The following is a 72,089-nucleotide window of genomic DNA, read 5'->3' on the forward strand; positions in this document are numbered from 1 at the left end:
TAGAGATTTAGTCGATTAAAACTAGACTAATATTAAACAATTCTAATGAATAAAATATGACTAAAACGGCTTTTTAGTCAAAAGACTATGAATAAAGCTAAATTGAAATGTGCCACCAACTAAGTAGCCTGATACAATTTAAAAAACGTATTTTTATAAGTGCGTTGTTTCTTAGTCTGTATTATGTAAAACATTTTTGCATTGTATGTCATATTGTGCTTGTGATTTTTCAGGATATTATATATAATATACATGTGTCAGGGTGCCACATTAAAACTGCAAGAGTCTCCTGGAACTATCTGTTTATCCTAATGGAAATTGACTTTAATATTTAATCTACAGAGGACTATCCCTTTTCATTTCCTCATTATTACAACAGTCTGGGCTTTCTTCTAGTTAGATTGCTTCTGTTACTGGCCAAAAGAGGGAGCCCTCTCTTACTTAGGATGTATTGAGGATTACTGTTTGTTCCAATGGTAATATCTTTGGGTCTCAGATATGTCCCAGTTACTTATCTTTCAAAAATGAAAAGAGTTAGCGTACTTATCACAATAATTTTCAACTTTGAAAGTATAAACAAAATAAAATTATACACAAGGTGTTTAAAAGATTACATAGTTACATAGCTGAAAAGAGACTTGCGTCCATCAATATAAGCCCTCCTCACATATGTTTGTGCTGTTGATCCAAAAGAAGGCAAAAAACCTAGTCTGAAGCTCTTTTCGCAACAAACTTGGAAAAAAAATCCTTCTTAACCCCAAATAGCAGTCAGATGTCTCCTTGGATCAAGTAGCTATTACCTCACTAATTAGACATTATATATCTGTATGTTATGTTTCTGCAAGTATTTATCTAGTTGCAGTTTAAACATCTGTATGGACTCTGATAAAACCACCTCATCAGGCAGAGAATTCCATATCCTTATTGCTCTTACTGTAAAAAACCTTTTCTTTGCCTTAGATGTAATTTCCTTTCTTCCAGTCTAAATGCATGACCCTGTGTCCTATGTATAGCCCTGTTTATGAATAGATTACCAGATCATGGTTTGTACTGGCCCCGGATATATTTGTATAATGTTATCATACCCCCTCTTAGGTGCCGTTTTTCCAAACTAAAGAGACCTAAATCTCTTAACCTTTCTTTGTAACTAAAATGCTCCATTCCTTTTATCAATTTTGTAGTTCGTCTCTGCACTTTTTCTAGTGCCATGATATCCTTCTTTAGAACAGGTGCCCAAAATTGCACAGCATATTCAAATTTCTTTCCAATCACCACTGTTAGTAAGTTTAGTCTTTATCAGAATAAACCTCTAGTGTTGGTTTGAAAGATAAGTCTATTCCTTTAAGGCACCTCCAGCACTGGTAGAGTTAAAACTCCCAAATTATATTCGAAATGTGCGTGGGACCATGTTGCCATGTGGGATACCAGGAGCAAATATAGTCGTACCCAGGGCATTTGGGCGCCCTGTGCAAAAAATCTTCACAGCGTCCCCCCTTCCCGTCCCCCCCTCCCCCACTCCTTACACCTTCCCACACACCCTGTCACACACACACGCAGACAGTCACACACACGCGCAGACAGTCACACACACACGCGCAGACAGTCTCACACACACACACAGGCAAACAGACACACACACAGGCAGACAGCCACACACACACACAGTCAGACACACACACTCACTAACAGACAAACACACTCACAGACACACACTAACAGACACAGACACACACTAACAGACACAGACACACACTAACATACACAGACACACACTAACATACTGTCAGGGTACCTGATGTCTCTACCTCTGGGAGAGGTAGAGACTTAGACGTCTATCCATCCGGACGGTCTGTTTCCCCTGTTCCTCGCGGTCCATCCGGTCACATAAACGCCGGCCGCGAGGGAGTCACTTCCTTTTGTAGCATGACGTCCGGAAGTCGACGTCATGACGCCAACCCGGAACGACCTGTCACTCAATTGTTTGGAGACTAATCAGAACTCGTCGGAGGCGTGTCTACCCTTCTCAGCCAGGGTATTTAACAGTACTTCTCCCTTTTGCTCATTGCCCTGTCGTGGTTCTAGCCTGCCTAGTCACACAGTGCTCTGGTATTTTCAGTTATCCCTTTGGTTCCGACCCGGCTTGTTTATCTTACTCTGTTTACCTCTGTTATCCTTGACCCGGCTTGTTCCTCGCTTACCTGTCCTCTCGTTCCCTCGACCTCGGCTTGTCTCTGACCATTCTCTTTATTCTCTGTACGTTAGTCCGGCCATTCTAAGGTCCGGTATACGTATCCTGTACCTGTTTGTACTCTGCGTGTTGGATCCCTGTCCCGATCCTGACATTACGACAGGGCCAATGGATCCTGCAAGTACAAACAGTCAGCTTGGTCCCTCTGATCCTAGGTTCGAAGCCATGGAACACAGAATGGATCAAATGGCCCTAGCGCTACAGGCGTTGTTGTCTCGTGCCAATAATCCACCAGAGGAGACACGTACTACTTCTATCTCTCCTGTAAGTTCTGGCCTAGAGGTAGCCACTGTAGGTGCCTACTCCCGCATTACCCCACCAGTACGTTATGGTGGTTCACCTGAGAAGTGTCGTGGTTTTTTAAACCAGATTAGTATCCACTTTGAATTGCAACCTCGTTCCTATCCTACAGATAGGGCAAAGGTTGGATTTATTATCACCTTACTCATTGAGAAAGCTCTGAGATGGGCCAACCCACTATGGGAGAACGATAACCCGTTAGTATATAATTATAATGCCTTTGTAGCTGCCTTTAGAAGAACTTTTGACCCCCCTGGTAGAAAGGTCAATGCAGCCAGATTACTGTTGCGCCTGAGACAGGAGAACCGAACACTTGTGGATTATGCACTAGAGTTCAGGTCTCTGGCGTCAGAAGTTAAGTGGAATGAGCAGGCTTATATAGATGTATTTTTGAACGGGCTATCAGACGTAATCCTTGATGAGGTTGCTACTAGGGAACTTCCTGAAAATTTGGAGGATTTAATTTCGTTCATTTCTCGTATTGATGAGCGTTTAAAAGAGAGACAAAACACTCGAGAGAGGAACCTTAGACCTTCCTTTAAATTAGCTCCCGCATTTCAAAGTCCTGATGCCACTACCTCACTGTTTCCTGAACCTATGCAGATAGGCAATACTCGCCTCTCAGAAGAAGAGAGACAGTACAGGAGAAGAGAGGGATTATGCATGTATTGTGGAGTCAGAGGTCACTTACGCCTGAATTGTCCTAATCGCTCGGGAAACGCTCGCACCTAAGTTTCTCTAGAGGACAGGCCTTGGGTGTTTCTATTTTGTCCTCTACTCATAATTATAAAGATCACAGGCTTCTGCTACCAGTTTCTTTAACTTGGGAGAAGGGAGTACTAAGGACTATGGCTTTGATAGATTCCGGAGCTGCTGAGAATTTTATCGACCAAGCCTTTGCTACTAAACACACTATCCCATCCCAGTTAAGGGATACACCCTTGGCCGTTGAGGCCATAGATGGTAGACCTTTACTTGAGCCTGTTATCTTCCGTGAGACCATACCCGTTAATTTAACTGTTGGTATCTTACACGAGGAGAAGTTATCACTTATGCTCATTTCGTCCCCTTCTGTCCCCATAGTCCTGGGGTACCCTTGGTTAAAGAGTCACAACCCTATTATCGATTGGGAGTTAGGGGAGATACTCTCATGGGGCCAGGGCTGCCAGGACAGGTGTTTACGCAGGGTTTCTCCATTGGCTGTAATAAACACACCAGGTACTTCCACTCAGTCTACGGAGAGACAGATACCGTCTCTCTACCAGGACTTAAAAGCAGTATTCGACAAAAAGAATGCTGATACCTTACCTCCACACAGGTCATTTGATTGTAAAATTAAGCTTATACCTGGTACTATGCCTCCGAGGGGCAATGTATATCCTCTATCCACTCAAGAGAACTCAGTTCTAGAGGAATATATTCGTGAGAATCTAGAAAAAGGATTCATCAGGAGATCCTCTTCTCCCGCCGGGGCTGGGTTTTTTTTCGTTAAAAAGAAAGATGGTACTCTGAGACCTTGTATTGATTACCGAGGTTTGAATAAGATAACCATCAGAAATGCCTATCCGATTCCTTTGATTACCGAGCTCTTTGATCGTTTAAAGGGCTCTAAAATTTTCACCAAGTTAGATCTCAGAGGGGCGTATAACTTGGTGAGAATCCAGCATGGACACGAGTGGATGACAGCGTTCAATACTCGATATGGTCACTATGAATACACGGTTATGCCATTTGGTCTTTGTAATGCTCCGGCAGTCTTTCAGGATTTGATTAATGAAGTTCTTAGGGAGTTTCAACATGATTGTGTTATTGTATACCCGGATGACATACTTATACACTCTAGGGAGATTGAGACCCACCACAGACAAGTCAGAAAGGTATTGCACAAACTTCTGCAACATGGCTTATACTGTAAATTGGAGAAATGCAGTTTTGACCAGTCTCAGATAGACTTTCTTGGCTACGTGATTTCTGGGGAAGGCTTTAAGATGGATCCTGACAAACTCCAATCTATTCTAGATTGGCCATTGCCTAAGGGACTCAAGGCGATTCAGAGGTTTATTGGTTTCTCTAATTATTATAGGCGCTTTATTAAGGGATACTCTTCTATTATTGCGCCTATTACCAATATGACCAAACAAGGGGCTGATACTAAGACCTGGTCTACTGAGGCTCTTGTTGCTTTCAAGACTCTCAAGGAACTTTTTGCTTCCGCCCCAATTTTAGTCCATCCTGATACGACTTTGCCGTTCCTACTCGAGGTCGATGCCTCTGAGACGGGAGTAGGTGCTGGTCTGTCACAAAGGTTAGGGGTGGACAAACCGTTACACCCTTGTGGTTTTTTCTCTAAGAAACTATCTGGTCCTGAAAGCAGATATGACATCGGTGACAGGGAACTGTTAGCGGTCATTATGGCTCTTAAGGAGTGGAGACATTTATTAGAAGGGACCTTACATCCTGTTACGATTCTAACGGACCACAAGAACTTGTCCTATATTGGGGAGGCTAAGCGCCTATCCGCCAGGCAAGCTCGTTGGTCCTTATTCCTGACTCACTTCAATTATGTACTTACTTACAGACCTGGTTCTAAGAACTCTAAAGCCGATGCTTTATCTCGCCAATATGAACTGTCCACTATAGCTGAGCCAGTTCTTTCCTCGATAGTTCCTAAATGTAATATCATCGCTAACACGAATCTCAGGATTCATTCTCCGTTGCTTGCTGAGATCATGAAGTTACAACATCTAGCTCCTAAACAGACTCCTGGGGATAGACACTTCGTTCCTCCTGCTCTCCAACTGGAAGTGTTACGATGTTTCCACAGCAGCAAGGTAGCTGGGCATCCTGGCATTCGCAAGACGTATGCTTTAATCTCCAAAGATTTCTGGTGGCCTGCTTTACGTAAGGATCTTACGGATTTCATCGGTACGTGTGAGGTCTGCACTAAGACTAAGCAGTCTCATACGCTCCAATGTGGTTTTCTGCATCCCTTAGAGGTCCCAGAGAAGCCATGGTCCTGTTTAGCTATGGACTTCATTGTTGATTTACCTATCTCTAAAAAACAGACGGTTATTCTCACCGTGGTTGACAGATTCACCAAGATGGCTCACTTCGTTCCTCTGCCTAAACTCCCGTCTTCTCCCGAATTGGCAGAGATATTCGCAAGGGAGATTTTTCGTTTACATGGGATACCCTCCCAAATTGTGTCTGACAGAGGTTCCCAATTTGTTTCCCGTTTTTGGAGGTCCTTCTGCTCTCAACTGGGTATCAAATTGAATTTCTCTTCTGCCTATCATCCTCAGTCTAACGGAGCCGCTGAACGCACCAACCAAAAGATTGAACAATATTTACGTTGTTTTGTTTCTGAACACCAGGACGATTGTGTTGGTTTGATTCCTTGGGCGGAGTTTGCACACAACAATCTCGTTTGTGATTCTACTCATTAAAGCCCCTTCTTCATGAATTATGGCTTTCATCCATCTATTCTTCCCTCGGCTTCTCCTTCCCAAGGGTTACCGTCGGTTGATGTTCATGTTGCCAATTTGAGGAAGTTGTGGGATCAGACTCGACAAATTCTCCTGCACAATTCTATGCTGGTTAAGAAACACGCTGATAAACGTAGAAGGGCGGCTCCGGTGTTTGCTCCAGGTGATAGAGTATGGTTGAGTACAAGAAACATTCGTTTAAAGGTGCCTTCCATGAAGTTTGCTCCTCGTTATATTGGACCTTACAGGGTGCTGACTCGAATTAACCCAGTTGCGTATCGTCTAGCTCTTCCATCTGCCTTACGCATCCCTAACTCATTTCATGTTTCATTGTTGAAACCACTAGTCTGCAACAGATTTTCCTCCACGGTCTCCTCCCCTTGCCCTGTTCAGGTGGAGGGTCAGGAGGAGTATGAGGTTAACGCTATCATCGATTCTCGAATCTCCCGGGGGAGAGTACAATATCTGGTCGATTGGAAGGGATATGGTCCTGAGGAGAGGAGTTGGGTGCCTCAAGAAGATGTTCATGCTCCTCGTCTCCGCAGGGCGTTTCACTTCCGCTTCCCATCTCGCCCCGGTTCATTCCGCCCGGTGGGCGTATCTGAGAGGGGGGGTACTGTCAGGGTACCTGAAGTCTCTACCTCTGGGAGAGGTAGAGACTTAGACGTCTATCCATCCGGACGGTCTGTTTCCCCTGTTCCTCGCGGTCCATCCGGTCACATAAACGCCGGCCACGAGGGAGTCACTTCCTTTTGTAGCATGACGTCCGGAAGTCGACGTCATGATGCCAACCCGGAACGACCTGTCACTCAATTGTTTGGAGACTAATCAGAACTCGTCGGAGGCGTGTCTACCCTTCTCAGCCAGGGTATTTAACAGTACTTCTCCCTTTTGCTCATTGCCCTGTCGTGGTTCTAGCCTGCCTAGTCACACAGTGCTCTGGTATTTTCAGTTATCCCTTTGGTTCCGACCCGGCTTGTTTATCTTACTCTGTTTACCTCTGTTATCCTTGACCCGGCTTGTTCCTCGCTTACCTGTCCTCTCGTTCCCTCGACCTCGGCTTGTCTCTGACCATTCTCTTTATTCTCTGTACGTTAGTCCGGCCATTCTAAGGTCCGGTATACGTATCCTGTGCCTGTTTGTACTCTGCGTGTTGGATCCCTGTCCCGATCCTGACACATACACAGACACACACTAACATACACACACACACACACACACACACACTAACAGACACACACTAACATACACACACACTAACAGACACAGACACACACTAACATACACACACACACTAACAGACACAGACACACACTAACATACACACACACACTAACAGACACACACTAACATACACACACACACACACTAACAGACACAGACACACACTAACATACACACACACTAACAGACACAGACACACACTAACATACACACACACACACACACACACTAACAGACAGACACACACACTCACCCACATTAACAAATTTTTTAACATTTATTTAGACACCCCCCCCAGCCTCCTTACCTTTGAGAATGCTGGGGGGGGTCTCTTCCTCCCTGGTGGTCCAGTGGCTGCTGGGCTGGGCGGGCGGCTGGCAAGGGAGCACTTCCTCTGAGCTGTATGCTCAGCTCCCTCGCGCGCCGCAGAGTGAGGCTGGGAGCCGGAATATGACGTCATATTCCGGCTCCCAGCCTCACTCTGTGGCGCGCGAGGGAGCTGAGCATACAGCTCAGAGGAAGTGCTCCCTCGCCAGCCGCCCGCCAGTGCCGCCCGACCGCCCAGCAGCCCGGCATGTCTGTTAGCCGCAAGGCTAACAAGACATTTGCCTTGGGCATTTGGGGGTGGCTTTTTTTGCCGCCTCCTGGAAAATGCCGCCCAAGGCAAATGTCTTGTTAGCATTGCGGCTAACAGACATGCCGTGTGAGCTATGCGGCCGCAGGGCGCCCCCTGCACCATGGCGCCCTGTGCGGCCGCACAGCTCGCACACCCCTAAGGCCGGCCCTGGTCGTACCCGAAACCAGCTTTAGGAGGGTAGTGAGCTTCCGTGTGGAGAAGTCCTGGCACTCTGACTGTAGATCCAGTTACTTGACAATTCACAGATAATTTCTCCCCTTTTTCCCTTTTGATTTTTTTTAGCATTGTTGTACCACTAATCTTACTTGCTTTGGTACTGTGATATTGCCCATTCCACATGTTATTTTGCTAGCTGTCTCTTTGCCTTTATATCTTCTATGTCTGCACCCATTCCTGCTTTTTGCTGGTTTAATCATTGCTATTCTCAGTTTAAGCCTTTAGAGAGGTGATATTTCAGTCTGAAACATTCACTATTATGGGGTTGCTAATATAGCTATTATTTTTGTCCCAAAGGCATTAACCATTAGTTTGCCTTCAAGCATTCTTAATCTCACAACCTTCATTGGAATAATAAAGAATGTTCTCTATGTTCTTTTTGATATATAATAAGCTTTATGTTACCAATTGTTTCCTTTGCTTATATATCACTTTTTCACAATGCGTATAAAGAAATCTCATCATTAGAGGAACAATTTATATTTGAGAAAAACTGACCATATGTAACCGTTTTAAACTACAGGCATGTTATTTTTTTTCATTTTTCTTAGCTCTTTAATATGACTGTATGTCAAATGTTTAATTAACACACATGCCCAAAAACATATACACTTTATGACTTAACCCCTTAAGGACACATGACATGTGTGACATGTCATGATTCCCTTTTATTCCAGAAGTTTGGTCCTTAAGGGGTTAAATTAATATATTGTGTACAGAGAAAGGATTGGGAGCACACCCTAGACCTGCATTTTGCATGAAAGGTGCTGCCGTAGTGACCAAACTTCATACATGAAAAAAATAGTTGCGGCGCACTCAGACTACAAAAAATACAACACAAAATAGACTTCTAAATTGCCCATCTAAGAATAAATATGAGGATTTAGTTCCACCATATGGCCATATGATGTTAAGCCCACCACTGCTTTCAAAGTACCCCAATGTTGGTGGGTCCTACACTAAAATGTGTGGGACAAATTAAATAGTACTAGTGTTAAAAATAAAGTGTATTATTAAATCCTTGTAATAGCAAAGTGAGTATACAAAAATAAAGTGATGAAAGCAATTAAAAACAGTGTTAAAACTAAACAATTAAAGTGTTAGTGCTAGAATGAATATACTCACTATTGCAGATGATATCTGTGTTGAATGGAGAAAATAATAAAAGTGACCTGACTATTGAAAACTCCTCCTATATATACACACCTGTGGCCACCTATAAAGGGGCCTCTGAAGCTGGGGGGCAACTATTTTTTTCCTGTATGAAGTTTGGTCACTGCGGCAGCACCTTTCATGCAAAATGCAGGTCTCGGGTGTGCCCCCAATCCTTTCTCTGTACACAGTATATTTGGAATTCAGATTAATTTGGGGTTAAGCACCCCGCCCAGGCCCCCCAGCTTCAGAGGCCCCTTTAGAGGTGGCCATCACTTTCATCACTTTATTTTTGTATACTCACTTTGCTCTTACAATGATTTAATAATACACTTTATTTTTAACACTAGTACTATTTAATTTGTCCCCCACATTTTAGCGTAGGACCCATTAACATTGGGGTACTTTGAAAGCAGTGGGCTTAACATTATATGGCCATATGGTGGAACTAATTCCCCATATTTATTCCTAGATAGGCAATTTAGAAGCCTCTTTTGTGTTGTATTTTTTTGTAGTCTGAGTGCGCCGCAACTATTTTTTGTAAATTAATATATTTACAAAATCCCTTACTGATATAAACATTACAATGGCATTATGAACAATTTAATGACAGCAAATATGCCCACAAAATATATATTTTTTCCTTTTTGTCATAGCGATAGTATTATTGATAAGGTTTATAATTTAACATGTTTGCATGAATAAAAAATAAAATTTTGTTTTTACAATGTTAATTTAATAATTTATTTTGCTTCTCTTATTTACTCTGGTTCATCTTCAACTTTCAATAAATACAAACTACAACCACAGCTATAGACGTAAATTAGCAGTCACCTTGCACAATCATTTAATATTTTTTACAATATTGCCTACCCTCTTGGTGTAATCCCAAGAGTTTTAGGATAACATTGTACTGTATCTATTCATTTTGTGCATGAATTACTCTGCAAAGCAATGTTTTCGGTTGGATGATTTCAGCAAAAGTTTTTTGTTGGTTCGCTGGTTCGTTTCAATATAGAAACTAAAAAGCAAATTAATTAAGCAGTATAACTCTAAGAAAATATTCATATCAGCTGTAAAAATTTATTTAATTGAAAGTATTAATTGCATGTATGTTATTTGTTAATACTTTGGGTATTTTAGTCATTAGTATTACAAGAGAGAAACCATGTACATTCACTGACTACCAATGAAATGAAGTATTCTGATGTCTATTCTGATGTCTATGAAGTGTTAATTCTCCCAGGCAATGTTACTGCCTTATGGTTTTGAATACAGATTTCACAATGTAATCAGGGTTTGTAACTTCTAATCTAATCTATTAATTTTTATGGATGTATCTGTTACTAATTTTGATTGTCAAAGTAATAAATGTAGGGAGAAAATAAATATAGAGGAGCAAATGTAAAATAGAAAGGTTTTTGTTAACCCTTAAAAAGTCTACCTGCTATTAAATAAAATGTTGGTACACATCATCCATGAACTACCAGTACTAACTCGTTAGCTAAATCTCCTTAGATGTATAGGTAATTGTAGCAGAGTAATACTATGATATTATAGTAGATACTACAATACATGAACGATCTAAAAAGATTTAAAAACTATCTAAAGGTCTAAAACTATAAAATTGCCCTAAAATCTGTTAAACTATTAGAAAATAATTAAAAAAATATAAAGCTAAAAGTAACATACAATTCAGAACGAAGACTTGTATTGTTTGCACATAACTCTAGTTAATCATTTTACACACAAGCACGCACACACACATGCACACATGCACAAACGCGCACACGTATACTGTGAGAGGAAATGTGATGTAATTGTTGATGGAAGGCATATGAGACCTGCTTTGGAAAATTCTACCTCTCCCTTGTAAGGGCAAAATATTGAACTGACTAGTGGAGTCTCTGCAGATGAAGCTAGTTGACAACGACAATCAATTGCGTAATTAAGAATGTATGTAAGACCATCCCGAGACAGTTCCTTCAGAGTCGGATATTCTAGCCAAGGGAGCTGGACTGCTACAAACTGAGGTTTATACATACATATTGGATGGAGTATCTTGGTTCAAGGTAAAAGATGGTAGTTAAAAACGCATGGAATAACTGTAAAGACAAAAATAATGGACAAGCAATTGTACAGTACAGAGATAATAAAGTGCAAATTTCGTGATTGAGTACTCACAAGGAGAGAGCCAAAGAAATATGGCTCAATCTGGATGCCTGTGGGATAGTTGGAAGGGATCCCACTCCCTTTAGATGAGTAGATGATTCTTTGAAATTCCCAAAATAAATGTCCACACAGGAAGTATAAGTGAGGACTCTATTCCTTTAATAAAAATAATATGCAAATAAAATACAAAGTATATAAAATAAAATAGAAAGCAAGATTATGGCTTGCAAAACCACTCTCGGTGGTAAAGTAAAAAATCCACTTCGGGATAAAGCAAGACGCGTTTCGCCTAAGTCCTAGGCTTCCTCAGTTGCTGATATTACTTTCGTTAGTGGTCTTTTATACCCATTTAAAGCTGTTATGTTCACCTGTTTCATATCGATCTCCTTCCCGCAATGTTTCCATTTCCGGCCGCACGCTGATGACTTACTTCTGGTTCGTGGTCACCTAATTCATAAATAAGACTTTAAGGGACACTATAGCCACCAGAACAACTACAGCTTAACGTATTTGTTCTGGTGAGTATAATAGCTCCCTTCAGGCATTCTCATGCAAACACTGCACAGTAAGCAGCCCTGCCGTTCAGCGTCCCCATGCTCTGCATGGAGACGCTGAATTTTCCTCATAGAGATGCATTGATTCAATGCATCTCTATGAGGAGGTCCTGATTAGCCAAAATGACATTTGGCCCTGCCCCCATGCCGATTTTAGCCAATCAGGGAGAGCATTGGATTGGCTAAAAATCGGCCATTTTAATGATGTCACAAAGGGGGCTGAGCCATCACAGGCAGACCAGCGCGGCGCTGGAAAAAAGGTGAGTTTTAAACATTTATAGGGGGGATAGGAGGGGGCAAGCCACCTAAATGGTGGTTTTAACACTATAGGGTCAGGAATACATGTTTGTGTTCCTGACCCTATAGTGATCCTATAGTGATCCTTTATAGTGTAACCTTTATAGTGATCCTTTAAAGACCCTGCTAGTTCAGCTGCTGCTCGTTCTCAGAATACTCTTGCGACCTGTTTTTTGCTCTCCATAAGTTTAAAGGGTAATCCAGACGTGGACCCCTTGCTCACGGTGCCTAGAGAAATATCAGCTATGCCTCACTGATGATGCCTAACAAGGCTGAAATGATTGTCTGGGGTTGCTGTATGTGTCGTGCAGAGGGAACTTGCTGGCATTTTGGATCTGGACTGCGTGTATGGGTGGGACCAGTCTGATATGCTTCAGATATGTCCTCTCTTTAATGGCACAAGATGAGCTAAAACCAGCTTGAGTTCTGAGCGGGGATCCACCGAAGGGCAGGCTATTTCAGTTTCTGTCCGTTCTCAGAATGCTCTTGCGTCCCGTTTTTTGCTCTCCTTAAATTTACAGGCTAATCCAGACATGGACCCCTTGCGCCCGGTGCCTAGAGAGATATCAGCTATGTCTCACTGATGATTCCTAACAAGGCTGAAACGATTGTCTGGGGTTGCTGTATCTCTCCTGCAGAGGGAATTTGCTGGCATTTCAGATCTGGACTGCCTGTATGGGTGGGACCAGTCTGATATGCTTCAGATATGTTCTCTCTGTAATGGCACAAGATGAGGTAAAACCAGCTTGAGTTCTGAGCGGGGATCCACCAAAGGGCAGGCTATTTCAGTTGCTGCCCGTTCTCCCCGGTCCTCTTGCGACCTGTTTTTTGCTCTCCATATTTTTAAAGGTACACTATAGGCACCTAGACCACTTCATCTCATTGAAGTGGTCAGGGTGCTGTGTCCCTGTCACACTTAGTCCTGCATTGTAAAATATTGCACTTTTAGAGACAGACACTAGAGGTGCTTCTGGGATTTTACTGGACTTTAGGTCACCTAATTGACATTGGATGTCCTCACACTTTGCTTGGGGATATCTAGCGTCAGTTAAATCCCTATAGGGAAGAATTGAGTCAATGCCTTCCTATGGGTAGATCCTAATGCGCTCGCAGTACTCATAATGCATGCACATTAGCCCCCCTGTGGATGAGGTGGAGGCAGTGGCTGATCCAGAGCCTGATCTTGGGAGGGGCACTTGTAGATTATTTAAAGAAATAATCCAGACACAATAACCACTACAGCTCAGTGTAGTGGTTATGGTGTCAATAGTTGCGGGACCCCCTCCCAGAGTAAGTAGTCAAACCGTTTAAGAACAGTTTGACAACTTACCTGAGGTCTGCTGGGAAATGGGGCTGTAGTAGGGCATAGGAGCAGTGGTGTGTGTGAGTGTTGCAATGTGTAAGGGGTGCAGTGTGTGTGTTAGGGGGGCAGTGTGTGTGTGTGTGAAGGTTGTAGTGTGTGAGTGAGGGCGGCAGTGTATGTCAGGGATGCAGTGTATGTGTGGGACACTGTGTGTGTGTGTGAGTATTGCAGTGTATGTGTGAGTGTGGGCAATGTGTGTGTATGGGGGAGCAGTATGTGTGTATGGGGGCAGTATGTGTATGTGGGGCAGTGTGTGTGTGTATGGGGGTCAGTGTGTGTGTATGGGGGGCAGTATGTGTATGGGGAGCAGTGTGTGTATGGGGGGCTGTGTAAAATGACACAGAGCACTGTGATTGGATGGCTTGAAATCCATCCAATCACAGTGCTCTGTGTCATTTTACACAGCGTGGGAAAATTCCAAAGAACTTTCCCACGCTGTGTAAAATGACACAGAGCACTGTGATTGGATGGTTTTCAAGCCATCCAATCACAGTGCTCTGTGTCATTTTACACAGCATGGGAAAATTCCAAATAACTTTCCCATGCTGTGTAAAATGACAAAGAGCACTCTGATTGGCTTAAACCCACCAATCAGAGTGTTCTTAGCCTAATTGCAGGGCGGGGCAAGGCTTTATAAGCCTTCCCCCGCCCTGCGTAGCTCAGTCTGTGCGGAGCCCTCCATGGGTGAAGATGGATTATTTTTTTTCGCTCGGGATTTTTCTTTTTCGTCTGTTTTTTTTTTTTGTCGCTCAGGTTTTTTATTTTATTTTAAGTTCGACGAGTATGATGGCTTTTTATTTGGCCTTTTTTGTGACTGAAAAATGAAGATTTTAGAAAAAAGAAGACGTCAAATGGTAAGTTTAATTTTTTTTTACAGGTTAGTTATTTTATTCCCCCCTCACTATTTTTAGGGTGAGGGGGGTAGGTAGGGGATAGTTTGATTTGGGTGGGGGCTTGGGACCCATAGTCACCTTGATTCGGGGGGGATTTTTATTTAGGGCCCCCACCCGCCGCTCAGGGGTTGGGGCCGGGGGGGACAGTAGGTTTTTTTAGGGCCCCCACCCACCACTCAGGGGTGGGGGCCAGGGGGAAGAAGGTAGGTCCCCCCCACCATTCTTATCTAGGGCCCCCACCCACCGCTCAGGGGTGGGGGCTGGGGGGAGGACAGTAGGTCCCCCCTCTCTTTATTTAGGGCCCCCACCCACCGCTCAGGGGTGAGGGCCAGGGGGGAGGAAAGTAGGTCCCCCCTTATTGTTTTTTTAGGGCCCCCAACCGCCGTTCAGGGGTGGGGGCCAGGGGGAGGACGGTAGGTCCCCCCCACAATTCTTATCTAGGGCCCCCACCCACCACTCAAGGGTGGGGGCCAGGGGGAGGACAGTAGGTCCCCCCCTCTCTTTATTTAGGGCCCCCACCCACCGCTCAGGGGTGGGGGCCAGGGGGGGAGGATAGTAGGTCCCCCCTCATAATCATTATGGCCACCACCCGCCACCCATGGGTGGGGGCCTAGGGGGGAGGACATTAGGTGTCCCCCCTCATTATCTTCATGGCCCCCACCCGCCGCTCAGGGTGGGGGAGGGTTGGAGGACAATAGGTCAATAGGCCCCTTATTGTAATTTATGTAATTTTTTTCTACAGTGAGCAGCCACAGACTGCTCACTGTTTAGTAGACATGCCCCTACTCGCGGTATTGCGAGTAGGGGCATTCGGGAGATTTTAATCTCCCTTGTGCTATTATGGGGGTCATATTGACCCCCATAGCGTGAGAGGGGTACCTGGGGGGCTTATGAAGTGGCGGGGAGCACTGCTCCCTGACGCTTCTATCTTTACATATTACATGGAGGGAGCTGCACGCCGGTAGCTCCCTCCTTGTAAGAAACCGAACGAACAAACGAACAGTGATACTCAATGTTTTTTTGTTCGTCTGACTTTTCTATTCATTCCTTCGTCTGTCTGATGAATGAATGAATAGATGAAATTCCCGTTCGCATGTCCAGGTGTTTCACTGGGCATGTGCGGGAATCTCACAGTCTGTCTAGTGTGGGCAGATGACGTGTCCCACAGGGACTTCACCTACCCACACAAAGATGGCGGCGCCCTGAATATAGATCGGGGCAAAAAATACAGATTAATAAATAGGTAATCTGGAGGGCTTAGGGGCATTTGGGGGTGACTAAGGGGTCAATTGGATGTAGTGGAGGCGGGAGGGGGGTTAAAAAATAAACGGGATTCGGCATGACAGTGCCGCTTTAAATACAGGGTTGTATTCTTTTCAGTTTTTACACATTGAAATTTTACAGATTGGTTTGCTGCTACCTTGTTTCCTTTAAGACCATATGGCAGCCCAGAAATAAAAATTAACCCCACCATGACATAACAATTTTAGTAGCCACATAGTCACAAATCCTGGTCAAAGTTAGCATTAACATTAGTTTTTTTGCATTTTTCACGCAAAAACATCACTTTCACTGATGATATCATCATCATTATATATGTTACTGCTCTAAAACACTCATGTTTGTATGAGTGATCAAGAAGGATCATCACCGTAGGTTAGTTTATATGCCCTGGGGACTCAATATCATTAGGGCATACCATGCTGCCCTAACGGCGTTTAAGCCCACTTTTTTTCAGGGCAGCATGGTACGCCATAACAGCATTAAGGGGTAATAAATATATAATATAGAAATATATATATATATATATATATATATATATATATATATATTACTGTGTCTGGTTACTGGTTACTGTTTTTTGTTTTTTCTTCTATTGGTTACTTCTTCACACTAATATTTATATTACGTATAGATTTTGCAGGATACTAATAGACACATATTTGTTCCATTATAGTTCATCTGGATCCTTTTTCCCAAATCAATCGCATTGTTGAAATTCATCCAAAATCAACATGGATGGCACCCGATTCACCCAAAAAATTTTTTGTTTCCTAGACAAATCGATTTAGACTAACATTTTTTTTTGTTGTGCACATTCTAATGCAAAACTCACAGATCTCCATACAATAAATCATGAGAGCATGGTGTATATTTAACGTTAGTGATCTGACTGTACATCAGGACAGGTTTGGCCACTGCTGTTTTTTTAAATCTAATGTTGGAGAAATGCATGCACGTTATCAGGACAGGCTCAGACATGGTGGCAAAACTACTGCCAGTGCAGTCATTACACACAAGTACACTCCTGCATTTAAACGTCAACGCTACATACATACACCCATATATTGAAAACCAAACACTACACTCAAGTAAACTACAGCTTTCAAATGGCAACAGTACATAAAAACACTACACCAAATACACCCCTACATTCTCACGCACATATACTCCATACAAAGACATGCTTACATTCAAACATACAAACACGGCTCACTGCTAAGTACAACCCTGCAAAGATGACAAAATTGAAGATACCCAGCTGGCAAAGCATTGTCCATCATTGTGATGGTGGCCCCCAAAAAATATTGCACCAGGGACCTCTCTATTTTAGTTCCACCAGTGCTCATACAGTGCTCATAAAAAACAAAAAAAACAAAAAAAAACAGTATATAAGGTGCTTAAAATTCCTCTTTCATATAAAGATAAAAAATAAAATGTGATTTGATCACTACCAACTGTATTACATAACACCAAAACTAGTATTAAATTAAATTGTAGTGTAGCGCTTCAAAATAGCCTTGTGTGCTAAAATGCTTAGTGCATTTAAAATGTCAGACCGCAGGGGGCAGGGCCTGACCGCAGAGCTGAGCGGACGCAGGATAGAGCTACTCCTGCTCCTCGCGGCAAATTTTCCTGCTTAGAAACCTTAAATGGAACTTTAACTAATCAAATGGGCCATCAACTGGGAGTTGATTGCAAGTGTTACACGCTGACACCAAACATGCACCATAACCTGCAATAACCCCAGGAGCAAAAGCCATGGCCTACAAGCATGGTCGGGACGGCCGCTCCCCCGTCGCCTTTAATGGCTGACAGCTTGACTATGGGTCCTCGTTCCCCCCCACTATGGATTGGTGGGGGTTATCCCGGTCCAAGGAAGGCCCCCTCAAGCGCTGTAGCAGCAACCTCAGCTGAGTCCTGCTAGCCCGAAAATGGCAGTGACCATCCTGGAGCCATCCGGCACACCACAACAACCTGATATCCTGGCACAGCTGGATGCCTTGTTCGAGATCTTCTGGACCAAAGTAGAAGAGAGACAGGATACTACACATACTCCGGTCGAGTACTTACCGATGGCGCTGCCCTCTCACTTATGGCTCAGAAGCATGCCAAGCTGAACACAGCAAACCAGAGAATGGCACAGAAGAAGGTGCAAAATCCCACCGGAACATAAACCCGTGTGGCAATTACACCCGATTGCAGGTTACATCCCACGCAGGTCTCAGCCAGTCTCATCCAAGCCCACCTCCAAATCAAAGACCGGCACAAAAGCCATGAAGAGCCTGCACTATTCCCCGCGCCGGACCCGAAAAACACTGAAAAGCAGCCCTGGTCATTCTACAACATGCCTCTATGTGCTCAAGCAGATGAGCCTGACATCAGGGCCCTCGGGACTGAGATCTGTGCTGGATGAGTCCCACCACGGATTACAGGTCTGGGTAATACCCTTGAAGGCATAGGCTGAATGAGGAGTCACTGAGGGACTCTCTGGGACATAGGGCCTATTACTTGTTACCTACCATAAATCCGTATTTTCAGAAAGCAACATAGCCATACCCTTTACATGTGTAAAAAGTTACCTTTTGATTAGTGTGCTTTTTGTTTAGTTTTTCTGTTTTGGTTACTCGTGTCACAATATGCAATTCAGCAGATCTACATGCATCCTCATGCCCTTACCTGGGGGGGAGCCCGGGGCTGCCTTAGGGGGAGCCTCCTGGGAAGATAAAGCTGATAGTAGCTAGACATTTCAAACCTTGTATCTGTATAAATAGTGAAAATAAGAAATCTCCTATCTTCTGCTCAGCATGCCACCTTCCCTTAAGGTACCTTTCTGGACTTATCTGAGGTTTAGTGTAGGAGTGATGCAAATGGGAAATGAATGCTCCAATCACAACCCATGCACATACCTATACTTCCAACTTATCTCAATAAATAATTGGCCAATTAAGTGAGCACAATTTACTTTAATAATCATCTATAACAATATAATTAGTCAGTGAAAACTGTAAATTACAAAATGATTCACAACTATCCTTTTATTTGCTATTAATATATATGACAGAAATAGATTACATGTTATATAGCCATATTAAATTAATTGGGAACGTGTCAATGTATTAAGAAATAGATTACATGTTATATAGCCATATTAAATTAATTGGGAACGTGTCAATGTATTAATCATCAATAATGTTATTCTTTTGGATTTCTGTTCTAAGCATGTCACTGTTAAACCTGTAGAGATACTTCAACAGTACTCTGGAATGTGTTTAACAAGTTCAGCTTCACGTGTTATCATTTTGATGTTATTCCTGTGCTCCGTCTGTGTCGTCTTTAGTGTCCTGGATATTTGACCCATATAGTGGTATCCACAAGAATATTGTGCAGTGCACTACAAATGAGGAAAGGCATGTAAATGAATGATTTATTCAAATGCATCGTTTCTATGCTTAGACAAAACTCTCTTGCAGCTATGTATAAAACGTTTTCCACTGTATATTAGATTAGATACTTATAACATATTTTCCATTATTAGCTAATAGTAAAGGGTGGGCCAAAATTCAGTGTAGAGTTTGAGGAGTCAACCACTTTTTTTTATTAATGGAACAATTTCAAAGATATAACATACAAGGAATGATTAGCATATGCAGATTTGTTTGACTAGGTACTGACGACGATATCTTTTAAATGAGCTGCATTTGCAGCCTCGCAAAGTCAGACTCTTCTGATTGCACTGTTCAGAACATTAGTTAATTTTTGAAGCTCTAGCGCTTAAATTTCTGCATAGATATCCTCCTCCAGCTGCTCGAGTGTAAGCAGCAGGAAGTAGTCGGGAGATGAGAAGTCAAGTGAATTTGCCGACCAATTGTTCTTTGAATTTCTTGAGATTATCCACTCAACAGTTGTCTTAGTTTTCAAAATAAACTTCCACTATTTTTACTCAATGTTCTTTCGTGAATGCTAAATCTCCCAAGTTATGTATTTAGAATAAAAAAATAACTACTAACAAAAAGTTATTTACCTGTCAAATCCTACTCTGAATTTTAGCCCTCCCTATATTATTAGCCCTGACAGTATGTGTCACTTTACATAATTTTAAGCCTCTACCTAGCTTGGTAGTTTGGGACATATTCATTTTTAATTTTTGAACAAACATTGCTGACACTTAGGAACTTTATTTCTTGAACAACCTACTGTGCTGAGATGTTGAGCTGCTTTGCACTTAAGGCCCCGATGTAAGATGCAACTCTGTTGCTGGATATTGGATTACAAATAAAATTCAGAAATAAAGCATAGTGACTGCATTTATATTTATAATTGAGTCAATATTTACTTTTGCCAATATATTATTTTAATTATTACATGCAACACATTAAATCATCAGCTAAATTAAGTATCAGAGATTAAAATATTTGAAATCTAGCCCCTTTTAGAATTCAGTTATATCCAAATTTGCATAAATCCTGATCACAGAGATTTGCTAGAATGAAATCCAAAGCATAGATTAATTTAGATCAAATATATAATAATTAGGATGTACCATGTGTCCTGTATAACTCTCTCCATGTACCTTTTGTATATTGTTGTTTGTCATTGTAGACAACTGTTTACTGAGAATGTTATATAGCTATCTTTCACAATGTTGCTATTGGTTGTTTGAGGCAATGTAAACAATGCATATCCCACTTAACATTGCAGTAAATATTTTTTTTCAGACCACACCTGCTTACTTAGAAAAATACTTGAAGATATTCAGAAACTTCAGAAATGTATTTATCGATTAAGTCCAGACCAATAAAGCACAAACCAGTACACATGCATAGAGTGAAATTCTTCACCTCTGGCTGCTCCTGTTTAATTACATCTTAATTCTTCACCCTGACTGGTCCAATGTGTCATATGACTCCAGTACCTCAAAAAAGGAAATCCTGCATATAGTTCATAGGTCCAGGTAGAATAATCTCTCATATCTTGTCATATGTTCTTGTCATATTTTGTAGTCATTCTATCCTATCTGGAAGCCTCACATACACCAAATTCACTCCAGACAATATCCTTCATTTTCCCAAGAAACTTCCAGCATGCAATGAGAGGCTTTGCAGAAACCAAATGCACTCCAAGCAATGTCCTCCATTTTACCGAGCAACTTCCATCAAGCTCTGAGGTACAACGGACAACTTTGAAGGCACTGGAGTGTTCATTGTTATGTTCTTTACTATTATTATTTTCATTGTAATTTTCTATACATCAAGTTGTTATATTATTCAGTAGACTTGGAGATTTGTTTTGGTCTGAACTGCAATTCATTCAAATTTGGGCCAATTGGGGGATCACTTGAATTCACAAACTGTCAGACATGTATGAAAAGTATGATCATTTGTGGCTCTATTTTAGATCCAAAGCCAATTTCGAGAGACACCAGTACTTTTATAAACCTCCTAGCTGTGAGTAAAACAGTCGGGAGCGAGCTCTTCCTCACATACTTTCAAGTTCTTGCTGAAACTGAGAAGTATTGGTTTTAATTATTTTCTTTAAGAATCACTAGTGATGCTCTCCTGTGGGGAAGTCTCACCTTTAAAGAGGGCCAGTGCAACCATAAGGCAAAACAGGCGACCACCTGAGGGTGCATGGGCCTGGCGAGTTTCAATGTCCGAGTGACCAGCAGGAGAAGAAATACTCCTCTTCCTGCCAGTCACTCCAGGTTGTGTGGCCGTGTGGACAATGGTTGAGGATCTTCTTTATGATCTACCCAGTCTCACCCAGTATCCAGACAGGGTATAGGACAACAGGAGATCCTCTTTCACAGTCCACGCTGCCATGCTACAAAAGGGGGTTGAACTGGTAAAGGAGGGGAGTACCATAAAAGGAACTGTAGAGGGGAAGGGGAAGAGTTAAAAACAGAGTGAAAGGAAAAAGGAGACATGCAAAAGGGGCTTTGAGGGAAGATAGAGACACAGAGAGGGAAAGGGGAGAAAGAGGCACACATATGGGCTGGGAAGTGGGTGACCCACAGAGGGGCGTGGGAAGGTGAAAAAGCCACTTTTTTTGTCTAAATTAAGTTTGCATTCCAATCTTAATTAGAGATCATGAAACCCAAATCATGTTCCCCATTACATCTTTTATCTCTTTTTTTTTTACTTCTGGTTTGCCTTATTGTAATATCTACTTGAAGAGACATTCAAAAGATTTCATTGGGGGACATGCTTGTTTTTTATACTTTTCCTAACAAAGTCCATTACAAGTTATCTGCCTAGCAGGAGGGAAGGGAAGTGCTTGACTTTCTAGAATGTTTTCCATAAATGAAGTACCTCCAGTGAGTAACAGATCTAATATCAACAAACTATGGTCCCACCATCTGCAAAAAGACTGACCCTGCTAGAGATTAGCACAGAAACTTTATTTTAATGTCTGAGTGGTCTCATTGTTACTATAATTATGTAATAGACAAAACACCGGTTAATTCCATGATGTAATTCGTAGATGGTGGTTCCTAACATGACTGACCCTATGTTGTAAAGGACCGTATTGCAGATAGTGTTATTCATTCTATACAGCATTGTTTATATTGCAGTATGTAGGCCTAAAGTAGACATCATTTATTATATGTAAAAAGTCCCAAAGCCATATTCTACTACAGCACTGATTTAATACCACTCAACCTATGATTATGTATGGCATATAGCTCTCTCTATTAAAAAGTCGTACTACACTGATAAAGAGCATGTTCAATCTTGTGTGAACATAAACAAGGAGAAGACAGCAAAGTAGCTAAATATATATTTATGTGTGGTAATTCTGTGTTTTTTTATTGTTTGCAGGTGTAATGTGTTGAAACACTATTAATCTGCTTTAATGTACCCTAATGACAAAAAAGCATGTTTTGTAGGAGCTCTCAGTTTCATTACCCTAGCTACACCTGTGTAATTTAAAGATTGTTTGAGGATATTTTTCGAAAATAAATAATTCCAAGTATACACATGAGGGTTTATTCACTATAATTGTCTTTAAGCTAAAATAGAGTTTACATAACCACAAAATGTGCATTATAGAAAATAAACAAATAAACAATGGGGAATTCTGGAGACATCATAAACCACATGGATAAATGCTATAATATTAGATGCAATGGTAAGTGTTCCAGCAAAACAAGGAAAACAGTGAACATGCGGTTCCCTTTCTTCTGTTTAGTCCATACAGAATACACACATAGAGAATGCATGAATCTCTAATAGTGATGCGTGTGTTGTATAAAAATATCATCAAGGGTTTCTAGATACATCAAAGAACTAAGGTAAAGTAGTTTATGGATGTCTCCAGAACACTGGAAGGACTTTAGTACACTTTATATGTTATAGATAATTCAACATTGTGTATATTTATATATTTATTACCAATTATGATAAGGGTTATGGTTAAGGGTTGGATTTGGATTACATAAACACATATACAAACATATTGTCAGTACAGGGACAAATATGTTCTGCCCTGGCTAAGATTAATGTCACACTCTTAGGTAGTAGCTCCTATTTGTGACTTCCACGATTAATTCTGTCCCTCTTTCCTTCCTAAAATGCTGGTAGCACTACAAGGTCTCTTGGTCTCTATTTGAGTCTGAGGAGGAATGTGGACAAGTACTGAACATAGAGAAATAGTTACTCACATTGATCTTGGACTGTCCAAAATGTGTGTGTCCTGGTGCTAAGATTAATGCACGCCTCCCAATCATTCTGATTTCAGCAGGACAGTCATGATTTTTGGGAACTGTCTTGGGAACACCAAAGAACTAACCCCAACAAGTATAGTGCATGTGTATCAATCGATGCCCTTGTGCAATGTTCAGGTCACTAGGACTCTGCAGAGGGCACTGAAACAGTGCATCCTGCAGTAGCTGCCCACAGTGGGTCAACCTGGATGATGGATAGGCAGCCTGGCATGCATTCATGCCAGGCTACTCTACCAATCCTTCAGGTGGACACACCGCCTTTGAGCGCAACATTGTCACTGTCACACCCCCTTTCACTGGCATTCTGATGTGCAGAATATTAGAGTTGGGAGTTATGTTAATGGATCGTACACCGAAGAGTGTCAGTCACTCTGTGCAATACATTTGTTATTACATGATGTTATGTCACAAACCAGGCAGTACAGTATTTTAAAACACGATCATCCTATTGAAATAACAGGTAGTATGAATCCGATTTCCACACATACAACTGCCTAATTCTTTGCTCAACTAAAGACATATTGTAAGGTTAATATTGGATATCCACATACCACCTTAAAACTTTAAGGAATTCATTTCCTCTTATTTGAATGCAGAACATGTTCTATGTTTGTATTTTTGTCTCATATATCCTACAACAAATCCTACTAAAACTACATCTAGTAATAACAATGTAGTTGGCAGTCGAATGGTTTAAAATATTTCAAGGTAGCCATCCTTATTTCAGATCTGCTGGATGCAAACAATTCGGAAACTGAGTAATAGCTAAGTAAAAATTAACAGTGTGCCATGGCATCAAATTAAGATTATATAGACTTATGAATCATATTCACTAATAAAATTGTGTCTTGTGTTATTTTCATGATGGGATTTGAAAAAAATAGAAAAGAAGGATTACTGCTTCTTTAAAAAGATAGGCTATTGATGTTTTCATTTACTAAAAGAAAAAAAATGCCACTAGATGGCAGTATGTTAATTTCAATTTCTTTAAAGACAAAATGCTTGTGTTAGCTCCTGTATATTGTTACACATTTGTATGAGACCAAAAGGATGTCCACGAATGCTGTTGGGGGTGAACGAGTCATTCATTAGATAGAATTTGTCATGGAACATTTTGATCACCTAGAAATGAGAAAAGTGCACTGTGACATATACAGTACAAGCTGGTTTTACAACATAATGAAGTAAAATGCTTGAGACGCATGGAATATCCTATATAAAAGAAATATTTGTTTTGCTTCAGTGCAAAGATGAAGAAAAAGACAGCTCAAATGAGATTGATCATAATATGCCTTTTAGGCTACCTGCTGATTTCTAATAACCAAAAACTGGCTATATAAAAAAGATTCTGTAAAAAAAAAGAAATATATATATATATATATTATGCAAAATAGTCGTAAAACATTATAATGTGTATTCTAATCAAGAATGAAAACTTTACTTTTTTTGCACAATTCCCTGGTGGTTTATGATAGATGCTTGATGCATTGGTATCTCTATTTATAAAATTGCAGGTGCCATCTCTATTAATATTCCCCTGGCTTTCTGTTACTTACTGCAGCAGCATAAAAAGCAATCTTAATTATACTGAGCAAGGAAAATCCATTCTTACTGGCCTCATGCAAATCTAATCATCATACGTTTCAAGCTGTGACTCATGCTGATAAAACATCTATTGGCAAAAAAGTAAAGTATTTAAAAAAAAAGACAAAAAAATGCATGTTAATGCAATTTTCTCATTGAAATGTAGCTAGAATTTGGTTTATAAATGGTGAAGCACTTACATGACAAAGAAAAATTATTTCTGCATATTATTTAATGACAAGAGAAGTGATAACCTATGTTCCAGAAAGTAATTTTTCTACTCTAGATAAAATGTATAAAAATAATTTACAATCTAATGTATCAGTTTTTTTTTTTAAATTGGCTAGATTATTTCTGTTGCCATTTGTATTGTCTGCTAATCTGCTAAAATGTAGACATGCTAATTATATTTTGTTACTGATTACAGAGTACTTGAGCTTCCATAAAATTGTTCATTTTGGAAGGTTCAGCACAAGTGAATACCAAACAGTCAAGCATAATAAAATTAAAATCTACTAAGTATGAAAAGTCAATTGTATGTAACTGTTTGTGTGTGTTCTCGTGAGGTCCAAAATGATGCATTGGCCAGCTTAGAATCAATCAAGTTTTTTAATACGTTCAGCTGTTACATAGTTACATAGTTTCATAGCTGAAAAGAGACTTGCGTCCATCAAGTTCAGCCTTCCTCGCATATGTTTTTGCTGTTGATCCAAAAGAAGGCAAAAAAACTAGTCTGAAGCACTTCCAATTTTGCAACAAACTAGGAAAAAAATTCCGTATTGACCCCAAAATAGCAGTCAGATGTCTCATTGGATCAAGCAGCTATTACCCCACTAATTAGAAATTATATCCCTGTATGTTTTTGCAAGGTTTTTGCAAGTATTTATCCAATTGCAGTTTAAACATCTGTATGGACTCTGATCACCTCTTCAGGCAGAGAATTCCCTATCCTTGTTGCTCTTACTGTAAAAAATAATAATCTTTTTTTTGCCTTTCAGATCTGCTAGAGGGCCTACTTTGATGCATTACTTTTGAGATACAGAAGATGTTTTGTCCAAAAATGGCAAATGGCATGTGACTTACATGGGCACTGCTTGTTAGAGATTAGATATAGTTTAATGTTAAGTGATAACATCACATACATCTGTAATATTAAAGCAGAAAGGAGACTATTGAAAGGTGGGAGTGAGGTTAGAAAACGTATACCCATGGAGAAAAAAAATATATTAAAAAAACAACAACAAAATCCTACCCTACTCCTAAAGACACATTTAACAACAATTAACCTGCCCTAAAATGCAAACAGGACCCACTAATTCCATCATTGTTTACAATCACGGAATGATTGATAATGTTAATTTCTTTACAGAAGTCATTATCAAGTCTAACCTGTTTGGTACAGGTAAACGTTTCTAACTATATATTTAAAAAACAGGCACAACACCAGTGAATACCATAAGGATAAAACAAAACAAAAATATGTTAACCTTTCTTCATGGAAGAGGTAGATATTAAAATACTCCTATGGGTCTTCCAATAGAATATATACAAACAATACCAAATATAAAAAAGTTAAAAATAGTGTAATTATTTTAAAACACCATTAAAAAAAGTGTGTTTTTTATCTCACTCACAAACGCTGGTAGTAGGCATATAGCTTGGCATAGGATACTTCTTCTCTCCTTCAACTCACAAATAAGTGGTATGTATGTGAGAAGTGAGGAAGCAAACACAGTGTAGTACTGTTAAAAAACATAGTATTCTTTAATATAAATTGCACTCTCAGAATGAAGGCAGGTATTAAGTTACAAGTCTTTCTCCAAAAGAGGGGGTCAGTCTTCTTGAAACCACCCAGGAGCAGCAGTAATAAATCTATCCTATCTATTTCTAAAAAGACATTTTACGACAATTAACCTGATGTAAAATGCAAACAGAACCTTATAATTCCATCATTCTTCACCATCACTGATGGTTTGATAATGTTAATTTCTTCACAGAAGTCATTATTAAGCCTAGACTGTTTGGTACAGGTAAAGGTTTATAACTATAATGTGACAAACAAAATATGTTAACAGGAAATATCAGCACACATATTATCATACTGACGTCACTTAATCGTAAGAGCAAACAATAATTCTGTGTCTTTTGCACTTAATCATATTCAGACACATATTATAGGTATTATGTCTGTAGCGGACCACAGGTTACCCGACTGGTTACCTCCGCTATTACCTTCCTTCAGCAACTCTGGACCCATCAGCACAAGTAACTGCCTTTTCCCACAGTAACCAGATGAAACATAGTCCTGGGAGTCAACTGAGGTTTATTTGGTCACACACAGCTTTAATGCACAGACCCCTAAATGGGGTCTCCCGTGCAATAATACAGGGTTTTTCTTCCCAGGATCCTCTACAGAAAATATACAATATTCTAAAACACGTCAAAAATACATTTTCAAAAGGGGCTAATTGGATTGCATGGGAGGTCAGAGCTTACAACCCAAATTCCTCTTTCAAGCTCGGAACCCAACAGAGCCACTCTGCAAGGTGTGAGAAGTCACACACAAGTGGCCTGGAAGTCTGGCTTCAGTATAAACTAACTCTCTTACTTGCCATATGTCCTGATCCCCTAGATAAGTAGTCACTTGATATGGACAAGCCCTGTGTTCCAATATCATATCCAAAAGGAGACACCAATACCCACCCACAGATCAATACTCAAGCCTCATTTTTATTATATTTAGAATAGGACAAGCACAATCTTCTACTAAAGCCAACACATGATTTGTGAACAAAGGGAATAAAAGTGTAGTTAGGTCCTCTATCCCGCTACACACATAGACAAATTATTAGTAGTTCTGCCACAATGTCCTCTTTCATAACTTTCATAATATTACATCTATATAGGTGTATGTGTATACACATTTTGGCTATTAAAATTATTTATTTTGATTGTGGTTGAGTTTGGCCTTATACATTCCTAATTAAAAAATGTGAGCGTTAAATGAACACTATAGGATCAGAAACACAAATATGTATTCCTAACTATTTGGTGTTAAAAAACACTATTTAGCCCCTCTGCCCTCCCCCACCCACCCCCCTTAAATATAGTAAAATCTTACCTTTATTTCCATCTGCTGCAGCTGGCTTTGCCCGATCTGCCTGCTTGGCTGACATCATCAAAAGTGGTGATCTGAGCCAATAACAATTATTTCCCATAGGAAAGCAGTGAATCCAGCAGATCCAGCACAAGCCAGACACAGCCTGGCCAAACAGCATCTCCTTATAGAGATGCAACTGAATCAATGCATCTCTATGAAGAAAGTTCAGTGTCTCCATGCAGAGGGTGGAGACACTGAATGGCAGTGCTGCACACTATGCAGCACTGCCCCAGGAAGCATCTCTAGTAGCCATCTGAGGAATGGCCAGTGGAGGTGTCCCTTGGCTGTAATGTAAAAACAGGTAAAACGAGGGGGCAGTGCCTTGTTGTATTTCTTGAGGTAGGAGTGTTTCCAGAAGTAGTAGAATATGTGGAGACAGAAAATATAGCAAGATATAGTGTAGTATATGCATACAAACAAAGGAGGATACAGCTGCAGATCTACAATATGAATAAAAAACAAATAATAGTGTAACACTGTTAAATGAGTGTAAATGCGCTATGTGGAATATCACTCACTAGAAGGATGAAAGCAAATCGCCCAAGGGTGCCTCCCCTGATGTAGATGGGGGGTAAAACAATCCTCCAGTTCCAAAGATGACAGAGGAGTGGTTTTACCCCCCATCTACATCAGGGGAGGCACCCGTGGGCAATTTTCTTTCATCCTTCTATTGAGTGATATTCCACATAGCGCATTTACACTCATTTAACAGTGTTACACTATTATTTGTTTTTTTATTCATATTGTAGATCTGCAGTTGTATCCTCCTTTGTTTGTATGCATATGGTATTTAAAGGATCACTATAGGGTCAGGAACACACACATCTATTCCTGACCCTATAGTGTTAACACCACCATGTAGCCCTCCTGGGCCCCTCATGCCTCCATAAATATAATAAAAATCTTACTGTATTCAAGCCTGAAGCTGTAACTTTGCATGCTGTTAGACTCAGAAAAACAAGCAGTCTGCTGGCATAGGGTAGCCTGATCCAATTACAGTGCTTCCCCATATGATTGGCTGAGACTGACAAAGAGGCAGGTAAGGGGCAGAGCCAGCATGATTCAAACACAGCCCTTGCCAATCAGAATCTCCTCATAGAGATGAATTGAATCAATGAATCTCTATGAGGAAAGTTCAGTGTCTGTATGCAGAGGGATGAGACAAGAATCACAGGATGTTGTGCACAGTGCTGCCCTGTGCTCTGCTGACAGCAGATCTGAGTGGATGGAGGCACATTATGCCTCCATCAACTCCGAAGTCCCTCTGGTTCACTCTGAGTGACTGCAACTTGAGGTGGGTCTAGCTTTCAATGTAAACACTGTATTTTCTCAGAAAATACAGTGTTTACATGAGAAAGGCTGCAGGGAGCCTTTCTCACCTGAACAACCTAATTAAGCTGAAGTGGTTCAGGTGACTATAGTGTCCCTTTAAAGGGATAATTGCTGGGATATCCCTGGAGGAAGCTGTCATCACTGTCCATTGAGATAAGTGGTCTTTTTCACTTTCCTATTACATTTAGGTGTTAAGTGATTGTTTTATTTTCTTGTATATATACTATAGTGTTGTATATCCTGTGCCAATTAAAAATAAGAAAAAAGGATTTTACAGTTTGTAGAGCAAGGATAACTTTATCTGGTTGTGCCTGGGTGGTATAATCCCTGCCTAAGGATATATGGTGTCTTCTTATTTTAAAGTGATGTAGTGCTAATAATCTTCATCTGGATACAGAAGGTCAGGATTATATCAACCCTGCCTTATGGGCTTTGCGCTATGACACTTTTTTTGTCATAAATTTCATTTGCTTTTGTTCATATTACACTGTACAATGCAGCAATCAAGGCGCTGTTACATAGATCACTTGTTGACACATAAGATTTACATTGTATAACAATTATCAATTAGTGGTACTCTTATTCTCATCTTGGCCTCTATGCAGCTCACTCTTTCCTAGTAGGGTACAGGTAGATGAAGAAGAAAAAAAAAGAAATTTGTATGTATTCTTAACTTAGTAACAGGGTGGTATGAGACTCAAGGGGGTGAGACTGAGTAGGGCAAAGGAAGAAAGAAATAAAAAGAAAGAAAGAAGGGGGGTGGGGGTGGTGAGGTGGATCCACATGCATACAGTCCATAAACAGTCTATGTGTAACATCCTGTATTGAAAACATCATGTTAACCTCTCAACATTTAAATCTGTTGTCTATGGACACAGCTGTCGGAACGGTGGGTTACATCCGACTTGTTATCGTATATGATTTAATCAAGTGGGTTTTGTCTCCTATCGCAAGGAGGAAGGTCGTGGGTGTCAAATATCTAAAGACCATTGTTCTAGGCATCTCTTATCTTATCATTCTTAGTATATTACTCCCATTTTTTCTAGGCTTCTGCCCAGAAACTTTTTGGAGGGAGCGCTTTTCGTGCCACCCGTTCATAATTTTTTTGTGGTTTCTAAAATATCTATGCAGATTTGCATGGTAGGTGCTTTAGTTTGCAGACAGGATCTGCTTATTGCCATGAATGCTGCAATAATTATGTGATAAATTAGATATGAATCTGATTTGGATAGTTTTACTGGGAAGAGATGTAGTAGATAGGTTGTAGGATTGTGGGGAAGGTTATGCCCTGTGCTATTTTTTACTGTGCCTAGAGGTCTGCGAGTACAGGGCACGAACACCATATGAGGAGCATGGTACCGCAAGCTCCATGGCACCTCCAGTAGTTTTTCAATATTGTAGGATCAGCATGATGCTCCTTTGGCACCATGTACCATCAATATAAAATTTTACGAGTAAGTTCGATGTGATTAGTGCATAGTGTAAGCTTTTTATAAGCTAAAATGATTCTCGACCATTTTGCCTCTCCCAGCGTGAGGTTGAGTTCCTTCTCCCATGCTATCATCAAACTTGGTATCACTGCTGGCTTGACATTCGATTTCAAGTTGTATAACCTAGATATTAAGTTTTTAGGTGAGGATGGTTGAAGCTGTTATCCATTTTTATATACATGTATATATACACACTTACTCACCAGAGGGAGTACTCACCAGAACAAATACAATAAGCTGTAGTTGTTCTGGTGACTATAGTGTCCATTTAAATTAATATTCACTTGTACTTAGTAAAACCTCTTCTTTATTCTTTCACACAATAACTAGCAATTGTTTCTATAATATGCACATATATTTTTAAAACTCTACTTAAAACCAAAATCTAATTGAACTGTTCTTACTAAGCACTGATGCTCAGACTGCTTTATATGAGTTGTTTCTGCCTTTTCTTTAGTAATATGTTTGCTTTGGAGTGGTTTAGAAACAAGATAAAGCATGTAAAGAAACAGAAGAGTGGTGTCAAGATCGTCTTCCAATGTTCACAAATGTTTTTGCTTATGGGATTTTTATATAAATTTATTTTAGTAAATTAACTTCCTACACAACTGTTTTATAACTAAATTAAATCTAAATGTATCTGACAGTTTCTCCTAAATAATGCCCCAAACTAATGCAGAAAGTTACATCTGACTAACTATCAATGCCATTCTAACCCTAACCCTTAAATGCCATTGTTACCCTATATGCAACCCTACCATTCATGCATCTTTACATGAGCCTCAAGATAACATCAACCTCTATCTAACTCAAACACATCTTCTTAATCTATGATTACATTAAAGGGACACTCCAAACACCAAAATCACTTTAGTTTGCTGGAAAGCTTTATATGTGTAGTGTATGTCCTCATTTTTTCATTTTGCAAAAAATGTAGATTTCATCAGGAATTTACACTTTTATAAATTAACTTGATTATACTCACTGGATTTAAAGCAGAGGTCAGGCCCTGTTACTTCCTGTTACTTCCTGTTACTTCCTGGTTTTGTTAGCTTAGTGGAGCTAAAGTCAAGAGCTAAATGTTTAGCGCACCTGCCTTGCTAAGACTCATTGAGCTGCATTAGGAAGTTTTTGATTGGACAGCCACAGTAAGTCTGGGCGAAGTTAGTAGGGGAGGGCTTGTAAAAGCTGCAGACAAGATAAATGTGGGTTTTGTAGGAGATGTTTAGTTAAAACCACAATAAAAAGGCATAATATAAACAAGCATGCTGTCATTTTGGGTCATATCTACTAATTAAGGATGTTTATTTACTTTGTATTTGAGCAGCTGAGTGTCCCTTTAACCCTAGTATTATGGAAAAGAGTGTAGCTCACATGAGCACATATTTTCACCTGTTATTTCTGTGATAGCCTCCCTCAATGATTACAGTGCCTAGACCCAATTTGAATTTATTACAGGATTCCATCATTTCTAAGGTAATTCGGAAATATCCCAGTGGATCCCAAGAAGATACCTACAATTCTGCACCATAGGCTAAATTATTGTCACAGTTATGGGATGCTTTGGGCAGCCTCTTGGGGTTATCAACTGATGCCTCATGATCAGGCTCAGGGGGCTCTAAAGGTCAATGTACTTGGTGAGAAACTAAACCTTAGAAAGGATCAAGTGTTAGTAATTTATAAAATGCTTTAAATTGCACTTAAAATGAATAAACCAGTCAAGATGATGATATGCCCATTAGTATCACAATAAATAACACAAACAAAAAAAGGTAAATGGCAGGCTGAGCTACATATATGCACATCTGTATGCCTACTTGATCTTTAAAATATGATTCTAAACTAGTTAACTGTACAGACAAAAACACAAAATATCCACACATAAAAATACTGAGTAAAAAATGCAAATTAGAAAAGGTAACCAAGAAGGTGCCAAATAGCACCAGCTAACCATAATACTACTTTCATGTAAGATGCTAGACGAATGGTTCCAAAACCAACCCTTGTGGCCCACCAACAGTCCAGGATTTATGTATTTCCCTGTTCTATACCAATGGAGATACTGACAAAACGTGGACTGCTGGTGGGTTTGGGAAACAATGTGCTAAGCAATGCAGTTCTAGAGGACTCCAAGCAACAAAATAACTTTAGCCTAATAAATCAGGTTTTGTGTATACATTATATCCTGCTGACAAATGCCTGCTAGAGCCCACATCAGCCTCTTATGTCTAATTAAAGTTCAGTTAACAGAGCAGGAGATACCAACTTCTAAAGCAGACACACTTTGCTGTAAAAAAATTGGAAACTGCGCGAGTCACAACCAGGGGCCATGGCTGCAAAAAAGAAAGTGATTTAACTCCTGTATGTTATAGAACCGAGCAATGACACTGCAGGGGGTATCTATACACCAAAACTGCTTCACTAAGCTAAGATTGTTATAGTGCTTCGAGAATATCTAGGTAAATTCTATACATAGTTTTGAATTAGAGTTAAACTGACTCTAGCACCACATGTTAGATTTTTAGCAGTGTCATTAGTAAATATTGTGAATCAAGTGACAGATATATGACAAACTAATATATCCAGTAAGACAAGCAATACTTTTTACATTTATTAAGTATTCACCGTTCACCTTTCTAAACAGTTCATGTCTCACTAGGTGAAGATACAATTTTATTCAGACACATGCTGTAGCTCAATATAATGTCTAGTTTATGCTGCTTATAAAATAGAAAAACAATAGCAAACGTATGAATATCATTAGCTGAATGCAGTCCTATACACTTCAATTGGGATACCATTAAATATTAATATAATAGCTCTAGTTGTTTCCACTACACTTTTTTTGTGTGAATTTATAGTTTACAACTGGTATCATACAGTACATGAATTAATAAGTACTCAAAATATGTCACTTAGCTGCCTCAAAACAAAATAAAATGCGGTTGGTTAATACAGACATTATTTTGTGTCTATAGGTATGAAGGATAATCCTTACTAAATATTATAATTTTAATTATTCATCCTTTCATACCTGTGGCATTTTAGTCTGTCTAAAGTAGTGCTTTGAACACAAATGGATAATAGAACTATGCATTCTGCAGAGCTTATTGCAGATTAAATAAATCACAAAAGTTGTTTCTAATAACATTTGTTGAAAAACAGTTTTGAATTGAGAAGTGCTAGAAGAAAATATGCTGCTGGATTTGCAAGTAGATTCTTTTCATTTTAGGACTGTTGAGGTTGAATAAACAAATCAGGTATAGAAGGAAAATAAGTAAATTAGTTCAAGATCCGCCAACTGAAATTCTTCCAAGTTTTTACGAAATTAGATTGAAATTATTATTATTTTTTTTTAATTCTTTATTTAGGTTGTGCATGAGTTAACAAGCAGATTTGCACTGCCACAATAGCTAGTGCAGTCTGAGCAATAAACAATAGTGAACAACAGTGTGGTGTCATATACAGTGCACATTTTCTTTTTTATGATAGAGAAGTAATCAGTAAGCTAGAGATACAGGTCTAGTCTGATTTTATCATACATTTTTACGTGAAGTTTTACTATCTAGACTGGTATTAGAGTAGAACGATAATAATAATAGAAATACAACATGCTTGAGTGTGAGCTATTCGACGTATGGGTGCAAATAGTGTGTAGTTGAATAACATCTAGTGATGCCCCCCCCGGGATCCCCTGGATGATCAAAAACAAGATAATAAATTCACTTAAGCTTATATGATTCTCACGTGAGTGTTCAGCTTAAGTATAGTAAGGTGAGAGATAATGGGCACTTTGTCTGATGTTAAGTCCCAGTCCTGGGTCAGCCGATGCCTCGCCGGGGTTGTATGTGGTTCCACCGCGCTGTTTGTTGCAGCCTGCTCAGTTTCCAGAGTACAAGGAAGCGTGGAGCCCCCGTGCCGCGAGGCGGTATGCTTGTCGGTGGGTATGTCCTCCAATGTGTGCTCAGAGCTGGGTTTGCCGGTCGTGGGCTGTGATAACTCCTCGTTAGCCCTACTGTTGTGGTTGCTTTCTTGGGCCTTGCGCCCCTCCCTTTCACCGGTCGTGGGCTGTGATAACTCCTCATTAGCCCTCCCGATGTGGTTGCTCTCTTGGGCCTTGCGCCCCTCCCTTTCACCCGCCGTGCTAGACTGACCTTGCCCCTCTGGGGCCGATGTCGCGGTTCGGTGCGCCTGTGCGGATGTCGTCTGCGTTGTCTCCTGGGTCCCAGGCCTCGGACCACTGCAGTCCACTCTGGGGCTTGAGTATAGTCCTGAGAGGGCCCCTCGCTGAATTTGATCCGTCGCGGGTGCAATGTTTGGAAGAGTTCCTGCTTCCCTCCTCTTGGCCCCCCTTGGTGTGTTCCGTGGCGTGTCTTTGGGCAGTGGGTCGGGCTCTGGAGGTGGCATGCAAGCCTGTAGTCGTGACCAGAAGGCAGTGAATATTTTGTCGAGCCGGAGCTCTGTTTCCAGCCATGCACTGTGTGAGTAGGCGGTGTGGAGGGCATCCGCCATTTTGGAGACCTCTGTGGCAGGTTCGGGACTCCGTTTTGTGATCGCCTTTCCACTGCTTTGCAGGGGGTTCACGTGGGGGTAGACCGGGATGACCCCCACCGGTCCAGAGGGGGGGAACGAGGGCCCATATTCTGGTGCTTGGCCGGTTGCGGCAGCGGGAGAGCGGCCATCCCTCCCGCGCCCGCCATGCTTGCAGGCCTCATAACCATGTTGGGTGAGTGAATTGCGGAATATTGCTTGAGTGGTGTCATCGTGTACACCCCGATGTCACCTCACGCTTGCTGGCCTGTCTCCCCCGATTATTTGCCTTTTTGGCTGGGAAAGTCTGCTATTTTTGTTGCATATAGCTGGAGCTGTCGCGAGTAGCGTCCTCTCCGTTCAGCGGTCAGGCAACCTCCTTAGATTGAAATTATGGGTTAAGAAAAACTATTATTTTTGGTAAGTATTACATTTTGAATTCATACAGCCTGAACAATTGGTTTTAAATCAAATAGAGGCCTCAACAGACTTTGGTATTATGTTTAAAGGCTTGAGTGGTTCAGATATTTGCCCTTTCTAGATGTTTCTAGCTCGGCTCAAATTAATATTTTCTTGAAACTTCTAAAAGAAATTAGAAATTAGAATCATTAAAAATTAGTTTAGCTATCGCCAACTGCAATTCTTCCAAGTTCACATAAATAGATTGAAATCATGCTTTAAATAAAACTTAAATTTTTGGTAAGTATTACATTTTGAATTCATACAACCTGAAAAAAACGGTTTTAAGACAAATAGAGGCCTCCACAGAATTTGGTATTATGTTTAATTTAAATGCATGAGTGGTTAAAGAACCACTATAGTGCCAGGAAAACAAACTTGTTTTCCTGGCACTATAGGGTCTTTAGTTCCCCCCCACCCTCATGGTCCCACTCCTGCTGGGCTTAAGGGGGAGGAAGGGGTTAAACACTTACCTTTCTCCAGCGCCAGGCTCCCTCTGCACTGGGGAAATCTCCTTCCTCTTCCGATATCATCCGCCGAATGCGCATGCGCAGCAAGAGCCACGCGCACATTCAAACACTCCATAGAAAAGCATCTTCAATGCTTTCCTATGGACGTCAACATCTTCTCACTGTGATTTTCACAGTGAGAAGTGCGGAAGCGCCTCTAGCGGCTGTCAATGAGACAGTCACTAGAGGCTGGATTAACCTTATTTTAAACATATCAGTTTCTCTAAAACTGCTATGTTTACAGCTGCAGGACCTGGCACCCAGACCACTTCATAGAGTGCCTATAAAGGTCCTTTAAGAGATTTGACCTTTCTAGATGTTTCTAGTTTGGCTCAAATTTATAGTTTCTTGAAACTGATGAAAGAAATTGTGTCACTTGTATTCTTATGCAAGAAATATGCACAAAAAAAGGGAAAATATCCTACACATCCACATTTACAAATAATTTCACAAGTATTGCTCCCTGGTTTCTGAGCATTGGAGCTCAAATAAATACTACAGATGAAGTAAAATTATATACATATAACGTGAAACTTTATTTTTTCCCATTGCCACAAATGATATCCTTTGGATTTATCAGAGGGTGACTCGTGGCATAGTACTTTGCATTTTCCTTTCAGTGCCACTGATTAGTTTATTGGTAAATGAAGATGGGAATGCTAGTTACATATATTAGGGTAGGGTGATTCATGTAAGACAATTATCTTTGTGAATAGATTGCTGCAATTTTGTTTCTCCTGTGTGATTGCAATTTGTTTCCGGCTCGCCATTTCAGATTATGTCCTGGGAACCATTTTGGATAGAACGAGTTGGAAGAGAATATAAAACAGATTCCTAAAATATATCTTATCATTATTATTAAATAATAACATAGTATTTATAGGGTTATTCAGTAAGAATTCAAGGTGAATTTAAAGTGAATTTAAAATTATTTTTTTAACATTTTGTTTCCAAAATAGGCAATCTAAAAAAATTATCTTAGAAAGCTATGCTTTTGTTTCAACTACTCTAGTCTTTAACCCTTTAATGCAGTCACAGTGTACTATGCTGCTCTGCATTTTTTGGCTTAAATGCTGTTACGGCGGCATAGTGCACCATAAAATTTTGAAGCCTCTGTGGCCTGGGATACCTACATTTCCCAGTGATCACGATAGGGGGAGCTGCCTGGTTTTTCAGCCAATCCAACCTTTTTGGCCATCTGATTATGATGACATCGTGATCACATGACTGGATCAACGGTTAGCTGAATTGCCTGGGTTGTCAAGCAGTCACCCAAACACTGAAAATAAAGGAGAAAAAAACATTTCGCCATAGAATTAATAAATAAAATAATAATTTTAAAATATGTGTATGTAATTTAAGGGTTTTGATATTATATATATACAGTATCTCCCAACAGTGAGTACACCCCTCACATTTTTGTAAATATTTTATTATATCTTTTCATGTGACAACACTGAAGCAATGACACTCTGCTACAATGTAAAGTAGTAAGTGTACAGCCTGTATTACAGTGTAAATTTGCGGTCCCTTAAAAATAACTCAACAAGTCCTGCGCTCACTCCCATCACTGGGCGGCAACAATGACTACATGACTACAGTACACATCAGCCCCAATAAATAGACCTGCAGGTAACTTGTTTTTCTTTGGTTTTTGCTATATATTGGGGCTGATGTGTACTGTAGTCACCAGCCCATCCCATGTGTTCCCTATTAAGGGTTTATATATAGGGGTGTATATAAAAAAAATACCCCTTTTTGTCTCATTAGAGATCTTTGCCAGAAGCTCAAGACAGCAAGGTGAATGGTTAGAGTTAGGACCCACCTGGGGGGGGGGGGGGTCTGCCTTGACGTTGGCAGGTGGGCTTATCCTCTCATGGCCATTGGAGGTAACTAAAAAACCTCTATTTGTTTAAAAATACATAGGGATTAAGGACACAGCCATTAATGTCTAAACCGTTGGCAACAAAAGTCAGTACACCCCTAAGTGGAAATGTGCAAAATGTCCAAAACTTTGTGACAGTTTGTGCAAAAATTCTTTGGTTATGCAAACCGATTATTGCAGCAGCTGTCCGGGTGGCTGGTCTCAGACGATCTTGGAGGTGAAGATGCTGGGTGTGGAGGTCCTGGGCCGGTGCAGTTACACATGGTCTGCGGTTGTGAGGCCAGTTGGATGTACTGCCAAATTCTCTGAAACGCCTTTGAAGACGGCTTATGGTAGAGAAATGTACATTCAATTCACTGGCAACAGCTCTGGTGGACATTCATGCAGTCAGCATGCCAATTGCACACTCCCTCAAAACTTGCGACATCTGTGGCATTGTGCTGTGTGGTAAAACTGCACATTTTAGAGTGGCCTTTTATTGTGACCAGCCTAAGGCCCACCTTTGCAATAACCATGCTGTCTAATCAGCATCTTGATATGCCACACCTGTGAGGTGGATGGATTATCTCAGCAAAGGAGAAGTGCTCACTAACACAGATTTAGACAGATTTGTGAACAATATTTATAAGTCTTAGATCGTTGAGTTCAGCTCATGAAAAATGGGGGCAAAAACAAAAATGTTGTGTTTATAATTTTGTTCAGTGTATATATATATACATATATATATATATATGTAGAAAGGCCATTAGGCCTGAATTTGTGGGAGGAGTAAGTCCCCTACTTAAACACCCAGCCCCTACTCACCTCTGACATTCGAGTTCAAGTGTTCCTTGTTCTACTTCCGGTTCGCGTGTGTTTGCAGGTTCGCGTCACTTCCGGTTCGGGCGTCTGATCTATTGGCTGCATGGCGGAAATCGGTGGTCCGGTTTACTTACCAGCTAATCGTAAGTTAATCGCGTTACATTCTGGTCCCCACCACACCGCACTGTGGTCTCATCAAGGGGCCGGAACGCACATATCGGAAATTTTACCGGGGACCACCCACGGTCCCCCTCACGTCAGCATTTAGGCGGCCCCCCCTCTCTCACGGTCTAAATAAGCTTTCAGTACAAACCTTATTTTTAAACAGAAAAATACATATAAATCATTTGGGGAGTAATTCATGCTGTTAAAGAAACTATACTTCATTCTATGTGGGAAAGGGATACCAGTCAAGTTACTATAAAGCAAACATATTGACTACAACAAACTTTCATTCATACTTTTCATTGTATTAAATTACATACCCAGTTTTGGCCTGTCATCACCACCTAGTGGTTTTATGGTATTTTCTGTTTTATTCTGTAAAAAATGTATTTTACCTGCACCAAAACTATAGCAGCAGCTACTAGCATACTTACTTGAAGGTGTTACCACGAAATAACTATTCACACAATATTATACTATGCCTTTACGTAGAAGTTGATCTCAGCCCTGTTAAAAAAAATTATTTGATCTCCACAGATCGTACTTTGTTATACGACTAAATTGCAAAACAGGGGTTCTTCTCCTCTAAAAATCCAGGTTTTCATTCTACAATAGCACCAACCGGTTTGCTCCTTCTATATTGCAAACCCTGATTCTTGTTCTTTAATCCAGGTATAGTATTTATTTATTCCACTTTTCTACGCACGCTACGCTCATACGTCACGCCCGCTCAGATTTACATCTGTCTTAAAACCCTTAGGTTTCTTCTATGATAAACATCAAACAGCTTTGCCTCTCCTAAAAAATCGCAAAACCCTGGTTCTTGTCCCTTATATCCAGGTATAGTATTTTTCTTTAAACTTCAGTATTTATTTACTTCAGTTTCTGTTTTAAGGCCGCAGACAGCCTTCATTTTTCATTTACCACTCTCTCGTATCACTCGTCTATGCCCCCCAGTAATTCATGAATTAAATAGTGTCTGCTTCATTAAGTATTTATTCCTAATTCGATTTAAAAACCTTCCATTTAGTGATGTCGCGAACATAACATTTTCGGTTCGCAAACGGCGAACGCGAACTTCCGCAAATGTTCGCGAACGGGCGAACAGGGCGAACCGTCATAGACTTCAATAGGCAGGCGAATTTTAAAACCCACAGGGACTCTTTCTGGCCACAATAGTGATGGAAAAGTTGTTTCAAGGGGACTAACACCTGGACTGTGGCATGCCGGAGGGGGATCCATGGCAAAACTCCCATGGGAAATTACATAGTTGATGCAGAGTCTGGTTTTAATCCATAAAGGGCATAAATCACCTAACATTCCTAAATTGTTTGGAATAATGTGCTTTAAAACATCAGGTATGATGTTGTATCGATCAGGTAGTGTAAGGGTTACGCCTGCTTCACAGTGACAGACCAAACTCCCCATTTAACTCACCGCAAATAACCGCAAACAACCGCAAACAGTCCATTTGCACAACCGCAAACTCCCCATTTGCACAAGGTTGGATACCAAGCTAGCCATGTCTCGTTCCTTGTCCTCACTGATGTCATTGAAGGTCTCTTCCTCCACCCAGCCAAGGTCTCTTCCTACAACACCCCGAAAGGTGATAACAAAGCCCCCTGGGACACCTGCGGTGTTTGGTCTTCCACCTCCTCAAAGCCACCTTCCTCCTCTGCCTCCTCTTCTTCAGACTCCTCTCTCTGCATTGCCTCTCTCTGCGTTATTATAAGGTGTGTTAAGTAGTACTATTCCTATCAGTTTAATCCCTGTTACGTCCCCTATCAGGGGACGTGTATATAAGGCATCGATTTTAGGAAGCGGGAGATGGGAAAAGATGCTTGGTCGGTCCTCCTACTTCAAATTTGGGGCACTGTGCGTGCAATTTAATGTGCCACCAGATAGGAGTGGTGTGTTAAGTAGTACAATTCTTATCAGTTTAATCCCTGTTACGTCCCCTATCATGGGACGTGTATATAAGGCATCGATTTTAGGAAGCGGAAGATGGAAAAACATGCTTGGTTGGTCCTCCTACTTCAAATTTGGGGCACTGCGCGTGCAATCTAATGTGCCACCAGATAGGAGTGGTGTGTTAAGTAGTCCCCCTCATCATGCCTTTTTTAGTTGAATGTATCGCCCACTGTCAGTCCCTTCGGGATCCATCCTTCATTCATCTTAATAAAGGTGAGGTAATCTAGACTTTTTTGACCTAGGCGACTTCTCTTCTCAGTGACAATACCTCCTGCTGCACTGAAGGTCCTTTCTGACAGGACACTTGAAGTGGGGCAGGCCAGATGTTCTATCGCAAATTGGAATAGCTCAGGCCACAGGTCAAGCCTGCACACCCAGTAGTCAAGGGGTTCATCGCTCCTCAGAGTGTCGATATCTGCAGTTAAGGCGAGGTAGTCTGCTACCTGTCGGTCGAGTCGTTCTCTGAGGGTGGACCCCGAATGGCTGTGGCGATGCGTAGGACTTAAAAAGCTCTGCATGTCCTCCATCAACAACACGTCTTTAAAGCGTCCTGTCCTTACCGGCGTGGTCGTGGGAGGAGGAGAATTACTTTCACCTCTTCCCCTGCTAGATTCCCGTTGTGCTGTGACATCACCCTTATACCCTGTGTAAAGCATACTTTTTAATTGATTTTGGAACTGCTGCATCCTTTCCGACTTGCCGTAATTCGGTAACATTTCAGGCACTTTCTGCTTATACTAGTAGCGTGGACACCCAGTACAGGTCGTTCTCCTTCAGCCTTTTTATACGAGGGTCCCTCAACAGGCACGACAGCATGAAAGACCCCATTTGCACAAGGTTGGATGCCGAGCTACTCATTTCCCTTTCCTCGTCCTCAGTGATCTCTCTGAAGGTATGTTCTTCCCCCCAGCCATGTACAACACCACGGTTACGAGATAGGTGACAACGAGCACCCTGGGATGTCTGTAGTGGTTGGTCTTCCTCCTCCTCCTCAAAGCCACATTCCTCCTCTGACTCCTCTTCCTCACAATCCTCTTCCAGCGTTGCCGCAGGTCCAGCAAGCGATGCTGATAAGGCTGTTTCTGGTGGTGATGGTGACCACAACTCTTCCTCTTCACGCTCATCTACGGCCTGATCCAGCACTCTTCGCAGGGCACGCTCCAGGAAGAAAACAAATGGTATGATGTCGCTGATGGTGCCTTCGGTGCGACTGATTTGGTTTGTCACCTCCTCAAAAGGACGCATGAGCCTACAGGCATTGCGCATGAGCATCCAGTAACGTGGCAAAAAAAATCCCAGCTCCGCAGAGGCTGTCCTAGCACCCCGGTCATACAAATACTCAATAACGGCTGTTTCTTGTTGGAGCTGTCGCAAATCAAGCGCCTCACTGGCATGTTGTTTCGCCGCTGGATATCGGAAAAGTGCGCCATGGCCGTGTAGGAACGCCTGAAATGGCCACACACCTTCCTTGCCTGCATAAGGACGTCCTGTAAGCCTGGGTAGTTATGCACAAAGCGTTGTACGATCAGATTAAACACATGTGCCATGCACGGCACATGTGTCAACTTGCCCAAATGCAATGCCTCCAACAAATTTTTTCCGTTGTCACAAACCACTTTGCCGATCTCCAGTTGGTGCGGAGTCAGCCACTGATCCACCTGTGCATTCAGGGCAGACAGGAGTGCTGGTCCGGTGTGACTCTCTGCTTTCAGCAAGTCAATCCCAAGACGGCGTGACACTGCCGTATCCGGGATGTGGAACAGTACCTGGGGAGCTGGGGGAGGGGGGTGCCGTTGATGTGGAGCAAGACACAGCAGCAGAAGAGGACTCAGCCGAGGAGTTTATGGAAGAGGATGGAGTAGGAGGAGTAGAGGAGGTGGCAGCAGGCCTGCCTGCAAGTCGTGGCGGTCTCACCAACTCCTCTGCAGAGCCACGCATTCCATGCTTGGCAGCCGTCAGCAGGTTTACCCAATGCGCAGTGTAGGTGATATGCTATGCTTTGCAGACCAGGTATCAGTGGTCATATGGACCCTTGCCCCAACACTGTGTGCCAGACATGCCATTACTTCCTTTTGCACAATCGAGTACAGGTTGGGGATTGCCTTTTGTGCAAAGAAATTTTGGCCGGGTACCTTCCACTGCGGGGTCCCAATTGCTACAAATCTTTTGAACGCCTCAGACTCCACCAGCTTGTATGGTAAAAGCTGGCAGGCTAAGAGTTCAGTCAAGCCAGCTGTCAGACGCCGGACATGGGGTTGACTTTGTGACATTGGCTTCTTACGCTCAAACATGTCCTTGACAGACACCTGACTGTGGGCAGATGAGCAGGAACTGCTCAAGGCGAGAGACGGAGGGGCGGATGGTTGAGAGGGGGCAAGGAGGACAGCAATGGTTAACGTGGCTGAAGATGCTGGACCAGGAGGAGGATGGCGGCTTTGAGTTTGTGTGCTGCTTGTACTCATGTGTTGATCCCATAGGCGTTTGTGATGTGCGATCATGTGCCTTCGCAAAGCAGTTGTACCTAGGTGGGTGTTGGACTTCCCACGACTCAGTTTCTTTTGGCACAGGTTGCAAATGGCATCACTGTTGTCAGAGGCAGACAAACAAAAAAAATGCCACACTGCTGAGCTCTGCAATGACGGCATTCTGGTGGTGGCAACAGCATGCGTTGATCGGCGTGCTGTCTGGCTGACCCCGGGTGCTGATGCATGCTGTCTGACTGTGCCACTAGCTCCTTGCGACGACCTCCCCCTGCTTCCAACTCGTCTCCTCCTCCTCCTCCATGCTGTCTCCCAATCTGAACTTTCCCCCTGTTCTTCTTCTCTTCCAGCGGGCACCCACGTGACATCCACGGATGCATCGTCATCATCAACCGCTTCACTTGTATCTGACAACTCAGCAAAGGAAGCAGCAGTGGGTACAACATCATCATCATCACACCGTATGTGTGTAATGCTGCCTGACTGAGACATATCCCTGTTATCTACATCCTCTGGCAATAATGGTTGCGCATCACTCTTTTCTTCCAACTGATATGTAAATAACTCCTCTGACATACCAAGTGAAGCGATTGTGGTGCTAGTGTTGGTGGTGGCGGCAGGCGGGCGAGTGGTAACTTGAGAGGTGCCCGAAGCTAAGCTGGAGGAGGATGGTGCGTCGAGGTTCCGAGCGGAAGCTGTAGAAGATTGGGTGTCCTGTGTTAGCCAGTCAACTATGTCCTCAGAACTTTTCAAGTTCAGGGTACGTGGCCTCTGAACACTGGGCATTATTCTAGGGCCAAAAGGAATCACAGAACCACAACCACGACGGCCCCTGCGGAGTGGCCTACCTCTGCCTGTCATTTTTTTTCCGATTAGTGGTACTATGCGTGCAAGCTACTGTGACAACAGATATGAGTGGCACTGGTGTGACACTGTGCCCTGGCAGGTCCTGAAACGCACACTCGTGAAGGAAACTGACTGCTATTATATTGCAGTCCAAAAAGTTTATTTTTTATTAAATGCAAGCTATTGGGACACCAGATATGAGTGAGTGGTGGCACTGGGCAGGCCCTGAAATGCACACTAGTGAAGGAAACTGACTGCTGTTATATTAAAGTCCAAAAAGTTTAGTTTTTTTTTAAATGCAAGCTATTGGGACACCAGATATGAGTGGTGGCACTGGGAAAGTGGGCACAGTATACGCTGCGAGCCTGACACACACGCTGGCAGACAACTAACTGCTATTCAATCTATTACAGTCAAAATTGTATTTTTTAAAAAAAATGTACACTACTGTTACACCAGATATGAGTTTCACTGGTGTGACACTGTGCCCTGGCAGGCCCTGAAACGCACACTCGTGAAGGAAACTGACTGCTATTATATTACAGTCCAAAAAGGTTTTTTTTTGTTAAATGCAAGCTATTGTGACACCAGATATGAGTGGTGGCACTGGGAAAGTGGGCACAGTATACGCTGCGAGCCTGACACACACGCTGGCAGACAACTAACTGCTATTCAATCTACTACAGTCAAAATTGTATTTTTTTAAAAAAATGTACACTATTGTTACGCCAGATATGAGTTTCACTGGTGTGACACTGTGCCCTGGCAGGCCCTGAAACGCACACTCGTGAAGGAAACTGACTGCTATTATATTACAGTCCAAAAAGTTTTTGTTTTTTTTAAATGCAAGCTATTGTGACAACAGTGAGTGAGTGGTGGCACTGGGCAGGCCCTGAAACGCACACTAGTGAAGGAAACTGACTGCTATTATATTACAGTCAAAAAAGTTTAGTTTATTTTTTTTAATGCAAGCTATTGGGACACCAGTGACTGAGTGGTGGCACTGGGCAGGCCCCGAAACCCACACTAGTGAAGGAAACTGAGTGCTATTATATTACAGTCCAAAAAGTTTTTTTTTGTTAAATGCAAGCTATTGTGACACCAGATATGTGTGGTGGCACTGGGTAAGTCGGCCCAGTATATGCTGCAAGCTTGGCACACACGCTGGCAGACAACTAACTGATATTCAATCTAGTACAGCCAAAAAAAATATATATTTTAAAAAAATGTACACTACTGTTACACCAGATATGAGTTGCACTGGTGTGACACTGTGCCCTGGCAGGCCCTGAAATGCACACTCGTGAAGGAAACGGACTGCTATTATATTACAGTCCAAAAAGTTTTTTTTTGTTAAATGCAAGCTATTGTGACACCAGTGAGTGAGTGGTGGCACTGGGCAAGTGGGCCCAGTATACTCTGCGAGCCTGACACACACACTGGCAGACAACTAACTGATATTCAATCTAGTACAGCCAAAAAAAATATATATTTTAAAAAAATGTACACTACTGTTACACCAGATATGAGTTGCACTGGTGTGACACTGTGCCCTGGCAGGCCCTGAAATGCACACTCGTGAAGGAAACGGACTGCTATTATATTACAGTCCAAAAAGTTTTTTTTTGTTAAATGCAAGCTATTGTGACACCAGTGAGTGAGTGGTGGCACTGGGCAGGCCCTGAAACGCACACTAGTGAAGGAAACTGACTGCTATTATATTACAGTCAAAAAAGTTTAGTTTTTATTAAATGCAAGCTATTGGGACACCAGATATGAGTGAATGGTGGCACTGGGCAGGCCCTGAAACACACACTAGTGAAGGAAACTGACTGCTATTATATTACAGTCAAAAAAGTTTAGTTTTTTTTAAATGCAAGCTATTGGGACACCAGTGAGAGAGTGGTGGCACTGGGCAAGTGGGCACAGTATACGCTGTGAGCCTGACACACACACTGGCAGACAACTAACTGCTATTCAATCTATTACAGTCAAATTTTTTTTAAAATGTACACTACTGTCACACCAGATATGAGTTGCACTGGTGTGACACTGTGCCCTGGCAGGCCCTGAAACGCACACTCGTGAAGGAAACTGACTGCTATTATATTACAGTCCAAAAAGTTTGTTGTTTTTTTTAAATGCAAGCTATTGTGACACCAGTGAGTGAGTGGTGGCACTGGGTAGGCCCTGAAATGCACACTAGTGAAGGAAACTGCCTGCTATTATATTAGAGTCAAAAAAGTTTAGTTTATTTTTTTTAATGCAAGCTATTGGGACACCAGTGACTGAGTGGTGGCACTGGGCAGGCCCCGAAACCCACACTAGTGAAGGAAACTGACTGCTATTATATTACAGTCAAAAAAGTTTAGTTTTTTTTTTTAATGCAAGCTATTGGGACACCAGTGACTGAGTGGTGGCACTGGGCAGGCCCCAAAACCCACACTAGTGAAGGAAACTGACTGCTATTATATTACAGTCAAAAATGTTTAGTTTTTTTTAAATGCAAGCTGTTGGGACACCAGTGAGTGAGTGGTGGCACTGGGCAAGTGGGCACAGTATACGCTGTGAGTCTGACACACACGCTGGCAGACAACTAACTGCTATTCAATCTATTACAGTCAAAATTAAATTTTTTTGAAAAAATGTACACTACTGTTACACCAGATATGAGTTGCACTGGTGTGACACTGTGCCCTGGCAGGCCCTGAAACGCACACTCGTGAAGGAAACTGACTGCTATTATATTACAGTCCAAAAAGTTTGTTGTTGTTTTTTAAATGCAAGCTATTGTGACACCAGTGAGTGAGTGGTGGCACTGGGCAGGCCCTGAAAAGGAACACTAGTGAAGGAAACTGACTGGTATTATATTACATTCAAAAAAGTTTAGTTTTTTTTTTTTATGCAAGCTATTGTGACACCAGTGAGTGAGTGGTGGCACTGGGTAGGCCCTGAAACGCACACTAGTGAAGGAAACTGACTGCTATTATATAAGAGTCAAAAAAGTTTAGTTTTTTTAAATGCAAGCTATTGGGACACCAGTGAGTGAGTGGTGGCACTGGGCAAGTGGGCACAGTATATGCTGCAAGCTTGACACACACGCTGGCAGACAACTAACTGCTATTCAATCTAGTACAGTCAAAAAATTTATTTTTTTTTAAAAATGTACACTACTGTTACACCAGATATGAGTTGCACTGGTGTGACACTGTGCCCTGGCAGGCCCTGAAACGCACACTCGTGAAGGAAACGGACTGCTATTATATTACAGTCAAAAAAGTTTAGTTTTTTTTAAATGCAAGCTATTGGGACACCAGTGAGTGAGTGGTGGCACTGGGCAAGTGGGCACAGTATACGCTGTGAGCCTGACACACACGCTGACAGACAACTAACTGCTATTCAATCTATTACAGTCAAAAAAAAATTTTTTTTTTTTTTTTAAATGTACACTACTGTTACACCAGACATGAGTTGCACTGGTGTGACACTGTGCCCTGGCAGGCCCTAAAACGCACACTCGTGAAGGAAACTGACTGCTATTATATTACAGTCAAAAAAGTTTAGTGTTTTTTAAATGCAAGCTATTGGGACACCACATATGAGTGAGTGGTGGCACTGGGCAAGCCCTGAAACGCACACTCATGAAGGAAACTGAGTGCTATTATATTACAGTCCAAAAAGATTTTTTTGTTAAATGCAAGCTATTGTGACACCAGATATGTGTGGTGGCACTGGGCAAGTCGGCCCAGTATATGCTGCAAGCTTGACACACACGCTGGCAGACAACTAACTGCTATTCAATCTAGTACAGTAAAAAAAAAAATATTTTTTTAAAAAATGTTCACTACTGTTACACCAGATATGAGTTGCACTGGTGTGACACTGTGCCCTGGCAGGCCCTGAAATGCACACTCGTGAAGGAAACGGACTGCTATTATATTACAGTCCAAAAAGTTTTTTTTGTTAAATGCAAGCTATTGTGACACCAGTGAGTGAGTGGTGGCACTGGGCAGGCCCTGAAACGCACACTAGTGAAGGAAACTGACTGCTATTATATTACAGTCAAAAAAGTTTAGTTTTTTTTAAATGCAAGCTATTGGGACACCAGTGAGAGAGTGGTGGCACTGGGCAAGTGGGCACAGTATACGCTGTGAGCCTGACACACACACTGGCAGACAACTAACTGCTATTCAATCTATTACAGTCAAATTTTTTTTTAAATGTACACTACTGTCACACCAGATATGAGTTGCACTGGTGTGACACTGTGCCCTGGCAGGCCCTGAAACGCACACTCGTGAAGGAAACTGACTGCTATTATATTACAGTCCAAAAAGTTTAGTGTTTTTTAAATGCAAGCTATTGGGACACCACATATGAGTGAGTGGTGGCACTGGGCAGGCCCTGAAACGCACACTCGTGAAGGAAACTGAGTGCTATTATATTACAGTCCAAAAAGTTTTTTTTTGTTAAATGCAAGCTATTGTGACACCAGATATGTGTGGTGGCACTGGGCAAGTCGGCCCAGTATATGCTGCAAGCTTGGCACACACGCTGGCAGACAACTAACTGATATTCAATCTAGTACAGCCAAAAAAAATATATATTTTAAAAAAATGTACACTACTGTTACACCAGATATGAGTTGCACTGGTGTGACACTGTGCCCTGGCAGGCCCTGAAATGCACACTCGTGAAGGAAACGGACTGCTATTATATTACAGTCCAAAAAGTTTTTTTTTGTTAAATGCAAGCTATTGTGACACCAGTGAGTGAGTGGTGGCACTGGGCAAGTGGGCCCAGTATACTCTGCGAGCCTGACACACACACTGGCAGACAACTAACTGATATTCAATCTAGTACAGCCAAAAAAAAAATATATTTTTAAAAAATGTACACTACTGTTACACCAGACATGAGTTGCACTGGTGTGACACTGTGCCCTGGCAGGCCCTGAAACGCACACTAGTGAAGGAAACTGACTGCTATTATATTACAGTCAAAAAAGTTTAGTTTTTATTAAATGCAAGCTATTGGGACACCAGATATGAGTGAATGGTGGCACTGGGCAGGCCCTGAAACACACACTAGTGAAGGAAACTGACTGCTATTATATTACAGTCAAAAAAGTTTAGTTTTTTTTAAATGCAAGCTATTGGGACACCAGTGAGAGAGTGGTGGCACTGGGCAAGTGGGCACAGTATACGCTGTGAGCCTGACACACACACTGGCAGACAACTAACTGCTATTCAATCTATTACAGTCAAAAAATTTTTAAAATGTACACTACTGTCACACCAGATATGAGTTGCACTGGTGTGACACTGTGCCCTGGCAGGCCCTGAAACGCACACTCGTGAAGGAAACTGACTGCTATTATATTACAGTCCAAAAAGTTTGTTGTTTTTTTTAAATGCAAGCTATTGTGACACCAGTGAGTGAGTGGTGGCACTGGGCAGGCCCTGAAACGCACACTAGTGAAGGAAACTGACTGGTATTATATTACAGTCCAAAAAGTTTAGGTTTTTTTTAATGCAAGCTATTGTGACACCAGTGAGTGAGTGGTGGCACTGGGTAGGCCCTGAAATGCACACTAGTGAAGGAAACTGCCTGCTATTATATTAGAGTCAAAAAAGTTTAGTTTTTTTAAATGCAAGCTATTGGGACACCAGTGAGTGAGTGGTGGCACTGGGCAAGTGGGCACAGTATACGCTGTGAGCCTGACACACACACTGGCAGACAATTAACTGCTATTCAATTTATTACAGTCAAAATCGTATTTTTTTTTTTTTTAAATGTACACTACTGTTACACCAGACATGAGTTGCACTGGTGTGACACTGTGCCCTGGCAGGCCCTAAAACGCACACTTGTGAAGGAAACTGACTGCTATTATATTACAGTCCAAAAAGTTTAGTTTTTTTTAAATGCAAGCTATTGGGACACCACATATGAGTGAGTGGTGGCACTGGGCAGGCCCTGAAACGCACACTCGTGAAGGAAACTGAGTGCTATTATATTACAGTCCAAAAAGTTTTTTTTTTGTTAAATGCAAGCTATTGTGACACCGGATATGTGTGGTGGCACTGGGCAAGTGGGCACAGTATATGCTGCAAGCTTGACACACACGCTGGCAGACAACTAACTGCTATTCAATCTAGTACAGTCAATTTTTTTTTTTTTTTAAATGTACACTACTGTTACACCAGATATGAGTTGCACTGGTGTGACACTGTGCCCTGGCAGGCCCTGAAACGCACACTTGTGAAGGAAACGGACTGCTATTATATTACAGTCAAAAAAGTTTAGTTTTTTTTAAATGCAAGCTATTGGGACACCAGTGAGTGAGTGGTGGCACTGGGCAAGTGGGCACAGTATACGCTGTGAGCCTGACACACACGCTGGCAGACAACTAACTGCTATTCAATCTATTACAGTCAAAAATTTCATTTTTGAAAAAAAATGTACACTACTGTTACACCAGATATGAGTTGCACTGGTGTGACACTGTGCCCTGGCAGGCCCTGAAACGCACACTCGTGAAGGAAACGGACTGCTATTATATTACAGTCAAAAAAGTTTAGTTTTTTTAAATGCAAGCTATTGGGACACCGCATATGAGTGAGTGGTGGCACTGGGCAGGCCCTGAAACGCACACTCGTGAAGGAAACTGAGTGCTATTATATTACAGTCCAAAAAGTTTTTTTTGTTAAATGCAAGCTATTGTGACACCAGATATGTGTGGTGGCACTGGGCAAGTGGGCACAGTATATGCTGCAAGCTTGACACACACGCTGGCAGACAACTAACTGCTATTCAATCTAGTACAGTCAAAAAAAAGATTTTTTTTAAAAAATGTACACTACTGTTACACCAGATATGAGTTGCACTGGTGTGACACTGTGCCCTGGCAGGCCCTGAAATGCACACTCGTGAAGGAAACGGACTACTATTATATTACAGTCCAAAAAGTTTTTTTTTATTAAATGCAAGCTATTGGGACACCAGATATGAGTGAGTGGTGGCACTGGGCATGCCCTGAAACACACACTAGTGAAGGAAACTGACTGCTATTATATTACAGTCAAAAAAGTTTAGTTTTTTTTAAATGCAAGCTATTGGGACACCAGTGAGTGAGTGGTGGCACTGGGCAAGTGGGCACAGTATACGCTGTGAGCCTGACACACACACTGGCAGACAACTAACTGCTATTCAATCTATTACAGTAAATTTTTTTTTTAAATGTACACTACTGTCACACCAGATATGAGTTGCACTGGTGTGACACTGTGCCCTGGCAGGCCCTGAAACGCACACTAGTGAAGGAAACTGACTGCTATTATATTACAGTCCAAAAAGTTTTTTTTTGTTAAATGCAAGCTATTGTGACACCAGATATGAGTGGTGGCACTGGGCAAGTGGGCCCAGTATACTCTGCGAGCCTGACACACACGCTGGCAGACAACTATCTGCTATTCAATCTATTACAGTCAAAATTGTATTTTTTTTTTTAAATGTACACTACTGTTACACCAGATATGAGTTGCACTGGTGTGACACTGTGCCCTGGCAGGCCCTGAAACGCACACTAGTGAAGGAAACTGACTGCTATTATATTACAGTCCAAAAAGTATTTTTTTTGTTAAATGCAAGCTATTGTGACACCAGTGAGTGAGTGGTGGCACTGGGCAGGCCCTGAAATGCACACTAGTGAAGGAAACTGACTGCTATTATACTACATAAAAAGTTTTTTTTTGTTTAAATGCAAGCTATTGTGAATCCAGTGAGTGAGTGGTGGCACTGGGCAAGTGGGCACAGTATATGCTGTGAGCCTGACACACAGGCTGGCTGGCAGACAGGCAACTGCAATTACATTACACAGAAAAAAGAAAAAGCAGACTGATGTTCTAGCCCTAAAAAGGGCATTTTGGGGTGCTGTACTTACAGCAGAGATCAGATGAGTCCTTCAGGACTGTAGTGGACACTGAATACACTAGCCTAGCTATCAATTTCCCTATCAAATCAGCAGCAGCTACACTGTCCCTACTCTCACTAAGAATTCAGCTTCACAATGAATGTAAAATGGATGCTGTCCAGGAGGTGGGAGGGTCTGGGAGGGAGGGTCTGCTGCTGAATGGCTGGAATGTGTCTGCTGACTGTGAGGTACAGGCCAGGGTCAAAGTTTACTCAATGAGGACGAATAGGGGGCGGACCGAACAGCGCATGTGTTTGCGATCCGTGGCGAACGCGAATAAGCGATGTTCACCGGGAACTATTCGCTGGCGAACAGTTCGGGACATCACTACTCATTCGCTCTTCTATAGGGCCATAATCAGGGCCTCACTTTCCACGGCCACACATTTTGAACCTTTTAAATGTCATCAAGAGGCCAACATCTCACCACCACATCTGTGGCAACGAATATTGAGAATATTATATCCACTCCTATCAGACCAGAGTCTCCAGGAGTATCTCTCGCCCCTTATACCCCTATGTCTTTGAGAGCATGGACTATACCTAAAATTACGACCGTACTTAGGCTTAGGGGCATCCCCTTTCCTGCTACGGCCCAAAAGGTGGAATTATACAGACTTTTGACCAACCAAGCCCCTGAGCCTAGGCACAAGCTCTCAAAGTCAACCTTCTGGCGCTGGCATAGCCACCCAGGACACCCTTGCGGCAATCCTGGCCAACCTACAGACCTTAAATAGCAGGTTAAGCAAGGTGGAGAGTGCCATAGCCTCCCCAGGTAACCTTCCTGACCTTTCAGCCCTCACCCCAGCAGTACCTATGGCACCGACACCCATCCCTACACTTCCCCCTCCAGCTCCTGCTCCAGTCACGTCTCCTTTCGTGTCACCAGCTCACTCCGTCCCAGACTCCATTAGGAAAGAAATCCTAGATGGGAAGGACGTGTGTCTGGTGTCATTACTTATTGCCTCCCGAGACGTACTGGAGAACAGGGCTTATAACTTTGGCGATATCTCGGTGGTTCTTATAACCAGAGACCCAAGGCTCAACAAAAACTATTGATTGCCAAGTTCGTGTTGGCCTTCGGGATATACCGTGATGTCATCTGCTCGGTATATCCCCACAGGAGAGAGGAACTGGACCTCTATCGCCATAAAGTGGTGGATTTGGGCGTTAAGTACGGGGGCTCATCTTTTTATGATTATCATAAATCGATATCAGCGAAAGCGGCGACACATCTGACACAGTTTAATGTAAGAATTAACTGGTGTCAGATGGATACAGCACTATTCTGTCGCCACTTTGCTGGTCTGAGGCCCCCGTCCTGTGCCATATGCAATTCCTCAACCCACTTGGCCGATTTGTGCCCTTCTATGGCTGACCCATCCACCCCCACTCCCACCCCTCAATCCTCTTCCACTCCTCACCTTAAACAGGAAGGCGGACAGCGGGATCAAATGGGGAGGCCCATCTCCTTTTTAGGGAAAACTCAGGTGTGCAACAACTTCAATGCAGGTTCCTGCAGCTTCAGCGCTTGTAGATTGTTGCACATCTGCTCTATCTGCTTCAGGGCACACACTAAGACCATGTGCCCGGCCAGGTTGTCCCCTAGCAAATGACTAACCGATGTTAATATCGACAACCTGTTTTTTTACTTAAAAAATCATCCAAGTAAACATCTAGTGGAGTATTTGATAACAGGGTTTACCCAGGGCTTTCTCACGGGTCTCGTGGCCATTCCCTCAGGGACACTGGAATGCCCCAATCTCCTATCAGCCTGCCTAGACCCAGAGGCCACGGACGTTATTCTCTCCACAGAAATAGCACAAGGTTTCATGATTGGCCCCTTCACCTCCTCACCATTTACTTCCTGGCGCACTAACCCTATTGGCATAGCTGTACACAAATATTCAAATAAAAAGCGAATGATTATTGATTTATCGGCACCACACTCTTCTTTTGTTCCTAGCATCAACGCACTCATTCCCGCAGACGAATTCTCACTACAATACGTAAAAATAGACGACGCTATACAAACCATCATTTCAACTGGTAGCAACACTTGGCTTAGTAAAACAGACATTACCAACGCATTCAAATTACTGCCCATGCACCCATCACTTTGGCACTTGCACGGTGTTAAATGGCGAAACAGGTACTACTTTTCCACGCGACTCCCTTTTGGGTCCAGAAGCAGCCCTAAACTGTTTGATATTTTCGCAGAAACTCTATGCTGGCTGCTTCTGAACATTATTAGGTGTCACGCCGTCATTCACTACTTGGATGACCTCCTTATCATAGAACCAAGCACACGCGCACCCACCGATATCTTCAGCACCTCTGCACTTTTCTCCACCCTCGGGGTACCTTTGTCTCCCTCTAAAACAATTGGCCCCACTACTAAACTTACTTTCTTGGGGATAGAGCTAGACTCTGGTAACTTCCGCGCCTGCCTTCCCCCTGAAAGACTGGTCCGCCTGAGAGGGGAAATAGACATGTTCCTGCGGAATGATATATGCACCAGGAAAGAACTTCAGTCCTTATTGGGGTCCCTGAATTTCGTGATGCACATCGTTCCGCAGGGTAGATCTTTTGTGTCCAGGCTCCTTTGTCTGCTTCACGGGGTACCGGACGCATGCCCAATCATGTTGGACCAGCACGCCAAAGCTGACCTACTCATGTGGGGGAAGTTTTTGACTCAATGGAACGGTATCTCCATGTTTATACCCCCTCTCTCCGACTCCTCACCCTGCATTTACACTGACGCAGCAGCCAACACGGGTTTCGCAGCTATATTTCGTAATCACTGGTTTAGGGGTCACTGGCCAGCTGAGACGGATGCCTTGCCGGGGTTTAGAGAAACTTACACCATCGTGGCGGCCGCACACACTTGGGGTCACCTCTGATCCGGCAAGGCAGTAAAGTGTTATTCCGACAACTCGTCAGCTTGCGATATCATTAATAAAGGGCGCTCTTCCTCTCTTACCATCATGCGGCTGATTCGCAAGCTGACCTGGTTGGCAGCAACCGTCCAGTTCCACTTAATTTGCCTTCACAACACGGCTGCTGACGCTCTGTCTCGATCTCAATTTCAGGTGTTTTTCCAGGCACTCCCGTCAGCCCACCATCAACCATCCAGAACACTGAATTTTCATGAGTTAATCTTGGATTGAACACGCTTATGCACCATGCTAGGACTCTTACGCACCAAGCACTATCACCAAACACTACTAGCACCTACAGAAGGGCACTTAACTTTATTCTCCGGGCATTCCTTTCGCATAGGAGCCGCTTCATCAGCTTCTAGTACTAACACCTCGGTCCACATCATAAAGAGACTGGGTCGCTGGAAGTCCTCTATATACAATACGTATATTCCACGACCAGAAAGAGAACTTCGCCAAGCCTTCAGGAATTTAGTCATGTAAACAAATGCAATAAAGTGTTTTTTTTTTTTAACTTCTCTTTGCCCTCTTTTATTTACAGGCCCACTCAGACGTTGGTTTCGGCACACCACAACCAACTTTTATCTCTGACATTATCCATTACATATTAAATTCCGAGCACAAGTAGAAAGGCCATTAGGCCTTAATTTGTGGGAGGAGCAAGTCCCCTACTTAAACACCCAGACCCTACTCACCTCTGACGTTCGAGTTCAAGTGTTCCCCACCCACCAGCACCCTTAGAACATACAATTCTCCTTGGTGGCCCAACTCGGACGTTGGTTTTGGCACACCACAACAAACTTTTATCTCTGACATTATCCATTACATATTAAATTCCGAGCACAAATATATATATATATAGTAACAGGATAGCACTTCGTTAAAAATAAAATACAACTTTATTTGCTCAAATGTAAAGAAATCAATGTATCAGTCTGTGTTCACTGTTAAATAGAGGACTTTCATTCGTAACAACTACTTTCCTACGTTCCCTGGCTCAGTTGATAAAGAGGCGAAAGACCTTTTTAAAACTGAGAAACGGAAACACTCCAATTGTACAGCCTGGGTTAGAGAGATCATTACCTCCCGTTCTAAGGATAAGATTCTAGTCATCAGACAAGTGGACAAAGGAGGTGGTATAGTCATCCAAAATTATGCTGACTAACGCACTGAAATTCTACAACAACGGGCAGATATAGACACCTGCTTGAGCATACCTAAAAAACCTACTGAGCAGTTACAAAAACATTTGGATCAAATGCTCCAAAGAGAACTAGAGGCTAACTACATTACCACTGAACTATACCACTTTCTCAAACAACTTAATCCAAAAACATTTATAGTGTATACTTTACCTAAAAAACACAAAAACAAGGATAACTCCTGGATGGCCTATAGTTTCTGCAATAGAAGGAGTTCTTGAACAGGTAGCTCAGTAGTTGGACTTCCTATTGAAGTAGACAGTCAAACACTCACCGACTTGCCTCCAAACACTTACCGACTTGCCTCCATCCTTCTTACAATGGTTATCCTCAATTTATATAGTATAGTTCATAGTATAGTAAACCTACTGTTGGTCCACATGACGTCTGGACTCTCCTTCCTGATTGTAATGTCACGTATCAGGGTCTTAGGCTGTGGACACAGAGTGAAACCCAGCCTCTGTGCACAGTAGAGGCCGAGTACTGGGTAGCAATTAAAAAAACAGAAAAGGCACTTTATTACATGTCAACGCTGTAGTGGCTGCAACCTATTTCATAAAAAAGAAAAAAATGAAAAAAAAAAAAGTAAACATCCTAAATTGCTGATGCTGATGATCCTTTGAAAAGCAAATAAAATTGCAGGGTTTATACACCTAGATCATCTTGTCTCTATGACAGTATATTTGTAGCATTATTGAACACTTTCTTCTACTGAGGAATGAGGAACTGTCCTTCTCATTTTAACTGGAAAATGTAAACATACAGAGCGTTAGATACAGAGAATAAAGGAGGGAGGCATACAGTCAATGAAAGTATTAATAAACTATAAAACTCACTGAGCTTCTTCTGCATCTCATCTCAGAAATAGTTCTAGAGAAGTAAGTGGGGTGAACAGTAAGAAAGAGAGAAAAGGAGATATAGTGACAATTTCTGTAGTGTATTGCTGTTATATGAATACGAATTAAGATCACTCCCCAAAATGGATTTGGAATGTTATAAAACACACAGTGATGCTGCCAATGCCAAAGCCAACAATGAGTGTTATATTTTAAAAATACTTAAATGCTATTACCCGCTCGTGTTAAAGGGACCTCCAGACCATTTTAGCTTGCTGAAGTGCTTTATGAGCTGTGTCCTCTTGTTTTCATTTTACAAAAGTTTTTTTTTTTTATTGCGATATAAGTTTCCACTTTTAATAATTTATCCTTCATACACCCTCCCCCCCCCCCCTCTCCCCAGCTGTCAATCAGACAACCTGTCCTATTACTTTCTGCTTGTTTAGCTCAGTGGCGCTAAACTCGAAAGGCAGGCACTTCTCAAATCACCTGCCTTGGAAATACTAATTATTGAGTTGCTGCATTGGGTAATCTGTGGTTGGACAGTAACATAAACTCTGGGACGGATTGGAAGTGGAGAGCTTGCAAAGACTTCATAAAAGAGATGTGCAACTTTTCCAAGCTAGTTTTCAATATATCTCCAATGAAAAATATGCGTTATATAAAGATATATTTATTAAACAACAATTTATTATTATTTTTTCATTTTTTTGTTATTTGGGCAGTGAAGTGTCCCTTTAAAAACTGTGTTGCTCAACAACAGCTGAGTTGTCTAACTGAATGGAAATTGTCCATCTACTGAAATCATATAGTGAGATGTAACTTATAGTGAACCATCCAAGCACTCGTGAAAGGTTTTCAGAACTAAACCTATATAGATACATAAGGCCTTGATTTCAGATTGTTGGCTAAACTTTCCAAATGATTTTGTATTTTTTAGATAACTTTCAAAACAATTTTTCAAGATGTTAAAAATATCAAAAATATAACATCAATAAAAACATATCTCCATATAAAAAATAAATATCAGAATATGGCAAAATAACAATACTTTTCATAATATTAAATCACTTTAAAAATTAAATAATTTGCAACAATATTGACCCCTTCAATTCCAAAATCCAAGTCTAAATTTCTTTACTTATTTTACTCATGCACGTTGCAGTATAAAGTTCATAAAGCCTCACTCCCCCTCATTTATACTCCTTTAGCTATAACCAGTTTGTAGAAGAAAACATTTTACTTCCAGAAGCCACTGGAAACATATAATGAATGTAAAGTTGCTGAAAAAGCTCTTACCTTGCTTTCACACAACACAGGAAGTTTCACTGGGTGATATCATTCTTACATCAGGGAGTGGGATGAATGTAGTCTACCATTTCACAGCCAGCATTACATTAGATTTCCAGAGATGGATAAACATTGCTACAGAAGTTTTAAATACCTTTAGTTTAGCAATATATAATTTTACTGTATGTGGGGACATTACACTCAAATGTAGGCTTTTTTAAAAATCTTGTTGCAATTTTAATAAACTGCACTGTAATTCCTCTAGGTTCCTTATAAAAGCGTTTAGGCGAGGTTTTAGACCATTTTATTTATATATTGTTGTCACACTTACTGTATACATACCATATTGCTTTAAAGAGCATAGCATTGTTATGTTTTATCGTGATGTTTCTTGTATTTGGCTGTCCCTGCCCCTTAGCTTTGTTACAATAATGAATATGAAACAGGAATGTTTGTTATATGCTGTATATTTTTCTGCACTTTGTTGTCCCTGCATAATGACATTACTTTCCTAATTGAGCATGATTACATGTAACTATAACACTTCTTAATATCATGTAGTGACTAGTACAGCTGTGCTGGCTGCTTCTCCTTCTCTTCAGCTGGTATCACTGCATGCTGTGAGATTTAGTTGTCTAGCAACCAGGTGATACAAAGTTAATTTTCCTCATGTCTATATGCCACCAGGGGGCATTCTCGTTGCATGGCAACCACCTGATACCTTGTATTTGCTTCTCTACCTAATCACAATATAACTCTGTCCTCCATTTCTGCACAGTTAGACTTCTGGTCTGCTCTGAGGTCTTATTGTTGTTTACTTTAGACTTGACCACTATAGCTTCCACTTGGATATGGTTGCTTAGCAACCAATATACTCTAGGTTTAAGTTTATCTGCTTCCTGCACCTGTTTTTAGTCACTCACATTCTGTTTTCTCCTACCTCCCTCCCCCTGCCTCCTTGTCACTGATTCTATATATATATATATATATATATATATATATATATATATATATATATATATATATATAATTTCTGTAAAAGTGAGTAATACAAATTGGCTAGAACTATAATGTATGATTAAAGTTTTTGGTATCTTTTAGGAACATATAAATCTATGTGTTATTATAACATAGTTTTATATAATACAGCTCTGTGTTATGGTTCCTTTCATATGTAGTTTATCCTACTGAGTCACTTTTGGAAAATGTTTTAGATCACATACAGAAGCAATTCATATAATGGTACTAAACCATTTATCTCGGTGAGATTTGAAAAAAAAAATGTTAAAAGAAACACAGCTAAAAGATTTTAAAATAGTGTATCATTACACCACATGAAATAGCAAGCATGTTATTTTATTTACATTATATACTCCAATTTTTTAGTTTAAGAAAAAAAAATAGAAATGTAATATTCACAACATATCAATTTCATTTTCTGAACTAATGTTTTAGTAAAAGAAAAAGAACAAATTAAAAGTCAATTAAAAGTTTGCTTTTTTAATTGTAATTATTAACAATAAAACAATCAAAAATCTCTATATAAAACCTGATTTTATAGAAGATATCTTGAAATTCCCTGTCCATACTGTGTAACATTTTTCTATTTGATTATATAATGGTACAGCAAGGAAAGCACTTTGGCTGTGTGATACAATTAGTTAGCAGGTGCAGAACCTAAATTGAGTTAACATTACAGCAATTCAGGTTAACGGGAGTGATTGTTCTCCAATACCTTTTTTGATATTTGAAACATTTTATTGATCATTTGTTTTAATTAAAATGTTAACATAAGTTTGAATGAGGCACTTACATTCCAACATCAAACCCTAATACCCACTGTATTATTATCATCATTATTATTTTCTATTTATAAGTATAATAGGGAACCTTATGAAATTTAAAAATAATCTAGAAAGACTTATAATCATCATAAAACCTACAATTTTATGAAGCTTTGAATCTGAAGATGAATAGCAAAGTTTGAATATGATAGTTGAATAATAATATAAAATATTAAAGATCTGCGTATATACTTAAGACAATGTGTGTGCAACTTTAGCTATTGTCTTTGTGTCTATTCATTGTCATTTGTGTCCAAAATGAATAAATGAATTGTGAATGAATGGACTGTAAATTAACTGCGGTTGAATTTAACATTTTGAGGAGAAAATAAAGGAAGGCAATTGTTGGATAAAGAGAATTAATAAAACGCCTGTTAATCGCCGGATGAGCTAATCAATTCGTTCGTGATTTTCAGGTCAAAACGTTTTGCCCCTCTGGTTATTATCAGACATTTCATTCATTTGGCAGAGCTGAACCGGATATGTTCTCACTAGACTTGTGCACAAATCCATTTCAGATGTGTCAAAATAATCAAAATCCTATTCTATGCCCAAATGAAGTGATCTGTCTGGAATATACCTGTGGATTCCTTCAAGACTCCAAGGTAAATCATGGACAGATAGATTTGTTACAGAATAGATTAACAGGCGTTTGATTTGTTTGACACAGCTGAAACTAATTTGTTCCCAAATCTAGTCCTCACCTTGTTTTACTTACCTGCTCACCCCTCAAATGTTATTAACCCATGAACTCCCAAGGGTAGTTGAACTTAACATATAGTCAAATATAGGTGATAGTCAGTTTGCGGTATACCATGTTAAAAACATTATCCTAAAGTTATGTCTGGTGTTTCAGATTAGAAGCATAACTATCAAAAGAAAAGTATAAAGAAATATGGTATAAAAAATGTGTTGTCTCTTTTGTTGCATAATATATTAGGTAAGTGGCATGCAGAATTTAGCAATATTCTTGAAGCAAAAGTCTAGTCTGTTATTGCAATATTAATGTTGCTGAGCAACCAACGGTGAAAATTATATTGGAATAACAAAAGTTGAAGTGAGTATAACAGTTCTTCCACTGGTAGGCTTTTGGTGTAATTAAACCATCTAGGAGAAGATAGGTGAGAGACAATGTATTTCCTTCAACATAATAATGGAAAAAACATCAAGAGGGCCATCATCATATACATACAGTAAGTTATTTTGATTACAAGAGAAGAAATGTAGTTGCTCAGAGCAGATTAATCATTGACTGAGCCTTGTAAAATGTCAATAAAAAAAGCTATCTATTCACAATGGTGACAAGGACAATTATGTGATCAATAATATAATCAACAATAAAGTCCTCATTTATAATAGGAAAAAATATATAAAATAGTTATTTGTTTTACCCAAATCTGTAAATTTAATAATTTGATTATTCTATTTTCCAAGGAGCGCTCAATCAGGGAAAAAAATATCAATGTATATTTTCTTGTAAACAATGTTTTACAAAACAATGTTAAACTATACATTCATGTTAAAAAAGAAGTGCATAAACAAATTAATAATTAAGCATTTTGTAACTGGAATTGCCATGTTTTGTGGTTTAGAGAGCATTTTATATGATTTATAGCAGGAATTTCAATCTCAGGCCCGTCAGATACTATCAAAGATCAGACCACTAACATAGATCGGTAGATAGATAGATAGATAGATAGATAGATAGATAGATAGAAAAGCTATTTAATATTCATATATGACATACATGTATCTATAAATGTCTGTGACCTGCACCTTCTGCAGTGATTCTTGTCCTGACTAGAAAGTAACTCATCTAGATGTTACACTCCTTTAAATTTCTATGGCATGACTGAATTTATCCCATAAACAGATATCTCCTGTAAAAAGGAAGCTATAAAACTACAACTTCTAGAAACATTTGATGTGTACCACATACAGCTATCTTATGGGAACAAGAATGCAAAAAGTGCAGATTGTGAAGGAAGGGCAGAAAGGTTGAGTTTATGAAGTAAAAAAAAAAGAATTAAGACAAGCACAAAAAAGATAATTAACTATAGTCTTACCGATATATTAACCCCTTAAGGACCAAACTTCTGAAATAAAAGGGAATCATGGCATGTCACACATGTCATGTGTCCTTAAGGGGTTAAACCTACTGTTTGTGGTTGACTCTAGTACCCTTTTAATATTAATCTTAAGCAGTAGCAGGATTGCATACATCTATTCTGGGACTGAAAGAGTAAATGTGCCTGATCTATTAACTTATCATCTAACGGAATAATTACTAGGGTACTTTAAATATGTTTTGCACAGCATTATTGTACAGAGAGCTGCTATTATGTTTATAAAAGCAGTTTCTATAGTGCCACAGAGTTGGGTGTTTTCCCATAGGTCTTTGCATAACGGAGTAAATAACTGAAGTACAACATGGTTCTGCGCTTAATTCCATTCTATTTATTTTGTAATCAATGGTTTTGAAAAGGGCATTAATTGCATTGTCACAATTTTTGCAGAGAACACACAATTATGTCATTTACCAAACCCATAGCAGGTTTTTCTTTTCAGCTGCAGTTGGACTTTGGCAAAACTGAATATAGTGTAGTTAAATGTCAAATGTTCTTCAACAAATAAAAATGTAGCTGTGCATATGGGGAATAACAAAAGCATGCTAATTATAGGCAGAATGGCAGATCAGGGAAATATTGTACAAAGAAATACTCGCCAGAACATCTTGCTAACTCAGGTGTTGAAGAACAACCCGATTCAACAAATTATCTTGGGAGTCACTGAGAGATTTATTTATGTCATAGGCAAATGCAACAACTTCAGAAAATAAACTGTAAAAGGTTGCCCTTCTGAAGGCTAAAAGTTAAAGTATCAACATTATTTTACTTAAAGCTCCATATATGAATAAACATTCAATAATGTGAAGATTTGCTTTATATATTCTTACTGTAGACCAGGGGTGAGCAACCTTCGGCACTCCAGATGTTGTGGACTATTACAGCCATAATGCTGGCAAGTATCAGGGATAATGTAGTCCACAACTAATCATAAACCAAAATATCCTGCTGTGTTCTACAATTCTAAAAAGGGGAAGAAGGACACATGTAAAATAGTTTGCTACCTATGAGGATTTGTGGTAGGCTGATATACAGTTGCAAGAAAAAGTATGTGAACCCTTTGGAATGATATGGATTTCTGCACAAATTGGTCATAAAATGTGATCTGATCATCATCTAATAGGCAGAGTAAATGGTGAGAACCACACTCATTCCCAACGGCCAAGGGTGCTCCAGAGCAGGACCAGCAATCCCACTGCGTTACATTCTGCTACAATAAAACTGCCTGCGGCTTGAATTTGGAGTGCCTGTGAGTTTTTTCTTCTCTGCCTGATCATCATCTAAGTCACAACAATAGACAATCACAGTCTGCTTAAACTAATAACACACAAAGAATGAAATGTTGCCATGTTTTTATTGAACACACCATGTAAACATTCACAGTGCAGGTGGAAAAAGTATGTGAACCCTTGGATTTAATAACTGGTTGAACCTCTTTTGGCATCAATAACTTCAACCAAACGTTTCCTGTAGTTGCAGATCAGACATGCACAACGGTCAGGAGTAATTCTTGACCATTCCTCTTTACAGAACTGTTTCAGTTCAGCAATATTCTTGAGATGTCTGGTGTGAATCGCTTTCTTGAGGTCATGCCACAGCATCTCAATCGGGTTGAGGTCAGGACTCTGACTGGGCCACATCAGCAGCCCCAAACCATGATGCCCCCACCACCATACTTCACAGTTGGGATGAGGTTTTGATGTTGGTGTGCTGTGCCTCTTTTTCACCACACAGTTTTGTGTGTTTCTTCCAAGCAACTCAACTTTGGTTTCATCTGTCCACAGAATATTTTTCCTGTACTGCTGTGGAACATCCAGGTGCTCTTGTGCAAACTGTAAACGTGCAGCAATGTTTTGTTTGGACAGCAGTGGCTTCCTCTGTGGTATCCTCCCATGAAATCCATTCTTGTTTAGTGTTTTACGTATTGTAGATTCGCTAACAGGGATGTTAGCATTTGCCAGTGACTTTTGTAAGTCTTTAGCTGACACTCTAGAATTCTTCTTCACCTCATTGAGCAGTCTGTGCTGTGCTGTGTCATCTTTACAGGACGGCCACTCCTAGGGAGAGTAGCAGCAATGCTGAACTTTCTCCATTTATAGACAATTTGTCTTACCGTGGACTGATGAACAGCAAGGCTTTTGGAGATACTTTTATAACCCTTTCCAGCTTAATGCAAGTCAACAATTCTTAATCGTAGGTCTTCTGAGAGCTCTTTTGTGCGAGGCATCATTCACATCAGGCAATGCTTCTTGTGAAAAGCAAACCCAGAACTGGTGTGTGTTTTTTATAGGGCAGGGCAGCTGTAACCAACACCTCCAATCTCATCTCATTGATTGGACTCCAGTTGGCTGACATCTAACTCCAATTAGCTCTTGGAGATGTCATTAGTTTAGGGGTTCACATACTTTTCCATCTGCACTGTGAATGTTTACATGGTGTGTTCAATAAACATGTCATTCTTTGGTTGACATCTCACTCCAGTTAGCTCTTGGAGATGTCATTAATCTAGGGGTTCACATACTTTTCCACCTGCACTGTGTTCAATACAAACATGGCAACATTTCATTCTTTGTGTATTATTAGTTTAAGCAGACTGTGATTGTCTATTGTTGTGACTTAGATGATGATCAGATCACATTTTATGACCAATTTGTGCAGAAATCCATATCATTCCAAAGGGTTCACATACTTTTTCTTGCAACTGTATATTGTTAATGGTTAGTTGGTCTGACCAAGATTCAATACCAGGTTTTGCAGTTTTAAGGCAGTTTCTACTGCTCTAACCAGTTGATGTATATACTGTTTAGTTATGCTTGCAAATTTAAATAGACAGAGGGTGGTGGTGAAACATTAATTAAAAATAATTTGTATTTCTTAAATTAAAAATTGTTTGTAGTTTCCTGGTGTTGGGATCCTAAAGCAGTGTTGCACAGTCAAGAGATTATATTAATATTGACACTCAAACATAGAACATAAAAAAAGAGAACCCCTTTATCTTGAGTGGTGACACACTTGATTTGAAGGCTACTATTAGCAAGATAGAAAATAACTCCTCTCTCTATCAATATTCTTATAATAATAATAATAATATTAATCATAATAATAATAATAATTTGTGATTTTTATAGTACTTTTCTCCCTCTGAGACTCAAAGCACTTTACAAGTATACAAACATAAAGACATAAAAGTTAGGTGTTTCTGAAGGTTAGCTGAGCAGTCTAAATGCCTGACGGAAGAGGTGAGTTTTTAGCTTTTTTTATTTAAAGTCTGTAAGGACGGTGCCTCTCTGATTGGGCATGGTAAAGAGTTCCAGAAGGTATGAGCAGCGTACCATTTTTTAATGTAATTTGTAAAGATAGAGTGATTTCAGAAGTTTATATATTTTTCTAAAGAATACAGTTGTTCACCTTTCTTGTCCACTAACAATTGGAATATCTGAATATGTGTAAAGTTGGAGCCTGTGTCTTATGGAAGCTTTTTACATCACTTTATGTTTAATATGTTCATATAAAGAGCTAGATTTTCACACATGATGAAACCATCATGATTGGTACAATCACCAATAGAATCATAAAAGGTTCATGCAAAATCTTACCTTCTCTAATGACAGAACCAGTCATGACTCTCTAACATCAAGTAGTTCAATCTATACTCACTGCTGACATTTCCATGTTCACAGTAGAAAGCTTCAGGCACAATATTGTAGGTAAACATAGTTAAATATCTTGGTGACAGCAACAGAGGGCTTGTGACATTCAATTTATGCATGGTTAAAGAGATGCACTAATTAAAATATTTATGCAAGTGACACGTAAATTCAGTCATCACAAGTAACTTCTTTATCAATGGAGAACACAAATTAAATGCAGTTTTGGTGTATAAATCATGCCCCTGAAATCTCACTGTTAAATTCTCTGCCATTCAAGAGTTATATCACTTTTATTTCTGTGTATGCAGCCCTAGCCACACCTCACCTGGCTGTAACTCACCCTGAAAGCTCAGTCTGAACACCCGTAGGGTATTCTTTTTGGGGCGAGTTTTGTTTTTGTGATCAGGCCCTTTATTTTATTTTAATACTTGCGACACAACCTTATGGATTTTTAGTTAGCATTTTATGTGACTAAGAAAAAAGGAATAAAGAAAAAAATAAGACATCTAATGGTAAGTATGTAATTTTTATTTGACAAGTATTTTTTTTGTCCTGCCCCTCAATGTTATTAGGGTGAGGGTGGTAGGCACAGTATTTTTTGGGTAGGATACTAGGGGCTAGGGGACCACTAATCACTGACAGAGCAATTATTATTTTTTATTGATATTAAAGGCTTTTATGATCTTTCACTTTCTTACTTCGTATTAGACAGATCCCTAATTATTACGTTGGATTGCATATAAAGGATCTATCTACTAACCAGCTCCCCAATATAGTGCCTTTAATGTGGCAATCCCACAAGGTACCTTAGGATGTTATCTGCTAAATGGCTGTAAGATGCAGCCGCAGCCTGGAACATAGGATTTTATTTGTCTGAATTGAATTACAAAACAAATACTGGCTACATTGTGTCTAAAAACAAATGAAAACATGAACAAAATTCAATGACACCCAAGTATAGTTACAGCATTGACTGCTCTTTACTGCCTTCACTTTCCACATCCTTTGTAGCTCCTTTTTTAGTAGTATTTACCATTTAATAATGGTCTACCTTCTCATGCTCCTTCTTCTTGATGTTCTAGCCGTTCTTGTGCCTGTTCTTGTGCTGCTAGGATAAGTGTCTCAGTGCTCTCTTTCAGCCATGCTTTTCTCAACCACTAGTAGGATTTTGTAATTTGAGCCATATCCACTATCTGACTTGGGTACATCCCATGGAAAGGTTTGTCTTTCCATAGAACTGCTTGCTCTAGCTATTGTAATCCATAAGCATTTGAGTGTAAAATACATGGCAATATACTAATATCCTTGTTTCTGCTGTAAAAAAAATAACAAAACAAGCTTAGGAAAATGTTTATTTTGCCAGTCCGAGAGGATAAAACAATTGAAACAACTCCACTGTAGTGAATTGAAAACCACAATCATGTTTTTTCATTCCCCAAATAAACCCTATGTATTGTTTATTATAATATGGAAGAACTTTTTACTGTGTTCTTCTCTGCCTCCCCATTCAGTCATCATCAATTAAAGATAAGTCAGATCACCTGCTGTACTTAAATATGTAAATACTTTTATAAAATAAAATAGTTTGAATTAAATACTTATCTCAAATGTTTGTCAGGCTCATAATTTGATACATAAATTGCTATTTTTATTATCTTGATCTTTAGTATCAAAGAATTCCTCAAATTGCTTCTTTGTGATTCAGGAATACAATTTTCATTCAGTAATTATAAAATATTCAATCATATTTAGCATTTCTCTGAATGTGACTAGCTTACTTAATTATCTGCTTTATAAATATAATAATAATCACAAGCTTTTCTTTAGACATGTGCAATTAGTTTCGGTCCAAATTCAAATTCGGATGAATTTCGGCGCTTTGGACATTCGGATACTTCTGAATTGCCGAAGTGCCAAACCGAACCGAATTGCTGAAGTGCCGAATTTCGGAAGTGCCAAAGTACTTCGGATTTCTGAAAAGTGGCAAAACAGGAGAGGGAGGGAAAATTAGGGGAATGATGACAGCAATCTAACCCTATGCCAACCCTAGCCCTAACCCTACCCCTAACCCTAACACTACCCCTAACCCTAGGGGTAGGGTTAGGGGTGGGGGCAGGGATTAATTCATATTAATAAATTAATATTAATATTTAAGCCACAACATAATCTCATATGTTACACCTGGAATTTGCTGAAGCCATTCCCCAACTTGGGGGTCACAGTTCACCGGTCACAGCCCATAGTGCTTCTATCACAACTGGGACTACTACTGCCTTCACTTTCCACATTATTTCTAGCTCTTCTTTCAGCCCTTGGTATTTGTCCACCTTCTCATGTTCCTTCTTTCTGATGTTATAGTCTCTGGTTATTGCCGCATCCAACACCACTGTAGTCTTCTTTGTCTACCAGCACAATGTCAGGTTAGTTGGCCACTGCTTGCTTGTCTGTCTGGATCTAAAGGTTCTACAGGATCTTAGCTCTGTCATTCTCCACTACCGTTTGTGGTATCTCCCATTTAGTGCCTCTGTGCTGTCTTTCAGTCCTGCCTTTACCAAACACTGGTAGGATTTTGTAATGTTAGCCACATCCACTATCTGCCAGTGGAGGAGAAGTTTGTCTTGCCATGGAACCTCCTCCTTTCCGCATCCTCTATGTATTGTTGTATCAGGCATTCCATTAGCAGTTCATCTTTGGGTGCCATCTTACTAATTTACTTGTGGATTCATCCAGGACTGTGGCCTTGACACTCATTAGGCCCCCATCTCCTCCAGAACAGGGTTTTTGGTTTTGGGGGGAATACACCATTCATAGTGAGTAGTTTCCAGGTTTTGACATGTATTGTGACCAGATCTTCTCTCGGCCAAGTCATTATTTTAGCTGGGTACCTGACAACTGGTAGGGGTATGTGTTGATGGCTTGGATATTGTTCTTGCTATTCAGCTCCTTTCTGACTCTCTGCAGGTACTTGGATGTTGATATCCTCCTTGCCATTTCCTCTCGGTTGCCATGGGTTTGTGGTACCTCCAGGTACTTGTAGCTGTTCTATACATCTCCTATGTGGCCTTCTGGAACTTGAACTCCTTCTGTCCTGACCCCCTTCCCTCATTTTGCAATGATCTGTTCACACTTATCTAGTCCGAATGACATTCCAATGTCCTTCTGTATACCCTAGTTAGATGGATCAGTGAGTCAATGTCCCACACATTCTTGGCATGATGTTGTCCATGTAGTGTAGGTGGCGATGGTAGCTCCACTCTTGAACTTGTATCCGCATCCACTCTTCTTGTTGATCTGACTAAGGGGGTCGAGGCCTATGCAGAACAGCATTGGGGATAGTGCATCGCCTTGATATATTCCACATTTGATGTTCACTAGTGTTATTGATTTGGAATCAGCTTCTAGAGTTATTTTCGACTTGCCTGTTGAGTTATTAATGAAGCCTTGTATAGAGGCAAGCATTCCAGTATTCATGCGTATGGTATTGTGTCATATGCTTTCTTGTAGTCAATCCAGGCTGTGCACAGATTAGTCTTTCTGGTCTTAGAATCCCGTTTGGCTGCTTGGTGTTTTAATCTTCTGGTGCTATTTCTCATCCTCATTTGAATATTGTTCTTGTAGTAACACATGGCCCATCTATCTTAGAGGCTATGATGGCTGACAGGACCTTCCATGTTGTGGGGAGGCAGGTGATTGGCTAGTAGCTAGAATATGTGGTACCCTTGTGATGGTCCTTCATTATTGTTCTGCCTTGTGTTATCCTGCTGCTAGTAGCTGGTTCATTTGTGCTGCTAGGCATTCAGGCAGCATTGTTAATTTCTTTACCCAGTAGGTGAGATTCATGTCAGGTTCTAGGGCTGACCATCTCTTCATGTCGGCTACTCTTTGCTGGATATCTCTGTCTGTGATGGTGACTGGTTCCTGTTCTGGGAGCAGACAGTAGTCTGTTTTCAGGACTTGTAGCCACTGGACCTTGGTGTTATGTTATGCTTCTTTCTTCCAGTGCTGTTCAGTCTCTGCTCTGGGTGAATATGCGGTTACTCTGCAGTGGTACATACAACTTGGCATGTTCTTTGATAAACAGGGAATTTATTATCTTAGCCTCTGCTTTTCTGAGCAGTCTGATTGCCAGTCTTTGCTTTGTTTGGTGTTTATCTTTGTTTAGACAGTGATCGTTCTATCTTTGTGAAGTTGATCAAGCTTATTAACTTTCTTCTGTGTTACCTTTATCTTGGCTTCCAGCCTTAGTCTCCATGGTAGACATTGCGTCTCTTTGAGCCTGATCATGTTGTCAAGCATGTGGAAGACCACTAATGCTGTGGTACATATGAGCTTGTTGAGGTCTGTGACGGTGCTGTTTAGGATTGTGGACAGTACCTCATTAACTGCAGCTAGCATACTGTTTGTTGGCAGCTTACCAGTGATCTTTATTAGTCTTGTCCTGTAAAAATTTAGCCCTTTAAAGTGCAATTTCCTAGCAATATATACTGAAGGCAAAACAATGCACAGACAGAGACCAGCACAAGACAGGAGAATGTGTGCCAGGTTTATATATATATATATATATATATATATATATATATATATATTCATTCTTATCATATATTCAAAATACACTTTTACATTAAAATAAATATTAATGTCAAAATACACTTAGAATGACGTTTTATTTACTATTAATTGTTTTATAAAATATGATGAAAAAATTGAAAAAAAACACTTTTTCGAACTTTGAACCCCAAAATATGTTACGCATCTACAACTGCAAAAAAAACCTCATGCTAACTAGTTTCTAAATTTTGTCCTGAGTTTAGAAATGCCCAATGTTAGCATGTTCTTAGCTTTTTTTGGAAAGTTATAGGGCTATAAGCACAAGTAGCCTTTGCTATTTCCAAACCAATTTTTTTCAAAATTAACACAAGTTACACAGTAACACTGATAACTGTCAGTAATCCCTGAATAACCCTTCACATGTATATATTTTTTAAAAGAAGAAAACCTAAGGTATTAAACCTGGGGTATTTTGAATCTTTTTATGCAGCCATTTTACCACCAATCAATGCCAAATAAATACAAAAATATTTGTAATTATTTTGAGACACATAGCAATTTAAGAATATATGTACTGAGAACTTTAAGGGTCACTGCCAAAGAACACCCCAATATGTGTTCAGCATCATCTCCCGAGTATAACGATAACCCCCATGTACAGGTTTTATGGTGTTTTGGATAGTTACAGGGTCAATATAGGTCTTGCCCGATCTAGTTTGCCAGATTGGTTTGCAGGACCTTTGTTGCCTTTTGAGACCATATGGTAGCCCAGGAATGTGAAATAATCCCATCATGGCATACCATTTTCAAATGTAGACAACCCAGGGTGTTCAACATGGGGTATGTCCAGTCTTTTGTAGTAGCCACTTAGACACAAACGCTGGCCAAAGTTAGCAGTTTTCTTTGTTTTTTGCATT

Source organism: Pelobates fuscus, chromosome 1, assembly GCF_036172605.1.
Source record: "Pelobates fuscus isolate aPelFus1 chromosome 1, aPelFus1.pri, whole genome shotgun sequence".
NCBI classification, from domain to species: domain Eukaryota; kingdom Metazoa; phylum Chordata; class Amphibia; order Anura; family Pelobatidae; genus Pelobates; species Pelobates fuscus.